Source organism: Bidens hawaiensis, unplaced genomic scaffold (assembly GCF_021521415.1).
Source record: "Bidens hawaiensis isolate Kalapana, Puna unplaced genomic scaffold, B.hawaiensis_p1.1 tig00022174_1, whole genome shotgun sequence".
NCBI classification, from domain to species: domain Eukaryota; kingdom Viridiplantae; phylum Streptophyta; class Magnoliopsida; order Asterales; family Asteraceae; genus Bidens; species Bidens hawaiensis.
Window position 1 is genome coordinate 143,556 of NW_027493441.1, and position 72,089 is coordinate 215,644.

Consider the following 72,089-nt stretch of genomic DNA (forward strand, 5'->3'; position numbering starts at 1 on the left):
ATTGTTTCTAGCTAAGTTTTACGTCGATCGACTCGTATCCTCATAACGATCAAAAACCCTAAAACATTGGTTCGAAATTCTGAAAAAACTATAACGACGTTAAGTCATTTTTAACGGGACCATCGAAGACCAATTTTTTTAAATTTGGGACCGCTAATAGCTATAAAACGAATAGGATTATTATCTACTTATTATTAAAATCCAATATTCCTTGTTATTATCGTTTACATCTTTTTTTTTTTATTTCTTCATTTGATTTGCGATTTCACCACCAAATTACTATCTCTCGATTCAATCCTCCATCATCGTAATTTCGGACTCAAGGTAATTAATTCATCAAATAAATTAGGTCTTAATTAATGAATTAATTTGCGTTGTTATTATATGTTTCTATATCAAATTCTGTATCATAATCGCTGTGATCGAATTTTGTGATAATAATTTGTATTGGGTTTTGTTTACTGATTGACATGCCAACTTAATTAGCAGCAGAATGTTTGTTGATGCAGTAATAAAAATTTCCTATTTTTTTTGGATTTTAGTAACATTATTACTTATTAATTAAACCCAATTTTCATTTGCTTTCTAAATCAAGATAAGACCCATAAATTGAAGCCGTTATTATTAAGTAAATGATGATGCAGCTACACGAAACACTAATGCGCTTGTCGATAATCTATATGATGTGTTGTAATGTTTGCAAGCTCTTGCTAACAGTTTATGCAAAAATAGAAACTTTGTTGCAGTCAGTGGCCCGACCAGCTTTTTCGCTAAGTAGTGTAATTTTTTCGAAAAAAAAAATTGTTGGGAAAAAACGAAACTTGGTGGCGTTTGTAAGTCAGTTGCCATATGATTTATATTTTATCTCTCTTTGGATGTTCATAGCTAACGTGCTTGTCGATAATCTATATGATGTATCTGTAGGCCTGTAATGTTTGCAAGGCCTTGATAACAGTTTATGCAAAATAATAATAATAATAAACATAGAAAAATAGAAACTTAGTTGCAGTCGTTGGTAAAAAGTGAATCTTGGTGGCATTCGTAAGTCATTTGTCCTATGATTTATATTTTGTCTCTTTTGATTAACGATTAATTTTACAGATTTTACTTAAAGAGACACTTTAGCTAACCTTTGTATTAATCATGTTGCAGACTGTAGGTTCTTTTATTCGGGAGCATGATTCATGAACCTTAATGCTGTTATAAACACCTAAAGCATATTCATCATGAGATAATGGACTCACCTGGTTAGTCCCTTCAATATTTTAGAAGCTTTATTAATGAACAATTCGCGTGTCCGTTTTTGTATTTTTCGGATTCTCATAGTTTATATCAGTTACAGCTGGCAGATTGAGGAATACATCGGTGGTGGTTGCTACACTTGAATCCAGTGAAGTATATATTACTGTTAGCTTGTCTTCTAGGACCGACACTCAGGCCATTTACATTGATCCTACAAGCGGGGCCCTTTTACATGACAAAAAGCTCGGATATGATGTTTTTCACACCCAAGATGAAGCACTAAACTACATTACAGACGATTCAAAGTTAGTTTGTAAGACTATACTCTATGCAAAAGCTATATTGGGTTATGTTGTACTTGGAAGCACTGCGTTACTGCTTGTTGCAACAAAGTTAGATGCTAGCATCCCGTATCTGCCTGGTGGAGGGTGTGTATACACCGTTAGTGAGAGTAAATGGATCAAAATTTTGCTTCAAAACCCTCAGCAGCAAGGGAAAGGAGAAGTGAAGAGTATTCAAGAACTGACTGAACTTGAGATTGATGGAAAACACTATTTTTGTGAGACGAGGGATATTACCCGCCCGTTTCCTAGTCGGTTTTCCTTACAAAATCCTGATCATGAGTTTGTTTGGAATGGCTGGCTCTTGTTTGCTTTTAGAAGGATCGGGTTGGAGCAACACTGTGTCATTTTGCTGCAGGTATCCATTTAGTGTGAATTCATTCTCATATCATTATTGGTTTTCTCTTCCTAAGAGGTCAAAACGGCCAAATTATGTGCGTGTGTATCTAAAGTTGGTTACATCAAAAGCTAAGTTTTAAAGTCCAATGCACACGGTAACAAAACGAGTTAAGTTGGATACATTTCCATATACTTAAACCTTGTCAATTTAATGTACTTTGCACACTTTCATATTTCATGCATTTAACAAGTTTATTTTTTAAAAGGGCTATTTACCTTATTCTGGTCACACACAATAATGGCATTTTCTTCCCATATATATAGTATTATTATTATTATTATTATTATTATTTACTGTTTAACTTTGATTTCCTTATTTTGCCCCATACATATTAGAGCTGAGGGTCTCTCTGGAAGCCACCTCTTTATCCCTTTGGATAGAGGTATGGTGTGCCTAGATCCCACCCTCCCCAGGCCATACTTATAGCTTTGCTGTTGGTGGGACTTTACTGGGTATGATTGATTGATTGATTGATTTTTTAAAAGGGCTAGTTGTATAAACAGGTAACAAACTTTCCTCAGGTTAATATTTAGTAACATATTGTTTTCTGACTCGGAAAATAATTGAATGGTGGTTACCAAAAATAGAATCATTTGGAAGTTCCTTAACTTAATAAGAATTTTTAAAAATTTTGTATATTTTTAGGAGTGAAAATATACCCTGTTATCAGTTTATATATATATATATATATATAGTAAAGTTTGTATATTACTTTTTAGGAACGAGAAAATACTTTATTACACATATGGAGATTTGAGGAAAGGTGGTTATCTTTATGCAATGTGTAGACACTTTTAAGATCTGTTGACTTTATGCACATGTAATAACCAAATGGCATCTGGGATCTAATAAGATTCAATGTAAACTTACAGGGATTTGCAAACTATAGAACATTTGGAAGCTCAGGTCAGCAAGAAGGAAATGTTGCTCTTATAGCCCGGCGTAGTCGGTTGCATCCCGGTACTCGATACTTAGCAAGGGGCCTAAATTCTTGTTACAGTACAGGTACATTAAAATCTTTAATTTTTATACATTTATTTGTTATTATTTGGAAACTATGTTTATATATTTAATAGTCCAATCTTGCAGGAATTTCTCATAACTAACTGTGAAATGGTAGGCGAGAGGGTATTTATGGTAAAAAAATTGTACTAACCAAAAAAGCCGAAGCAAAATTAAACAAAATAAAACCATTTGTATCATTGGTTGTATAGATATTAAGGAAAACTTCATCAAATAGTTGCGGGTTTCTTAACTGGTTAACTAAAGTCACTCAAAAGTAATTTTGTTCTATGTATTTTTTTTGTTTTTATTTTTTATAATCGTATAGTTTTTAATATTAAGTGAGACAAATGAAACATATATGAATCTTGGTTACTAATAAGTGGGGTTTTTTTCCCAATTAGCTTGAAGCAGGAGGTGATAGTGAAAAAAAAATAAAAATTTCATTAGATATCATAATCGTTAAATTTAAGTCGAATTGAAAGAAAAAATAATCACTAAATACTAACCAAGATTTATATGTGTTTCATTTGCCTCACTAAATTTTAAAATCTTTTAACATTTATAACATAAAAACATAATATTGAAAAATCACCTTATTAAAGCTGAGTGACTTTAGAAAAACAAAAATAACTTTTGACTTTTTAACTGACTTGGCACATTATATGTATGATGCATTTATCTTATTTTTGTTTTATGCTTTTAATTAGCAGCTCTATATGACAGGAAATGAAATCGAGTGTGAGCAACTCGTATGGGTTCCAAAAAGATCAGGTGAAAACGTGCCTTTTAACGTATACATATGGAGACGAGGCACTATTCCTATGTGGTGGGGTGCAGAGTTAAAAATGACCGCTGCCGAAGCAGCAATTTATGTTTCCGATCGCGACCCGTATAAAGGAAGTGCACGGTATTACCAACGATTAACCAAAAGATATGATACACGGAAAAATAAAACCGGTTTAGTTCCGATTGTGTGTGTCAATTTGCTTAGAATTGGAGAAGGCAAATCAGAAAACATCTTAGTTCAACATTTTGAGGAATCATTGAACCATATCCGGTCAACTGGTCAACTACCCGACACGCGAATTCATTTAATACATTATGATTGGCATACAAGTGTCCGACTGAAAGGTGAGCAACAAACCATTGAAGGACTTTGGTACCGTTTAAAAGCTCCCACAATATCCATAGGCATTTCTGAAGGTGATTATCAACATTCTCGTATGCATATGGACGATTGTGAAGGTGAAAAGATATATAATGATGACATCAGCGGTTTCTTTTGCTTACGTGTACTTCAAAATGGAGTGATCCGGTACAACTGCGCTGATTCTCTAGACCGTACAAACGCTGCTAGTTATTTTGGTGCTCTTCAAGTTTTTACAGAGTAGTGTCGGCGGCTCGGGATATTACTTGATAATGACGCGGTGTACGATCACAATACCAGGAAACAGTCATTCTCGGACAAGAGTTGGAAGCGGTTTGACATGACATTTGAGGAATTCAAAAGGTCAACTGTTTTGTCACCAGTATGTCATTTAGCTGAGCTTTTCTTGATTTCTGGTGATATACACGCGACACTGTACACTGGATCTAAAGCAATGCATAGTCATATTCTTAGCATATTCAGTGATGAAGCAGCAAAGGCTAAACAATTCTCGGTGGCACAAAATATGAAAATAAATCTGCAAAGAAGATATAATAATGCGGTTACAGATAGCTCTCGTTACAAGCAGTTAGAAATGTTTCTTGGATTAAGGCTTTTCAAGCATCTTCCATCAGTATCAATTCAGCCTTTGCATGTATGCTATTTTTATGTTCAATTTTATACATTTATTGTTTTGATGGTTGCTTATTGTATCTATTTCTTCAAGGTTCTGTTTGATATTACTTGATAATCCTTCTTTTGTTTGTAGGTGCTTAGCAGATGGTTTAGCTTCCTTCTTAAGCCGATTGCCAGCATTGACCAGCATCCTGATGATGGAGATAGTCTTCTTAGTTTTAAGCAAAAAAACCTCATATGGGTAATCATGCGTTTTTCTCTAAATGTTATCTTATGAACTATCACTCGTCTAAAAGGGTGTAAACGAGCCGCACCGATCCAAGCTTGACTAGGCTTGAGCTCGAGCTCGAGCTCAGCTCGGTTTGTGCTCTGTTTTTTAAAGCTCACACTCAGCTCGTGAGTACCTTTTCAAGCTTGGGCTTAGCTCGTATGTTATTTATTAATTAATTTATATGTATTATATATTGTTGATTATTGTATATGTATATATAACAGATATATATGATTTAGTTATTTTTATCATAGTTTTATATATAGTAATTACTATTATATAGATATATGGAATATATAGAAGTTATATAAATAATAGGCTCGTTTAGGCTCGCGAGCTGGCTTGACTTCAATAAGTGAAGCTCGGGCTCGTTTAATAAACAAGCTTATTTTTAGGCTCGAGCTCAAGGGTATTAGAGCCATTTAGCAAGAATTTGATGTAAATAATAGGCTTGTTTACGCTCATGACTCATGAGCCTGCAAAAACATTATCATAGGTGAATGATGTATTATTTAGTTATTTTTATCATAATTTGAATATCTAATATAGCATGGATTATTTATTGTACAGATCTCCCAACAAGCGGCTGACATAATACAACTTTTTATCTACCTTGGAGAGCCGTGCCACGTGTGTCAGCTTCTCACAACTTCACACGGTGCAGACGATTCAACTTATCCATCAACAGTTGATGTGAGAACAGGACGTGATCTTGATGTGCTTAAACTTGTTTTGGAGGTTTGATTACACACTAAGCATGTTGAATTCAAAGTCAAGGCTATTATAGTCATTTAGCAAGAATTTGACGTAATTTATACCAATATGTTTACAGGGGGCATCTATTCCTCGGTGTCCTAATGGTACCAATATAGTGATACCCATACCGGGTGCTATTAGCGATGAGGACATGAATTTGAAAACTAGGGCAAGTTTACATGCCCCTCAAACGAACCCTTCGTTTCTATATGATTTTGAAGGAGTAGAGGGCGAAATGGACTTTCTTACTCGTGTGGTTGTACTCACATTCTATCCAGCTGAGTCAACTAGTTCCCCTGTCACTCTGGGTGAGGTACATTCAACAATAAATATATTTCTATTGTTTTCTTGTACTTTATAACTTTGTTTCACTTGTATGTTCTTTTTAATAACGAGTACCATGCTCTTATGGGACTAATTATTTTTTAGTGTTACTATTTTGGCATGATATGATGTAAGCATTTTCTGTAATCACTGAGTTTACTTGAAAAATGGACCCTTTCGATCGTGTAGAAAGTAATTGATTGCTAGATCTTCTTGGTATATATATTCATAAAAAAGATTTTATTGATGCGTGTTATAGTGTTATACATTTATGAGATGAAGTGCAAGTCTGCAAGAAACACTTCCGTTATAAGCTTACTGGAAAGTTTTGGTTGCTCGTTACCTTTATATTTTTAAATCATTTGTTTTAGATTTTATTATGATTGCATCTGTTTCTGATTGTCAAATATGTTTTTTAAATTTATATCTCCAAATCATTCATTAATTGTGTGTTTGTAACAGGTAGAGATACTTGGAATTTCTCTTCCATGGAGAGACGTCTTTGCTTCTGAAGGTCCCGGCCTAAGGTTATGGGAACGCGTCACTAATAGCAATAATAATAATAATACCAACTCTTTTCCATCTAAAACTGGCAGCAATCCTGATGTTTTTGGTTTAACAAATGATGTGTTACCACCTGCAAAATGTGATACATCTAGAAACCCTCAGGTAGACCTTTTGTCGGGTGAAGACATTAATTCAAGATCCGATTCACAACCAATGACAGAAATTAGTTTGCTTGATCCATCTCTTGACACGTGTCATGATCGAAAGGAAGATAATGACTCACAAAGAGTTTCAGTGCATGATAAAACACCAACCAAAACGAGTTCACAACAATATATAAGTTGCTTTGAAATTTTGACCGCATTGGTATGCTATTTTCTTTATATAAAATTAATGTTGTATCATTGTTGTTACTGTAATTGATGTTTTGTAGTTGTATAGATATATCAATAAGATAACTGACTATGAGGTTTGCAGGATAACAGATTAGGGTTTGCGGAAGCGATGAAACTTGAAATCGAACGTCTTCGCCTCAATCTATCAACCGCAGAAAGGGATAAAGCTTTATCATCTATTGGCATTAATCCAGCTAGGGTAAATCCCAATATAATTATAGAAGAATCTTATATAAACTCATTATGCAAAGCAGCAAACATGCTTGCAATGCTTGGTCAAACTTCTCTAGAAGACAAAATTACGGGTTGTATTGGTCTTGATCCTCTTGATGACAATAATGATATGGATTTCTGGAATATTAATAGAATCGGTGAGGGTTGTTGCGGTGAATCATGTCAAATTCACGCAGAACCTTTAACTTTGACTTTGACTTTGACTTCAACTTCAATCTCTTCTCCAGAGTCGACGTTTATTTGCTCTGGATGTAAACGTAGGGTTTGCAGGGTTTGTTGTGTGGGTAAAGGTGCTATGCTTCTTAGAAACAACACGGGTGGATCAAGTAATAATGACGCGGATGGGGTGATTTGTAAATTGTGTTGTCAAGATAGTATTCTTGATGCGTTGACCTTGGATTATATTAGGGTTTTGATTAGTCAACTAAGAAATAGTCAAGCTGAAGCTGCTTCTTTTAAAGCTTTTGCTCAAGTGGTAGGAAAGAATTATGGTAAAAAGGAGTCATTTAATAAGTTTGAAGCTAATAAAGCCCTTGATCTGTTGTTACGTGATGATGAGGAATCATTGGCTGAATTCCCATTTGGAAGCTATCTGCACTCGGTATGTTTCTTTCCTTGGATTTTGTTACATGCTAAAAACCAATAATACTGATAGTGGTTCATCTTGGTGATTGATATGAATTATTTGTTATTTTCAATTATTATTATTTTTTATTTTATATATAATAATAATTGTTATTATATAAATATACATGTAATGTTAAATAAAAGTTATATAAGTACAATGTCTGTTTAGTCTCATGAGCCGGCTCAAGTTTGATATGTGAAGCTCGGGCTCGAGTTCGTTTATCAAAATGAGCCTCAATAAAATCTCGAGCTTGGGCTCGTTTAGACTCTGCTCAAATCAAGTTTTTATCAATCTGATCTCGAGTAGCTCACGAGCGGCTTGACTTGTTTACATTTGTAACAAAAACTATATTATTGTTATAGAAATTCAACCTTTTAATAAAAGGAATTTCTAGGTGTTATGCATTTGTATACACTTGGAATGACTTTCAGCCCGTTTAACCCATTTAGCTGTATATTATAAATCAACCCATTGACCGGACGTAAAACGCAACCAAAGTTAACCTGTTTGTAGGCTAACTGGTTGGAATCCCCACCTTTGTCTCAAAGACATAATAGACGTGTTACCAACTAATTCTAGAGGTGGTCAAAAAAACCGGTTCGGGAACCGGTTTGCCGGTTTAAACCGGAAACCGGTTTTTACAAAAACCGGTTTTTTGAAAACCGGTTTGACCGGTTTACAAACCGGCGGTTTGTACTTCGGTTACAACTTTTAGATCCAAAACCGGTTTTCAAACCGGTTAATGAAAAAACCGGTTTTTTTTTAATAACCGGTTTTTATAAACCGGTTAACCGGTTTATAAAAAAACCGGTTTTTTACCGTTGGAAAAAAACCGGTTAACCGGTTTCTTTATAACCGGTTAACCGGTTAAAAACCGGTTTAGACCGTTGTATAACGGCTATATAGCCGGTTTTTTTTTTGACCGTTTTTTTTTTTTTACCATTTTACCCCCACAAACATCTATATATAGTTTAGGTTGGGTATTGGTTACATCACACTCGATTATACAACTCCAAACGCTCTAAACGTTTATTTCATACGCGATTATTTTGTTATCTCACGCTCAATTATACCACATTACCACTCCATACGCTCTTATTTCGTAGTCGATTATCATGGCCTCCCAAAGTGCTGCTTCATCCGTCAACATGGGTGCCTCGAACACGGGAGAAACGGTCGTTCGGGTCATCCCCACGAAACGAAACCAAGATGTTTGGCAACATTTCGACCTATGCGAAATGTCTAACGGTAGCCAAAAAGCTCGATGCAAACATTGTTTGAAGTTTTATGGCAAAGATGCAAACTCCACTTTAAAAGCGCATGTACAAAGGCCCTTTTGCAAGGCCTTGAAGGACGAATCGGGAAGTAGTTCGCAGTCGGAGATGACGAATCAAGGAACGGTGTTTACGTACGACCTTGAAGCGGTACGTCAAAAGTTTTCAAACTTTGTGATTCAACAAACACTTCCTTTCAACCACTTCGACAACCCTCAATTCACGGAGATGATGCAAAAGTATGTTCAACCACGCTACCAACACGTAAGTCGTTCGACCCTTAGAAGAGATTGTCTTAAAGCATGGAAAAACGCTAAATCCGAACTAATTTCATACTTTTCAAACTTACAAACTGGTGTAAACTTAACAACGGATGTGTGGTCGGTACCTAATGGTTCGCCCGACTCATACATTTGTGTGACGGCTCATTGGGTTGACCCCGAGTCGTGGCAAATGATGAAACGAACCGTTGCGTTTCAATTGTTTGATTACCCGCACACGGGTAGAAATATTTTTAAACTCTTGGATAAAGTCATTCGACAATACAAGATTGAACATAAAATCTTTTCAATTTCGTTTGATAACGCGTCCAACAATACGGCCGCGGTTGGCCATTTAAAATTAAAGTATAAACCTATTTGTGATGGAGCGTTTTTTCATAGCCGATGCATTGCACATATTATCAACTTGGCCGTGCAAGATGGGTTAAACGTGATCGAAACGCAAAGAAACAATTTTAAAAGAATGTTACGAGATGTTTTCAGCAACAATAAAACATTTTCAAGATACAAAAAATTTTGTGTAGAAGCTAATTGTCAATGGTTGGGGCCAAATTGGGATTGTCCAACAAGATGGAACTCGACTTGTGATATGTTTGAGAAAGCCATCCAACAAAAAGAATCATTAATTGCGTTTCATCAAATTTTGTCAAGTAGGGGTAAATGTGCACCGTACGATCCTAGAAACTGGTTATTGATTGAGATCGTTACGGAGGTCCTTCAAATTTTTAAATCTTGCACAACTAGTTTATCCGGGGTTTACTATCCAACAAGCCCCATTGCTTTACCAAAAATTGCTGTCATGTGCACAAAGTTGAGTGAACTTCATTGTAGGGGTGCACCTTATTTTGATATGGGTGTAAAAATGAAAGAAAAATTTAGAAAATATTTTCAAGAACTACCCGCTGTTTTGACATGTGCTGCTGCGTTAAACCCTTGCATCAATGTTGGTGGTGTTGAAGCTTTAATAGAAAAAATTTGTGATGAGCTAGAGTTAAACGACGATCAAACCCCCTATTATAGCCAAACTTTAAAGAATGCTTTCAACACCACCTTGTCAAACATGTATGATGTTTACCTTACAAAATACGGGTCGTCTTCCCAAATTCATGACTCGTTAAGAGCTGTTGCCCAATCCCAATCCCAATCCCAAACCGACCTTGAAATGGGGATGTACTACATGATTTGGGAAGACGCCGGTAAACGTCAAAAGGTAAACACCCCAAGCAGTGAACTTGGAAGGTATGGTGGTACCAACTTTGTGAAACACATGATTCCGGATGAATTTAGAAGTCTTGATTTGCTGGCTTGGTGGAGAGGTAAGGAGGATGAGTTTCCGATCCTCGCCGCCATGGCCAAAGATTTACTAACGGTCCAAGCTTCCACGGTAGCTTCGGAGTCTGCTTTTTCTGTTTCTGGCAGGGTTATATCGATTAGGAGGACTCGACTCACTCCACCAGCTGTAGAGATGTCGATTTGCTACAAGGATTACTTGGACTCTTTAGATAGGGCACAACATCAACTCTCACTCGAGGGGGAAATGGAGTATGAGGCGGGCTTGTATGAAGACGAGGTCAATCAAGGACACACTCAACCAATGACCGATGAAGAAGCCGCGTACGACGATTACCTAAGGAATAGCTCGGGATCGGGTAGCGAAGAAAATTAGTTAAAAAAACAGCAAACATGGAGGCAAATAATGAGTAAGAAACAGCAAGTTCATGTAATCGTGTCTAAGCATTCTTTAATGTTTGTATTTTTGAGTTACGAATATGCGATAACGATTTAATGTTTGTATTTTTAATATAAAAACTATAAATGAAAGTTATGTGTTTTTAATCTTCCAAGCAAAGAACCCTAACAACGAAAGCAAAGAATGGCTTCGGTCTTCCAAACTAAACCCTAAACCCTAAACCCAAAAAAAAAAAAAAAAAAAAAAAAAAACCGGTTAACCTAAAAACCGGTTATTAAAAAACCGGTTTATTAACCGGTTCTAACCGGTCCTAACCGGTTAGACCGGTTAGGGTTTTGACACACAAAAACCGGTTATTAAACGAACCGGTTTTTTTCCGGGCCAAAAAAAACCGGTCCGGTTAATAACCGAACCGGTTTTTTTAAAAAAACCGATTTGTGCACCTCTAACTAATTCAACTAAAATGTATTTCTTACATTTTTATATGTATTTTTCATAGATTGAATCAGCTTCGGGTTCAACGCCACCTTTGTCATTACTTGCACCATTGGATAGTGGATTACAACTGTCATATTGGAGAGCTCCCGCGAGTACCTCTTGTGTTGAGCTCGTTATCGTTCTTGGCAATCTTTCAGATGTATCTGGAGTCGTTCTTTTTGTTAGTCCATGCGGTTATTCTATTTCCGATGCCCCTAACGTAAGTAGAAATAGGTCAACCCAGCGGTAGTTTTATTCTTTGTATCACCTTATCAAATATTATACAAAAGTCTAAATGGATATTTTTTCTTATCGCTTGTACTTCATTTTATTTTTTTATATTATTCAGGTGCAAATATGGACAAGCAATAATATACACAAGGAAGAAAGATCATGTGTTGGAAAATGGGATGTTAGAACACTTATCACATCATCCCCGGAGCTTTGTGGGCCCGATAAGGAGGGTCAAACTCCTTGCCACATCAGATTTGACTTTCGAAATACGGTTCGTTGTCGCTTGATTTGGGTAAAACTAAGTATTCAGAAAGTTGTTACAAGTTCTGTTAGTTTCGGGAAAGATTTCAATCTTCTATCGTTTGATGAAGACCCGCCCTCTGGGCCCGGTAGACGGGCCTCTATAGGAGGAACATCTGAAACCGACCCATGTGTTCATGCAAAAAGAATTCTTGTTGTTGGAATCCCCGTGAAAGCAGATATTGGACGAAGTTTTCAGCATGCTAGTAGCGTTAAAAATTGGTTGGAAAAAGCTCCATTATTGAATAGATACAAGGTATGGTTAGTTAGTATCAAAGAGCTGGAATAATAATAATAATAATAATAATAATAATAATAATAATTATTATTATTATTATTATTATTATTATTATCTGAAAGCTGTGATTACTATAGAGGGGGAACCCACAATATATAGGAAATCATAAACTAGAAACCCAAGATAAACCTAAGTTGGGCCGTGGGTTAAGTGTTTAAGAAAATGAAACCCTGATAATAACTAGTAATTAATTATAATTCACAATTAGCAAACCTTTTCTAATTATGAAATATTTCGAGTAGAGGTGGGAAAATGGGCGGGTTGGGTAACATGTCAAATTGGAAGTTTGGAACTTGTTTGCTATGGTTATAAAACTAGAATATTTTTAGTTAAACAAAAGGGTTTATGTTACTTTATTATCTATGCATTTTGTATTGGCTAAATGCATTAGTCTCTATTCGGTTTTAGGTAATCAACTTATTTTATGCCAAATATCCATAAACATTTCAAAGTTATTGATTTAATGTAATCATGTAAGATAATAAATTTTCAACTGCCTCACTAAAAAACGTCAACGTGATTAAACGCGATTGACACACTAGCTGTCACGTCATATTTTGACATGTTAGCAGTTATGTTACTTTAATCAATTTTTTTCATGGTTAACTTTAATTAATAATTTTTAAACTTGATGGTTAAAAGGTTGATTACTTATAATAGATGTGCACAAGAAATCGAACCTGATTTTGAAGTCCGAACCGAACCCTTTGGTTAAAACTGAACCGTGGGGTTGAAATCGGTTTGTAACCCTATATTTTGAAACTGGTTTAAACCCGACCCTTTCCCCCTCAAAAACCGGGTTAGAACCAGAACCAGTTTTACCAAAAACCAGGGTTGACTTTCTTTAACTCGACCCAACCAGGTTCCGACCCGAATCGGTTTGGGCCAACAACCCAAGTTGTGCACCTCTAACCTATTATAGGAATTGAACCCGCTTTCAATTAGCTTACATTACCCATTTGGTCCGTTGTAGACGAAATCTAACCCGACCCGTTTATCTTATATGTTTCAGGTTCCGGTTGACTCTGAGAAATTGATTGACAATGATCTGGTCTTGGAACAAAGCATTTCTCCATCTTCACCCCTATCAGCAGGGTTTCGGCTTGATGTTTTTAGTGCAATAAAGCCTCAACTAACACGTTCACCTTATTCTGATGTAAACCTGTTGGACACGTCATCTTATGTTTTTGAGCATAGATTCATATCTCCAGCTGTGCTGCATATTCAAGTATCTGCATTACAGGTACTATAGAATTAGGTTATAAATTCTTGGTTATATACTACTGTCAACTTTCACCAAAAAAAAAAAAAGATTTGTTTTCTGTTTTTGACTTGACACTGGTTTGATGCTGATGTTGTTTTTCTATGATTTTTTCATGGTTTTTTAACTCAAGTTGGAGGTTATTAGGTCAATGTTTGACTTTGAACAAGTCAAACGCAGTTGGTGGAATGCCAATAGTTTTGACTTTTAAGATATTAATGAACAAATCTTGGAGTCTAGGGGTGTAAACCGAGCCAAGCTGCTCGTAAACTACTTTAGTTCGGCTTGCTAAAAGCTCAAACCGAGCCGTGCTTAAACGAGATTGAGTCTAAAAGAAGCTTGTTTAATAAACGAGTCAGTGCCCATGCTTCTTGTACTGAACTCAGCCAGGCTCGTGAACCAAAACGAGTTTGTTATTTATATAAACATAATAACTTTTTTTTAATATAATAACTATATATATGCATAATTTAATAACTACATATATAATTATAGTAAAATAACTAGTATATATATACACATATATGTTTATATGCATTAAGTTAATAAAAATATATATTAATAAATATATGCATTTTTTGAATTATTTTTGTTCATATGTTATAGAGCTTAAACGAGCTCGAGTTTAACATAATTAAAAATATAAGTATTACAATAATTTTTATTTAAATATGATAAACATACATGTAATAAACATATATTACATGATATTTTAATAGGTATAAACATATTTTTTAATTATTTTTATTATATGATTTAAAAATATATACTATGTTATATTTAAGAAGTTATAAAAATGCTTGGATATAGAGCTTGGCTCGGCTAAATATTTGGATATAGATCTGAGTGTGGCTCGTTTACCCCTCTCGTTAATATGAGTTTGAGGATTGTATTAATATTAATTATTATCATGTCTGCTTGCAGGGATTGCCTGAGGAGATGGTGGTGGTTGCAGAATACCGGATTCCAGAGGTGAAGGGCGGGACCGCCACGTACTTTGATTTCCCTAAAGCACTAAGCAGCAAGAGAATATATTTTAGGCTGGTCGGAGATGTTAATGGGTTTGCAGATGATCCAGAAGATGGCGGTGATACGGGCCGGCCGTTGGCAGCAGGGCTGTGTTTGTTAAACCGGATCAAGTTATATTATTATGCCCACCCCTCTGACCTTGGCAGATGGGCTAGCCTTTCTGGTATATGATTTTTATTTGATTATAGTGATTCTTTTATTCAATTATTGTAATTTTTATTTGGTTCAAAATAATTCATTTCATTTTATTTCAGGGTTGTTTGCAGATATTAACAAATTGTGATTGATTTATTACCTGACCATTTTACCGTTGACCGTTTTGTTGACTATAGTCATGTGATTTTGACTTTAGGCATGTGTAATGGGCATTATAGGGGCAATGTATAAGTGGAAAAGGCCCATGTCCCGTCTCCGGTTATTATGGGTGTTATAAGGGCATGATCGTTTTTACAATAAAGTCCATTTGTCTTGAAGTGGTAATGATTGAAAGGGCATTAAGGGACATTATCCATTAAACATGTTTTTTGTTAATAAAAGGCTATTGTGGTGGAAAATGTCTCTTAAGACCATGCGTAGTCAAAACTGAACACCCTCAGGCATTTTACGTCATGTGGCGCCCGTCAGCATTTCAACATTTTGCAAAACAATGGTGTAGTCAAAACCCTCCTCAAAACTATGTATCACTCATTACTCAAATCATATTTTTTCTATTTTGCATATATATTTTTTTTATTAAAACTAAAAAAATAATATTTCATTAAATAAATAAAAAAAAACTATTTTTTTGCAAACGAACCATCGAGGTTTCCCACTTTGTAAAATTATCAATATTTATTATAGATCTGACTGCAAATAGAGAGAGGGAGATGAAGCCGTTGGTGGGGGGTGCTGGAGATGTTGGCGATGTGGCTTTTCATCATCACCATTTCGTCTTCTGTGAGGCTATGGTGGTTGTCAACGGGTCTTTATTGAAAATCGATCCCTTCTTCAACGTTATGTACATAGCGTTCACCAAAATGCAGGCGGAAACGACGGCGGGGGGTTCCCCGGCGTTTTGGCCCAAAATGCGCTTCCACAATGCTTCATTACGAATTGTCTAAGGGGCGTTAACCATTACGAATGACCTTAAGCCCCCCATGTACACAATATTTTCTGAACCTAAGGCCAATGAACTGAATGTCTTACTTGTCCGTGATCAATTGGTTATCATTTCAGCATGAACCAAACTAACCAGCCGGTTCAATAATCAATATGGATCGACTGGACTGCGTTAGTTTACAGGCCGCCCTGTCCTGTAAACATAGAATGTACAAACATTTAGGTCAGTCTACAAACATCCACTTGTCCTTGCCTGAGCACCCACGTGCCTTCTTTTTTCTTTGTTTTTTTTTTCCATTAATCGTATCAAATAACTTTGTAACCATGGGTACTTAAGAAACAAAAAATCGTATCAAACTCATTCATAATCAAGGAAACCATAATAGCAAAACCAAAGCATACAAAGCGTCCCAAACAAATCGTATCAATTTATATAGAAACACAAGAAATGTATCATGTATGGGTACTAGTATCTCATACCCAATAAAAAAAACATATACAAGTTGGCACCGATACCATTTTTACCGAATATCATAATCAATAAATCTTGATATCGGTACCGAATAGGCTAGATAGGTATGGGTACCGGTAGGGTGTTAATCGGGTTAACCCGATCGGGTTTCGGGTTAATCGGATCGGGTTATTCGGGTTTTATTTAAGAAAAAACTAACCCGTAACCCGACCCTATTAAGGTTCGGGTTTCAGGTTAGTCGGGTCGGGTTATTCGGGTTAGTCAGGTTACTCTATAATTTTAAGCTTGATTTCATAGTTCTTTACATTAGATTTATAGATCTTAACAATTCACTCTTAACTCTAATATATATTTTCTAAGAATTTGTTTTTGTATGCTTTTCGACTTTTGCAATTACATTGAGTTTACTGGCTATGTCTATATATATCCAAACTCAATCCATATATCTTAAAAACGTTTATAGCTAAAGCAAAAACAAGAAGTGGAAAAGAAAGAGCGTATTGAACTAAAAAGAAGATCGACAAATGGATATGAATCCTTTTATATTGTTGAAGCCCATCCCCGACGTTCTAGGATCGAAACGTGACATCGCCTTGAAGTTGCGTGAACGAATCAAAAACTAATATAGCCTCAATAGTGACGAAAGAAATACTTTATTTTTATTGGTTATGTGTTTTTTTTTTAAATAAATTTGATGTAATGTTTTATTAAGTTTGCACTTTTTTTTATATATTTAATGAAGTATTTTAAATTTTTTATTAAGTATTTGTAGGTTTCATTTTATTTAGAAAATAATTGAATATAAAGATTGTAAAAGTTTCTAATGTTTGATAATGATTTAAGGAGCATGAAATGGGCTTGAACATTACACCCTTTTTTAACTAATTTGTTTTTTTTCTGACATGACGTTCACATGATAAAAATAATACTCTTAGGAGGGCTTGAACCACTACACATGATAAAGAGATCATGGAGTTTTATGTTGCTTTTAATGACTAACTCATAGTCTCACACACCCACTCCTAGATCTTCATTTTACATCATTGTCTAGTATGGGACTCGAGCCATCAACCTAATGAAAGACGATAATATGTACACACTTTGATACCACAAGGTAAGAAGTCATTGGTGTTTTGCCACATTTAAGTACATTTTGTCATTTTAATCCAACCCATCAGTTTAATCCATTAAACCTATTTGAGATAAACATAAATGTTATAAGTCTCACCAACTCTAGAATTAGGGGGTGTTTGGGATTCTTAATTTTACCTCCTTATGACTTATATATGCCATAAATTATAAGTTACAACGTTATTACTTATGACTTATACATTCACAAAACTTAACTTTTCCAAACACCCTCTAACTTATAAACTATAAGGAAGTAAAATAAGGAATCCCAAACATATAAATCTTCAGATAGATTAGAAACGTGGAGAAAGTGTGTGTGGTAACTGGTAAAGTATCTAATATAGCATAAAATATGGCCGTAAAGTTATATTATTGTGGTGGTAATCGGAGGTTTTGTATATAATAGTTTTTTTTTAATTTATAAGACTTTATTCTTTAAAATATAGGTAAAATCTTTAAAATACCAATGGTTGGGAGGTAGTATTTCAATATTCGCCGTTAAAGAACAGTAAATTACCTTATGGCCTGTTTTGGATTTTGGAACTCGGAACTTGGAGGTTATTTAAATGGGCTTGTAACGTAGAGGCCTAAATCTAATGTTAAGCGCGAAACTAGTAAACTTTGTTTGTTTTCTTAACATTTATTCAATATCACATTTATATAATCAAGTTAGGGTTTATTGTGTAACTAGGTTATTGACCCGTGTATGATACAGGCATAAATAATAAATCATCGAGTAAACACATATATACTTTCAGAGGACAATATATTTTTTGAGACTGCAACATGTTTTTAATTGCAGTCCATACTTATACGCAAACAAGGTACTGAAAGACATAAATTTTCAAAAATTGACTTTTCATAGTAGAATATTGTCACCCATAGACATAAATGAAAACATTTAACGTCTAATGTTTTAGAATAAGAACATGTTACTTTCATCACTAAGAAATAGTTTCATGTATCTCATCGGTGACGACTTTAGCTCGGGAAGCTACACATCTCCATTAATACATCAAAGTGAGTATGTTGTATTTCCGTTGTTTCTTTTGCCTCCATCGGATTCAACTTTCCAAAAATAAGCATTGCACATTACACACATGAACGTTTGATTACCATGATCAAAATATTATTTTGTTAAAAACAAAGTAATAAAAGTATATTTATATAGAATGACAACATTTTTTGTTATGTTTTATAAAATAGCTTTGATGTTCCTTTAAAACCTTCACAAGATCTTGTGTAAATTGGAGGGATATTTTTGTACTTTTACGATGTCCTGATGATGACCGTACATTAGACTTGGAAGCATGGGTTAATGGAATCTACCTAGAGTTAAAATGTTGTGTGTTATTCGACAATGTTGTCAAACATGCGGAAATATAAAAATGTCAAGTTATAAATATATGTTTATATATGTTGGAACAATTATATACAATTGTTATGTGTTTGTATAAATGCTTATTTCAGCCTACTTATAAGTTAGAGTAAAGTGCTAAAATTGTCCTTAAGATTTGGTTAGTTATGCGACTTTCGTCCAAAATGTTTTTATGATTGACGGTTTTTATATAAATTTTATGTTTGTATGCCCTTTATGAGTTTGCATAAATGTTGTGTTTTGTAATGAAAACATATTGGATGCATAGAAAGTCGGGGCAATAACATCAATATTATGAATCGATTGAATGTGCCATTTGATGGTAGACTGATTTGTAGATGCATAAGATTAGTGTATAAAATAATTATTTAAAGATAAATACATATAAAACTTACATGTTGTTGCTTTAACATTGACAAATAACCTTCATTAGCATGACTCAGAAGAATGACATTACCCGCAATCATGCTCCAAAATAATTTAACCTCTTTTAGTGCTTAACATAATAAAATAAAAATATCAAATTTTTACATGATTTAATGATATCAATCATGTTTCAAAGTTAAAAAAACAAAGTACGTTTCAAAGTTTTGCAAATACTACACAAACAAAAAAACAATTGGCACTAAACTCACAAGAATGAAAGTGAAGATCAACTTTTCACATAATCATCATTCAGAAAAAACAAACAGACTAAGTTTGTACCTCATCTCATCAAAATGAGAGCATGTTAAGACAACCTGTATGACTTTGTTTGACTATAGGACAATTGAAACATTAAAATTTCTTAATTTGACTCAATAAACATTTTATTAAAAAGAATTCAAATTTAGGAAACCAATTTTGACCCAATAAACATTTTATTAAAAAGAATTCAAATATAAGAAACTTATGATCATGCTTTGTCAAATATACCGGAAAACTGTATATTTGAGAAACCAATTTTGACCCAATGAACTATTCGGCGTGATATTTTGAAGTTATTACGGTTTTCCGGTAAGGTTTATTTGCTACTATAATGTCTGATTATCATATTATTCCTTATTTCATTTACAATTATTTTTGTTTTTCGTTTTGTCTGTATTTATATTTATTATTATATGATTTTCTTATAATCTCCTTAGGTTATATATCAAAATCGAAGATACAATGAAAACTTTCCCTACTTCGTTTTTCCGGTAACACGATTCAAATATTCCGATTATCAATTAGAACATCAATTTTACATTTGTTTGCATAATTCGAATCTTCCATAATTAGTAATTTATTTATTATGTGATATTAATATTAAAATTTAATTTTCTCATTTCAGGTTATGTCCCCAACTTAATATAGCTAATTTCATGGATTAAGAATTTGTTGATAAGATTCCTTGTTTTTGTTTAATATTGATGTATATTTTTATTATTATTCATGTATTTGTGTATTTTTCACAATTCATGTAATTTATCTGATTTTTATATAATCAGTCATATATTGTTTTTGTTCAAAGTCCATTTAATATATTTTAATAATTTTGATTCTTTTGAAATTTAATATCATAGCCAATTAATTCACCAATGTCAACGCAATTTAAAACATTATTATACTTTCCAATATTATCGTACTTTACATTTTAAAATAATACACATTTAATATGACATTTTAGAAAACGATTTTCACCATTCAAATTCGGATTCTCACCATTTATATGAAGTTTACAAAGATATGTTATATAGTTTGACTTTCACCAGTTATTCAAAAACCGAATTTGAATGAATCTGACAATTTCATAATTTTTCAATATTCATGCCTTAAATAAAAAATATATATTTTTAATAACCATTTCTAAATATTTAAAGTTATTATAATTATCTCTATTTAGTTTAATTATAATTAATTAGTGAAATTAGTAGAATTAAAATTTATTGTTTCGATTTAACTTAATACATTTAACTAAAGGTCTTTGAATCAAAATAAAATAAGGAAATATAGGAAAAATCATGAGAAATAAAAACTTAGAAGAGTTGAGGGATCAAAAATAATACCAAGTTAAATCATGAGAAAATATTAAATAAGGAAATATAGAAAAATAAGGAAATAAAAATATTTCTGAAGTTAAGTATTCTTACATAAAGGAAACTCCATCCCACATGGAAGGATGTAAGAAAAAGGAAGCATTTTACTTGAGTATAAATAAGAAATGTAAATCTCATCCCACATAGAAAGTGGTAAAGAAATAGAAGCTCTTTATAAGGAAGAGATTTTCCATTGTAATATTCTTTTATGAATATCATGCACCAAGTAGTCCTAGCGGAGGGTGCGTAGCACCCGACGCGCTCCCGCTAGGGCTAGGGCTCGGGCGAGGACGAGGACGAGGACGATGGCGACGGAGAAGGGCGTTGGGCGCAATGTGGCGCTTTGATGGCGCACTTTGCACTTCGCACGCTCGCATCGCCGCGAGCCGCCTTAGTATTTTTGGACAACGAGAACTAGACTGGAAATGACAAGCTATCAAAGAAGAGGGACCAAAATGAAAAATAAATATTTAAGGGCCCATCGCGCTACGCGATGAATCCATGAGGACGGCTATCGCGGTACGCGATGGGCCGTGATGACGCATCAACACGTGTCACACTCTGGTGACACGTGACAGCACACCAGGACACGTGGCAGACCACGTGGCGACACGTGGCACACGTGTCAGGCCACGTGGCATGACCTCAGAATGGTACTCGTCGCGGTACGCGACGGTGTTGAAAAAGGTGCCTATCGCGTACCGCGATGGGACACAAAAATGGCTATAAATAGAAGGGGCTACGGGCTCATTCCCACACACCACAGCTACTCTCTCTTTAGAAAATACTCTCTCTCTACCTCGGTTTGCGTGCCGAACACCGTTTTACGTGCCACCGACCCGATAATTATTACCTCGTAATCCGTGCCAATAACCAGCGTTTCCTTGAAGTACGTGCCACCCAAATAACCTGACATTCTGCCTCGAAGTACGTGCACGACCCGGCGACCGAACATTACCTCGATTTGCGTGCCACAAAGGGTTGATCAAGAACGCCTCGATAGACGTGCATAGAGTAGAAGTGTTGGCCGTATAAACTTAGGAATATCTAACTCCGAATACCGTGTGAGGTAAGGGGTTTTGCCTAAATTATTATTATATTATTATAAATGGCTTAGACCATAGTCGGAGATATAGCCGAACCTTGATTACGATTAAGAATAATATAACTTTTCTTAAGCAAAGGCTATAGTATTTCTTTATTATTAAGAAATATGATATTCAAAGAATATAGTTTGATTAATATTTCTTCTTGAAGAAGAAACTTAGTAAAGACGTTTCTTCTTGAAGAAGAAACGTAGTATATGATTTGGTAAATAAAGAAAGGGACTATAGGTCCAAATGTTTTGAATAAACAAATGTTTTATCAAGGTTAAAGCTATACAAAATAAACTAAAGGTCTAAAGCTAGATCGTTGATCTAGTTATTTATACAAAATGTTATTCTCGTACTATAGGTCCGAGGTAACAAAACAAGAAGAAGAATCAGAAAACAGGAATCAGTAAAAGAAACTAATTATAAATGTGAATACGCCCCAAACCTTTTATAATGAGTCAGAATGTTTGCATAGGATTTATGAATCCTTAAAACTTTGTGTTACAATAATAAGAAACGGACACTCTGATTAAGAGTATACATGTGTCTGGATCCAAACATACATGGTGACTCGGCATTTCCCCGAGGCCATGCATATCATCAACATGCCTCTGAAGGTCTACGGGACTGTTCAGAGAAATGATATTGTGTATATAATTAATTGTACATGGTACTTAGAGTAATTTGATCCCAATTTAATTGGGTGCCTAATGAGTAGTCACAAAGGTATTATTGTTGGTTTCGCAAAGGTATTGAAAAGAGATTTTAGAGTCAGCGTTATTCACCAGCTTTGTGCTGACGTATTTTCCCCCCATGTTACAGGGAAAACAAGAAATGTTAAAACATACAAGCAAGAAGGAACAAGAAGATTGGAGTTATAGTCATTAGATGTTATCTGATGGCTCAGATATTTTATTTGGAAATATTATAAAAAGTTATGTTTTCTAAAAGAAATATATTGTAAACATCAAACGGGTATTTTGACCCGAGAGTTTTATAAGTTTTCAATATAATATTATTTATTAAAGACTTCCGCTGAAATAAAACCCGCAACTCTGACGTATTTACAAAAATGGTACCAACTTGTGGTCACACGCCTAGGCCCTAAAGTGGGGTGTGACACTAAATATTAAGAATCATAAATTCCGTCCAATTTTTTATATTTTTCCGGCCAGTTTTGTTTCAGTACTGTTTAATATTTTATTGGGTTATGATCTTTAATTTTTAATTTAATATTCCTAAAATATTAATTATAAAATTACTATTTTTTTATTAACATTTAGTAAATTATAAATAAACTAAACTTACTAAACTAAATTATAATATTGATCTTTAAGATACATATTAAATTATAATATTCATTTTCCAAATAAAATTTATTATAGAATTTTATACAAATATTAATGGTGATAACTGATTTCATTATTAGTTGACCTTTGGACTATAATTTGAAATTCAAATTCAAATTATTACGTACTACATTTAAAGTTTTGACTAAAAAACTATAATTAAGGAAATAATTTATGTTTTTATATAATATTAAATAAAATTATATAATAGTATATAATCATAGATTCTAAATATACTTTGTTTTATGATTAATCTTTAATTTTTCCAAATATAATATATTTTAGAAGTTTCTAAAAATGTTAATCCTTGATTTTACACTAATCTTTTATTTTTCACTAATTTGAAATTCAAATATATTATAATGTTTGACTATACAAACGATAATTAAGGAGAGAGTTTGATGTTTATATATTATTTGATTATTATTTTATTTTTAAATTAAGCAACTTATTATTGCCTTTGTTAACTGATTTTGATTAACCTTAAATATAGTAAACAATTCAAAATATACATTTTCAATATAATTAATCGGTTATTTTAGGAAAAAAAATATTTATAATAAACCGATTTAATTATATTCAAACTTATGTTTAGAAAGTTTCTATACATAATACGTTTACCAAAATGTATATTCTTCACATCCGAATATATAATACGAACCCTTCATATAATCGTTTATCATATTTTTCATAATCAAATTTTCTGCAACAGTGTAAGCTCCTACCCTTTTAACAGTTTTTTTTATGTTTCAAATATTTTAGTTAACTGTGATATTAATATTAATATTTAATTTTCTCATTTCAGGTTATGTCTCCAACTTGATATAGGCTTATGAATTTTAAGCCTAAACAACTATTGTCATGTGATGATTTGATCATGTTGAGAGAGCTTAACCTGTTGAAGTTATCTAATGCAAGAAAAGTAGTTGCACATCTTGAGTTGGAAGCGGAAATGAGTTTGAAGGTGAAATGGTTAGAAGAATGTTGTAACTATGAAAGTGATTATGAAGATTTTCCAGACAATTTGAAGTCTGATGATGAACTTTAAGGTAAAACATAAATTCTTTAGATGTTGTTGTCAGATTTAATACAAGTAGTAGATGGTCAACACCTCTTTACACTTTCTAATAACTATAATTTGGAAGTTAAGATTTATTAGTTCCATATACCAACTTTATTAATGTTTATATGTTACTAATTATTATACATGTTGTTTTGTGTGGTTTATATTTTAGGAAAAGTGATCTTCTTTTGGTTGAAGTTTTCAAGATGTTGATGATAGTTTAATAGCAAAGAACATTATTAGTTATTTTGTTAATGTGTTTTCGTTGTTATGTTCAAATTAACTTCTTGTAATTTGAAAGTTTTAATATTAAGACAATGTAAATCTATTAATTTTTTGTTGATATGGTGATGTGTTTAGTGAGAACGTAAATCTATCAAGTTTTAATAGTAAAAGAAATATATGTTTGTTTAAATTGATGTTTAAGTTGATTATGTTTAGTGACATGTTATTTCACCCGCATGTCACGCGGGCCTATACCCTAGTTTTATTATATAGGTAGATCTTTAGATATTTTTCTTGATTAATAATATCGGAAGTTATCCCCTATTTGCTTTATGTTTCTTATTATTGTGACAACTGCCCAATCCGACCCGACCCAGGTACCCGTTTTCGAATCCGATTCTTTTTATGATTTAAAATTTGATTATTAATCTTTGTAAATTTAACATTAAATAAATTATATATATATACATATTTTTTTATTACTTATTAATAATAATAATTTCCTTTCCGCCGTTCCGCCCCTTTCTCTCTCTTGTCGCCGTCCCGCCTCTTCTTCTCTCTTGTCGCCGTCCCGCCTCCCTTTTTCTCTCTTGTCGTCGTCCCGCCCCTCTGCTTAACCCTTAAGCCTTGAACCCCTTTTTCTCTTAACTCTTTGCTTGTCCTTTGGTTCTTCCCGCCTAAGGATGTCTGCGCAGCTCCACGCGCCAGACTCCTTACAAGGAAGCCTGCGTGAAGACCGGCTGTTCCTGCGATACGCGAGACGAACTCTTCTCGCAGCGCGCTAAGAATTGTAGTTCTTCTCGCAGCGCGCTAAGAATTGTAGTTCTTCCCGCGACGCGCTAAGGATTGTAGTTCTTCCCACGGTGCGCTAAGGATTTGTAGTTCTTCCCGCGACGCGCTAAGGATTTGTAGTTCTTCCCGCGACGCGCTAAGGATTTAAGTTCTTCCCGCGGCGCGCTAAGGTTTGTTCTGTCTGCCTTCGCCCTCGCGCGCTCGAGCCTTCTCGCGCTAGACCTTAAGACTTTTCTTCAGTTTATGCCAGCCTGTATTCTTTTGAAATATCTTATCTTTTGAGCACTGTAGGTCAGTTCCGACATCTGTCCGAAAAGCTACTTTCGGCGCAGCATGCGCACCAATCCTATTGGTTGACAGAAAAAGTGACTGACATAATCTTTTGAAATCTTCTTTTGCATGTCTTGAACAGTGTTTTATCTGACACCTCCCATGCTTTTCCCTATCCCCTGCAGCTGCCGGCATATCTTTTTAATATCTTTTGCTTTTGGTTTCTTATACTTTTTAATATCTTTTGCTTAAATTGATAAGATCTTTTCCCCCTTTCAAGGGATTGTGTTCCCTTGGGTTTTCCTATAAATTAAACTAATTTCTTGTTTATTAACACTACACACACTACACTTAAACACTCCCCAAATCTCTCTCCCTTTGCTCTCTGCCGAAGATCCTCAACTCCTCTCTTTGCCTCCGTCTTCTCTTCTGTTCTGCCCGGAATCTCGGTAAATATAAATATATATATTTTGTTTTAATTTGTTTAACAAAAATCGATACTTACCGCATATATTCAAGATATAAAAACCAATCGTTAAACCAATAACCTCTTATTTATAGGTTAACTTGTGCTTGTTTAAAAGTTGGTTCTTGCATTATCTTTCAACACACCTTTTTCAGGTGAGTAATCTCGTACTTAATCCCCTTTTATTTTTAACGTTTTGGGATGTTCATGTGTTCGTACAACTTGAGTCTTAAACTTGTTTATGAAATTTATGTGCGCAAAACCCCATGTGTTATGGACGTTTACTTGGCTGTTTATTTGTATGTGTGAATCATTAACCGCTTTGTTCGGCCTATTCCGAAGTTTTCATGGATCCATTAGATGAACACGGGAGACCTATCGTTTACGGTTTTCTTGATTTGTTTACACATGCACGTATGATTTCTTGTTTTTGTGCTCGATTGGGAGCACGGATTGAACTATGAGCTATGATCTAAGGCTTGATCACAATCTGATTACACCCTATGTTAAACCCCAGTTAAGCACATGTTGCGCGCAGTGTTTATTATTATCTATTTATATCTATTAAACTTGATTTCTCACCGACACGCAAGTGTTGACGTTTTATTTTAACACATGTTCAGGTTTGCTGTAGCTGCTTTTGGGAATCTCAAGGACACGTAGGATGTTTTCTTTTTGTTTGGACCTAGATTAAAATGTAACAAGACAAATTATGTTATTTGAATATTTTGAGTTATGATATGATTTATGTTACTTTACGATTCGTGTTCTGCGCGTGCGCAATGAAAATGTATTTATTAAATATTGACACCCAAATAGTGTCACGAGTAATGAAACAATACGTGGTGCCCCGATGTATAATCCGCCATCGGTCGGGGTGTTACAGATTGGTATCAGAGCTCCGTGACTTTAGGATAGGTGGTTAGACGTAACGACCTAGAATACCTAAGAGTCCCTTCTCGCGCATGAGAAATATCTCATGTTTGCGCGCTAATTGTTAATTACTCGATATTTATAAAATCTGCTTGCGCATACGCAGCACATGATTTCATGTTTATTTCGCGATCTTTCGATTTTTATTGTTAAATTTCAATTTGTTTCTTTACTTACATATTCGTTTGTTGTTGGGATTTAGCATTGAGAATCCGAAAAGTCATGGTGATACATGAATAGTTGATTTTCAATCCCCATTAACTTTATGTTTTAAATTGAAGAATTGAAAAGTCATGGTGATACATGAATTGTCAATCTCCAATATTCATTTACTCGATATTTTAAATTGAAGATTTGAAAAGTCATGGTGATACATGAATTGTCAACCTTCAATGCTCATTTACTCGTATATTTTAAATTGAAGATTTGAAAAGTCATGGTGATACATGAATTGTCGATTTTCAATTCGAATTCATTACCTGTATTAAGTTTGCATTTAAATTCATATTTTACTTCAAAATTTGATAGAATTTAACTCCGCGAAACAAGCTTTACGACGATATACTTTGCGCTAAAACGATTTCCCATACCAAGATATTAACAAAAATTAAAACTTTTATAGAATGCCTCCGCTATCTCGCCGTCATCAGAGGAGAGAAGCCTCGCGCAGACGTAGGCAGCAACGTTCCCAGGAAATGGCCGCCGCAATAGCCCAAGCCTTAAACCAAAATAATCCCAACCCCTCCGGATACAATATTAAATCCTTTAATGCGGGTAACCCTCCGAAATTCACAGGGCTTGAAGGAGCCACCGTAATGCTCCAATGGCTCGAGAAAATTGAGAACACGTTCCTCCATACCCAATGCCCTCCAGACCGACGAACCTTATACGCCTCAAGTGTCCTAGAATCAAGGGCGCTTACTTGGTGGAACGGAGTAGCTCACGCGCGTGGCGTAGAGGCTGCTTCTAGCATGCTCTGGGAGGAATTCAAGGAACTTTTGACTAGAGAATTCTGCCCTCCCAACGAAGTAAAGCGCCTTGAGGAGGAATTCTGGAACTTAAAACAGTACAGTGGCGAAGCGCGCGAGTACGCTACGCGCTTCCACGAACTAAGTTTGCTTGTCCCACACCTAGTTACCCCTTCCCGCCGAGCCATCGAGAAGTTTCTTGGGGGTCTCCCCATGGAAATTCAAGATTCTGTATGGGCCAGGAACCCAGCAACCCTCTCTGACGCCATCGAGTTGGCCGCTGTGCTCAGCGACAACCATGTCAGGGCAGGAACCCTGTTCCTGCGGGGAGCCGAAAAGACCAAACTCACCAAGACTGTCCCAGAACCAACAGAAACCAAGCCAGAACCCTCAAACCGTAACAACCTCAAGCGTAAGCGCAGACCCAATCATCAAACCTACGCGCTTACCAACCCGCTCATTGTCCAGCAACCCGCCTACCAACCTCTAGTACACGCTCCTAACCCACTGTCAACTTACCCAACACCCCCTGTAGTCCATAACTATGCCTTAACCAATCCCGCACTCCCTGCCCCGTCAACTAAGAAACCTTACACAGGAAACCAACCCTTTTGCCCAACCTGTAGACTTCACCATCCAACTCAAGTCCCGTGTCGACAATGTAACCGATGTGGCCGTACTGGTCACACTACTGAGAACTGTAGAGTCCTTCCCGCCAACCCAATCGCGCAAACACCACCAACTTACCCGCTAAACCCACAACCAACATACCCTAATCCACGACCCAGGTCGTGCTATAACTGCGGTGACCCCAGTCATTTCCGGAACGCGTGCCCGAGACTGCAAGTACAAATTACGCAAGCTAATCCGGTTAACCAAATTTCAAACCAAGTGGCGCGCGGCCGAGCTTTTAATATAACCGCGCACCAAGTGCAAGCGAATAATGACGTGGTTAATGGTACATTTTTACTTAACGGACAATATGCATCTATACTTTTTGATACTGGCGCCGATAGAAGTTTTATTTCTCGCGCATTTGAACAAAAACTTGCGCGACCGCGAGAAACATAAACGAAAACTTTTCAGTTGAATTGGCTAATGGTGAAACTATTTTAATAAACTCCGTGATCAAAGATTGCACGCTTAACCTTAATGAACATGATTTTCTAATCGACCTCATTCCCATGCCTCTTGGAAGTTTTGATGTGATTATTGGAATGGACTGGCTCTCGCAAAATCGCGCCGAAGTAATCTGCGCCAAGAAGTTGATTCGCATTCCTCGGGAAAATGGTGAAAGTCTTCATATCTACGGCGAGAAACCATCTAACGGTCTTAAACTTATGTCATGCTCTGAAGCCCGAAGACTTTTGCGGAAGAATTGTGTCGCGTTCTTAGCTCATGTGGTCAAACCCGATGAAGGAAAGAAGAAACTTTCTGAAATCCCCATCGTGCGTGACTTCCCTGAAGTCTTTCCCGATGATCTTTCTGGTTTACCTCCCGCTCGGGAAGTCGAGTTTCGTGTTGATCTTGTCCCTGGTGCATCCCCCGTAGCCAAATCTCCTTATCGACTTGCACCCGCCGAAATGCAAGAATTAGCAAGTCAACTTCAAGAGTTGACCGATAAAGGATTCATTCGCCCTAGCTCTTCGCCATGGGGTGCTCCGGTGTTGTTCGTTAAAAAGAAAGACGGTTCGTTTCGCATGTGTATCGATTACCGCGAGCTGAACAAGCTCACCATTAAGAACCGGTATCCTTTACCGCGTATTGACGACCTCTTTGACCAACTCCAAGGTGCCTCTTGTTTCTCCAAAATCGATCTCCGTTCTGGCTATCACCAGTTGCGTATCCGCGAAGAGGATATTCCCAAGACTGCTTTTCGAACCCGCTACGGTCATTTTGAATTCTTGGTCATGCCCTTCGGTTTAACCAACGCACCCGCTGTTTTCATGGATCTAATGAACCGGGTGTGTAGGTCTTTCTTGGACCGATTCGTGATCGTGTTTATCGATGACGTTCTGGTGTATTCCAAAACCAAGGCCGAGCATGAGCAACATCTTCAGTTGGTGTTGCAAAAGCTTCGAACCGAACAACTCTATGCCAAACTCTCCAAGTGTGAGTTCTGGTCGGATGAAGTACAGTTTCTTGGTCATGTTGTAAACAAGATGGGTATTCATGTCGACCCATCCAAAATTGAAGCAATCAAGAACTGGATTACACCGACCACTCCTACCGAAATCCGTTCCTTTTTGGGCTTAGCTGGTTACTACCGGCGATTCATTTCGAACTTCTCAAAAATCGCCTTGCCTTTAACAGCATTAACGCACAAAGGCAAACCGTATATTTGGGGCTCGAAGCAAGAAGAAGCTTTTCAAACGCTCAAGCAATTGTTGTGCGAAGCTCCTGTTCTAGCGTTACCTGAGGGTACTGACGACTTTGTCGTTTATTGTGATGCCTCCAACCAAGGTCTCGGTTGTGTACTTATGCAACGAGGCAAGGTTATCGCTTACGCGTCAAGGCAACTTAAAATTCATGAAAAGAATTACACGACTCACGACCTCGAACTTGGTGCAGTTGTATTTGCCTTAAAAATCTGGAGACACTACCTCTATGGGACTAAGTGTATCATTTACACCGACCATAAAAGCCTTCAGCACATTTTTGATCAAAAGGAACTTAACATGAGACAACGCCGATGGAACGAACTCATCAGCGATTACGATTGTGAGATCCGATATCACCCTGGAAAGGCTAATGTGGTAGCCGATGCGCTCAGCCGAAAACCCAGCCAACTTAACTGTATCTTGCCGCGCACGCAGCTTCGCTTCGCGCCGATCCAAAGCGATCTTGAATCGCGCATTCGCGACGCGCAGCGCGCATCGATCAGCAAAGGAAACCTACGCGCCGAGTTAGCGTGTGGTGCAGAAGCTCATCTAGTCCCTAACCTGAATGGAATTCTCTGTTATCTCAATCGCATCTGGATCCCCAATGATGAGAATCTTCGCTCTGTCATTCTGAGAGAAGCGCACAAAACTCGTTATTCCATTCATCCTGGTGCTGACAAAATGTACAAAGATTTGCGCCTTTCTTATTGGTGGCCTGGTATGAAAAAGGATATTGCTGTGTTCGTAGCTAAATGCCTAACTTGTTCTAAGGTAAAAGCTGAACATCAACGCCCATCTGGTTTACTCGAACAACCTGAAATTCCTACGTGGAAATGGGAAAGTATAGCAATGGACTTTATCACCAAGTTACCCTTGACCGCAAGCAAATATGATAGCATTTGGGTAATAGTGGATCGATTGACCAAGTCTGCCCACTTTCTGCCCATTCGTGAAACCTACCGTGTTGAACAACTTGCGCATCTTTATGTCAAGGAAATTGTCTGCCGTCATGGTACTCCTTTGAGCATCATATCCGATCGCGATGGCCGTTTTATATCTCGCTTTTGGAAATCTCTCCAATCTGCGTTAGGAACTCGTTTGGATATGAGTACTGCATATCATCCTCAGACTGACGGACAGTCTGAGCGAACCATCCAAACCCTTGAGGATATGCTTCGATCTTGTGTTCTTGATTTTGGAGGTAATTGGGATTCACACATACCTCTGATCGAGTTCTCTTATAATAACAGCTATCATTCCAGCATCGGTATGGCCCCATTTGAAGCACTTTACGGTCGAAAGTGCCGTTCACTAATTTGTTGGAACGAAGTGGGTGAAGTTCAAATCACAGGACCCGAACTAGTTCAAGAGACAACCGATAAAATCGCCAAGATCCGTGATCATCTGCTGACTGCCAGAAGCCGACAGAAGAGTTACGCAGATCGCAGGCGGAAGCCTCTCGAATTTCTAGTTGGTGATCTTGTTCTCCTCAAAGTGTCGCCCTGGAAGGGTGTTGTCCGCTTTGGGAAGAAAGGTAAGCTTGCACCTCGTTATGTTGGTCCATTCAAGATTCTTGCGAGGGTGGGAAAAGTTGCCTACAAACAGGACCTGCCGCCCGCGCTCAGCAATGTGCATCCAACTTTCCATGTATCCAATCTCAAGAAATGTTTAGCTGACGAGAACCTCCACATACCACTTGATGAAGTTCAAGTTGATGAGTCTATGCATTTCGTTGAGAAGCCTGTGGAGATTATGGATCGCGAGGTAAAGCAAACCAAGCGCAGTCGCATCCCTATTGTTAAAGTTCGTTGGCAGTCCAAGCGCGGAGCCGAGTTCACTTGGGAAAGGGAAGATCAAATGAAGATCAAGTACCCGCACCTTTTCTCTGCGCAACCTACTTCGAGATAAATTTCGGGACGAAATTTCTTAAAGTAGGGGAGACTGTGACAACTGCCCAATCCGACCCGACCCAGGTACCCGTTTTCGAATCCGATTCTTTTTATGATTTAAAATTTGATTATTAATCTTTGTAAATTTAACATTAAATAAATTATATATATATACATATTTTTTTATTACTTATTAATAATAATAATTTCCTTTCCGCCGTTCCGCCCCTTTCTCTCTCTTGTCGCCGTCCCGCCTCTTCTTCTCTCTTGTCGCCGTCCCGCCTCCCTTTTTCTCTCTTGTCGCCGTCCCTCCCCTCTGCTTAACCCTTAAGCCTTGAACCCCTTTTTCTCTTAACTCTTTGCTTGTCCTTTGGTTCTTCCCGCCTAAGGATGTCTGCGCAGCTCCACGCGCCAGACTCCTTACAAGGAAGCCTGCGTGAAGACCGGCTGTTCCTGCGATACGCGAGACGAACTCTTCTCGCAGCGCGCTAAGAATTGTAGTTCTTCTCGCAGCGCGCTAAGGATTGTAGTTCTTCCCGCGGTGCGCTAAGGATTTGTAGTTCTTCCCGCGACGCGCTAAGGATTTAAGTTCTTCCCGCGGCGCGCTAAGGTTTGTTCTGTCTGCCTTCGCCCTCGCGCGCTCGAGCCTTCTCGCGCTAGACCTTAAGACTTTTCTTCAGTTTATGCCAGCCTGTATTCTTTTGAAATATCTTATCTTTTGAGCACTGTAGGTCAGTTCCGACATCTGTCCGAAAAACTACTTTCGGCGCAGCATGCGCACCAATCCTATTGGTTGACAGAAAAAGTGATTGACATAATCTTTTGAAATCTTCTTTTGCATGTCTTGAACTGTGTTTTATCTGACACCTCCCATGCTTTTCCCTATCCCCTGCAGCTGCCGGCATATCTTTTTAATATCTTTTGCTTTTGGTTTCTTATACTTTTTAATATCTTTTGCTTAAATTGATAAGATCTTTTCCCCCTTTCAAGGGATTGTGTTCCCTTGGGTTTTCCTATAAATTAAACTAATTTCTTGTTTATTAACACTACACACACTACACTTAAACACTCCCCAAATCTCTCTCCCTTTGCTCTCTGCCGAAGATCCTCAACTCCTCTCTTTGCCTCCGTCTTCTCTTCTGTTCTGCCCGGAATCTCGGTAAATATAAATATATATATTTTGTTTTAATTTGTTTAACAAAAATCGATACTTACCGCATATATTCAAGATATAAAAACCAATCGTTAAACCAATAACCTCTTATTTATAGGTTAACTTGTGCTTGTTTAAAAGTTGGTTCTTGCATTATCTTTCAACACACCTTTTTCAGGTGAGTAATCTCGTACTTAATCCCTTTTTATTTTTAACGTTTTGGGATGTTCATGTGTTCGTACAACTTGAGTCTTAAACTTGTTTATGAAATTTATGTGCGCAAAACCCCATGTGTTATGGACGTTTACTTGGCTGTTTATTTGTATGTGTGAATCATTAACCGCTTTGTTCGGCCTATTCCGAAGTTTTCATGGATCCATTAGATGAACACGGGAGACCTATCGTTTACGGTTTTCTTGATTTGTTTACACATGCACGTATGATTTCTTGTTTTTGTGCTCGATTGGGAGCACGGATTGAACTATGAGCTATGATCTAAGGCTTGATCACAATCTGATTACACCCTATGTTAAACCCCAGTTAAGCACATGTTGCGCGCAGTGTTTATTATTATCTATTTATATCTATTAAACTTGATTTCTCACCGACACGCAAGTGTTGACGTTTTATTTTAACACATGTTCAGGTTTGCTGTAGCTGCTTTTGGGAATCTCAAGGACACGTAGGATGTTTTCTTTTTGTTTGGACCTAGATTAAAATGTAACAAGACAAATTATGTTATTTGAATATTTTGAGTTATGATATGATTTATGTTACTTTACGATTCGTGTTCTGCGCGTGCGCAATGAAAATGTATTTATTAAATATTGACACCCAAATAGTGTCACGAGTAATGAAACAATACGTGGCGCCCCGATGTATAATCCGCCATCGGTCGGGGTGTTACAATTATAGATGCACCATTTGAGAAAAAAAAACTCCGGCATTTGGAAATCCCTTAACGTCTTAGGAATATTATATGAGTTACCAATTACAATAATGTGGCTCGGACCGGTTTAAAACCCAATTAGAAAACGCTAAAAAGGTGTGAAACATAAATATACAAAAAAGTTAGTTACAAATGGTAGACGAGGTGTTGTGTTGTGTTGTGTTGTGCTCAACTCTCAAACGAGTGTATGCAACTACAAATATAATTATATATATTTATGAAAACAAAGTTCTAAAAATAAGCAAAGAATACATGTATAATGTGGACAAGGAATAGGTGATGTGTCATTAAGAGCACTATGAAATTAGTAAGGTTGTATTCTTAGACCTAAACAATGTTGGCAGGATAATTCCCGACTCTTTACAAGTCGGTACGTAATGGGTCCAATTCGGTTAGAAACAAAACGATTTCTCATCAACCCGGGCTCGATTGAACGGCCGGTCGTCTTCTAAAAAGTATTAAATGGGTTCAAAAGTTATATATAACTTTTTGATGACAACTACCAGAGTATGGACACACGATAAAAGACCTCTACATTCAAACATCGTCATACAATTATTGTCTTTTTGGATAGAAACTTTCCTTTTAGTTATATAAAAGTAAAAAAAAAATGGACGAAAATGTGAGCAGGGTCAACCCCGTCCCAACTCGATCCGTCCCATAGAAAAATGACATCTTTTACCCGTTATCCTAGTATCCAATCTTTCACATTAACGCTAATATATTCCTCGTCGCAACCATATGTATGGATTGGATATTTGGGTCGATTAAACATTTGGAAGATATATACGAAAGATGTGGTGTGGCTTTGTTCCATAATAGAGTGAGGTGTATTTGCTTGTTTATACACAAAAAAAATAGATATTTAGTACGAATATTTATGACTCCCCAACTATAGGTGTTGTATACATACACGTCCATGGTGTCACTTTTTCTAAGTAATTATAAGTTTATAACAACTATGAGAAATTTAACGTACAAATTAAAAAAAATAAATAAAAAGAGTATTAATTGTGTGAATCATGTAGTGTAATTATATATGTAACATAGTGTAGAGTAATTATAATAGAGTTGTCATACAACTCCTTAACGTTAATAGAGTTATTATACCATCCGTAAACTTTAATAGAGTTATTATACCATCCGTAAACTTTAATAGAGTTATCTCATGGCCTTTTAAGTTTAATAAAGTTATCTTTTATCTTTTCATAAAACCAATTTTCTTTTATTAAAACTAACTTTTAACTTTGGAAATGTTGTCATTCCTACTTTGGTAGAGTGGTAAGATCGTTAAGGACCTAAGGTGTGATATACAAGGTCGTGGGTTCAAACCTATAGAGTGTAAACTTTTAGTCGTTAAAAAAAAAACTTAAGACATACTTACCTACTTAACTAGTCGCTGTTGGAGAAACGGAAATATCCGACGTGAATAATATGGGCTGGCAGGTGGAAAACAAGAAATAAAAATTCTTATGGGGAATTAATTATTGTTGTGATTGATATTGAAATTGGAAGAAGTTGTGATGATAATTGAGATCGGAAAGAATGCACTTTCTTTATTAAACTTCAAAACTCTTATTATTATTCTAAAAACTCAGTATTTATAAATCTTATAATCACAATTTAGAGTAGGAAATTAATAAAAGATAAACCTAAATAGATCTATCTAGTCATCCCCTCGGTTTATATTTACTGAATCAGGATTAAATATATCAGTCGCATGGCTTGTTTATATTTACCATTTTAAATGATAATGTACAAGTTGTTAAAGCTCATCCTTTTTACACTTTTTTTTGTTTTTTTTGAACGGCCAACTAAGTAACGTCGGGTACTTCGTGCACGGCCCCCAATGGCTAAAGGTAGCCCGAGCCGGCCACTAGTCCGGACGGACGGAGCCCCTAGCGGTCCACCTATTGAGGGATTCACCGGATAAAACCCGACCCCCACGTCCGCCAAACGCCACGACAACAAGGAGCCGATAAAACCGGGTGAGATCAGGACTCGAACCCTGGCAAGCCAGGGTCATCCCTCATATCTCCCATATAAATTGGTGATAGTGATGTTTGAACCTCCTACCTCTCACTAGTAAAGTGAGTGCTCAACCATTGAGCCACATCCAATTTATTACGCTTTTTTTTGTTAATAATTAAAAGAAAAACAAATCGTTTAAATTAAATAAATATGATTATTATATATGATGAACTCTATTTCACCAAATTTTGATAATTGATAGTTCTTTTGTTGTAATTGGAAAAAAACTATAATGTTGATAACAATGGTTGGGACAACTAGTTTCGTTCAAAAGTTTATCTATCAACGAATCCCACTTGTTGATTTTGTTCTTGAAGTCAAGACGCTATCCAAATGATTGGTCCCCTTTCTTTACACAACTATCTTGATCTTTTGATGATTCTTGAATTCTTTTCAGATTCCCATGTCTTCGAAATATTTGGAACTACATTTGGGTTCATTAAAGTCGACTCAATTTATACAACGCGTCATGTGGGTCCACTCAAGTTAGGTAACGCGCCATTTGGGTAGACTCAAGTCATACAACGAGCCATTTGGGTCGACTCAAGCCATAAATGGGTCATTTGACTCAAGTCATACAACGAGCCATTTGGGTCGACTCAAGCCATAAACGGGTCATTTGGGTCAACTCAAGTCATACGCGCCATTTGGGGTCGACTCAAATTATTCAACGGGCCCCTCTTGTAAGACTTGCTAACTTAAAATGGGTACAAATACCCACGACCATTGTTTGTCGCCACCACCACCTATTCGACCCCGTTTGCCAAGCTTATATAAGATGGAACAATTATAAATCAGATTTTGAAGCTGCTCAAAATAAGTTTCTTATCTTCCATATATTACAGGAATGAATGGCTTACATTAAGGAACAAATAAGTTCATGCCAATACGGTCATTTTAAACAATTTGGTTAGGGTCAAATGGGTTTTAGACAAAATGGAGTCGGGTTAAAATAAGTCAGTCGGATCAGTTGTTTTTTTGGTTATGGGTCGGTTATTTCGGTTTCACACACACCCATAAGACCTCTACTACAAAACCGGCCTTTAGCAACAGCCAAAACCGTCACTAAAGGCCTTTGCGACGGTTTTAAAGGCATGTTTTTGTAGTAGTGAACATTAATGTGCGTTAATGGTTCCGTTAAAAAAACAGTGTGCTTATGGGTTATTTTTATAACACTTAATATGTTTGTGTTACAGAAAAGGGTAAGTTAAAACAAGCCAAAGTGAGTCCACGCCCGGGAGAGCCAAAAAATATAATCGGTTTCAATGAAATATGTTTTGAAATGGTGACGCGTTTTATCAAACTTGAATTTCAGATCGCTAGTCATCTTAACATATAAATCTTACACCCCTGAAATTTTGCCTCCCGAGATTGTTGGCTTTGAACTGTCTTCCAAATTAGTTGAGATTCTTGTGTGAATTTCTACCTAAGCAATTTATTTAAAGGCTTGTTGTTGATATGATGCGGGAGTTGTTGCTGACTCTTTGTTGTTGATAAATGATAACGAGCTTGCTCAGTAGTTTCTGTTTATCCTCAATCTTAGTCATGAATACAAGTAACGGGAAACTATTTCAGATTTAGACAAGGAGAATCAAATTATGAATGATCATAAGCAGGTATCAAAAGACTTGAGTTTATAGTAATTTTTGTTATATGTTAGTTTGAGTTATATATCAACATTAACGTGTGAATGTAGTTTTCTTTTTCTTGATAACACTGAGAACCCATCATCGGAAAACTTACAGGCCCCACAATACCCTGCTAACTAGTGGACTCAAGGGTGCTAAAAAAACCGTTACCGACCAAACGGCATTGAAGCAAGTCAGCCTATGGCCGGTTTGAGATCCAAACTGCTCATTTATGCAGTTTGGCAGTCAACGGTTTGGCCCGCTTTAAAACTTGGAATCGGCCATAGAACCTTTATTATTTATATATAATTTTTCATTTTTCTCATTTGTTGGGATATGTAGTTAAGGATATGTATTATAATCATGTACCATTCTTTTTTACATTTTGTAATATAAACTAATGATTATGAAAAGAAAAGAAAAGAAAAAATATTGATTCGAACCACAAAACCGAATCGTTAAGCCTCCAAACCGGTCAAAAACTACCCGCTGGTTTGAGTTATTGTTTCCCCAAACCATAGTTAACGGTTCGGCCCAAAATTTGCGCAAACCGAACCATTAACACCCTTAGACCGGAAACATGAGACGTTTGCTGGAGAGTTTATATTATTATTTTGTTAATTGAAAACTTTATTAAATAATTATACATTGGAAATAGAAAACATCATACATTGTAGAATATAAGTTTTGTGATCCTTGGTTTGTTTGCGACTGAGATACATTAAGGTAAAATTTAGTCGTTCAAGCTGTTCGTCAAGCTTTGTTTGAGAAATTGTACAACTGATTCAAGCACAACTTACAACAATGAGAAAAGTTTTCAATGTAAACTCAATAATCATTCGAAGCTGCTAATAACATAGTTGTTGCCAAGCTTGTTAATATGAATCGTACATTACAGGTAGACTTGGCCTTGCCCAATTGCTCGCTTACCTGTCACTTCATTGTAAATCGTTTGGATGATGAAAATATATTGTTAGAATTTACATGGAGCTTTTATTATTTTCTATGTATTTTTATTATCGTTATTATTAATAATTCTTAAGTTTTGTAAACAGTAAATGGATTTGAAATCAGCTTTAACAGAATAAAAAGAAATAATATAATGGTTAACGACAATGCAACTTCATATTTTGGTTGCACCGTCATTTTATGAAATTTGAACTTTTTTTTCATAAAAAAATAATAAAATAAAATTATTTAAGTAATTACGCAAATCATCTAAATGAGAATCGATATAAGGCTAACCAATTGTTTGTTAAATACTTTCATATGTCTTCTATAACAAAAACACGTGTCACTTCTAAAATAAATAGCCGGGTCCTTATCGAAAGTGCATATGTTGTAAGTTCAATATAAAAACAATATTGGAAAACATGCTTTAAAAAAGATTCTGATTACAACCATTTATTTAAAATGCTTTCACTCTATAAGAAGTTACCCACTAAATTACATTTTTTGCCATTTAAATAAATTGTCATGTTATAGATTAACTACTTTAAAATATTCACTTTCACTCTCCTTTATTCGTATTTTAGTCCTTTCGACAAACATTTCATCCTTTAGGTGGTAACATGTGTTTATTATGTGATGTGATGACAAAACACCCCTTTTACAAATAATTAAAATAGGTGGACCTCGCCTTGACTTTTCCCACACGCATATATTTGTGACAGATGACTAGAGGTGTATTTAACATTTAGATATATTGTAAAGCCTTTAGCTCGTATTTTAAATTCTAATCATCATTTTTAATGATGAAAACGTTGACTGATTTGACCTAAAATCGTAAACATCTCTTAAAAATATATACCCGAATTTCCGGTGAATAGTAATGAAAAACTAGCCCGTGATTATTTTTTTTAAATATAAAAGCAGTTTATATTTGTCCAGAAGGCCATCACGTACCGCGATCAGACCCAAAAATTTGTCTATAAATAGCAAGATCCGAGATCTCATTTGATGCATCCCAAATTCAGTACTCCTTTCTCTCTCTAACATCTCTCTACAATACCATAATCACATACTCGACCCACCTCGATAAACGTGCCATAATTCCTCGATAAGCGCGCTCGATTCCTCATTTTCCGTGCCGACGTTTCCTCGAAGTTCGTGCCACCCTCCACCCACATACAACCAAGGAAGTGTTTGTTCTCGAAAGGCGTGTTGACAATTGTCGAAGATTGGTGATCGTTGGCGTGCCAAAGAAGGTCGATCAAGAAAGAGAAGCGGCTTGGAATGCTGCTCGAGTTCCTAAGGTTTCCAAAACGCCAACAAGGTTAGGCGTAACGACAAATGAATATAATATAATATTATATTAAAAGGTTTAAGCCTTAAGTCGAAGTTATACTCGATACCTCGATAAAAGAGAAATAAACATAACAAAGAAAAGAATGAAAGATTGAATTGTGAATATGTATATATGTGTGTAAGTATGGTGGTGTTTGTTTTTTAAGTGGTAAAATGTCTGCAGTCTGCGAACCACATCTGCAGGGATCTATGGCAGAAGAGGTGGACCAAACCTCTGCAACATGCAAGAAAAAGACTGTTTGTTTTTTAACGTCTGCAGACTGTTAAAAATTATTTCTGAATGATATAAACAAATAATTCATAAACAAACCGAACCAAACAAACTAATGGTAATCAAACCTATTAAAATTCTTAACAAATCAAATAAAACCACAATTGACATTAATCAACAACCAAAACCTAAATTAATATTAATCAACAACAAAACCTAAACATAAACAAATCAAACCTACTAAAAATGTTTAAAAAAACCAAATATATAAACAAATTTGTGGTCCATTTTCTGGTGAGAACATCACACACATGAACAGAGTTTGTGACACCATCTAACCCTAAAATTGAAACATTTAACATAATCAATCAATTTGGGGACAATTATACAAACTCAAGTAAACAATCAATCAATGAAGGATGGATGGTTATGGATTCCAGGGACCGGAGACGAAGGTCCACCGCCAACAGCAGTGTCGCCGCCAAATAATATGAGGCAGTGGCGCCGCCGAATAATATGAGGCAAGGAACAGCGTGGGAGGCGGGGTTGTGTAGACAGAGCGTAGCAGCGGTGGATGGATGGAAGTGCAGGAGGAAGGTGGCGGAGGAGCGGCGGCGAGGTGGAGCAAGGTAGTGGCGGCTGAATCGAAGGTGGGAAGGGGCTGACGGGATTTGAGGGTTGAAGAAGAAGATGTATAGGTTTTAGGTTTGAGAGAGCTAAGGGAAATAAAAGTTGAGAAGAGGTTAGAAGTAGCATGAACAACACTTCTGGGAGAAGAGGACGGGCAGAGGTTTTTTAATGAAATGTCTTTGGAAAAACAAACACACTGCAGACCACAACGTCTGCGCTTGGTCTGCGCGGCGCAGACAGAATTGGTCTGGAAGAGCTTTTGAGGAAAAACAAACACCACCTATATATGTATATTCTTTGTTATGAAAATATTATTTAAGTAATAATGAGTATTCTTAAATAATAAAAGAAAAAGAATACGTTTCTTAGAGAAGAAGAAACGTCGGGTTTTATATATATAAACTAAAGATTTATAATTACTTTTAAACTAAAGGTTTTCAAGTAAAAGAGATTTATGAACTAAAGGTTCATCGAGGTAAAGATTATAAAATAAGACTAAAGGTCTTAAGCCGGATTGTATATCCGACTAACAAATGGTTATACTCGTACTATGGGTTCGCAAGGGAAAGACCCTCGGACGGTGTTGAAGCCGATCCCAAAGAGAAAAGGTGAATACGCCCCCAAACTTTTACAAACTTATTTTAAATGAGTCAAACTTGTTATATGAAAAATTGTTTACAAGGGACTATGTGTTCCTAAAACCGATATAAATAAGAGTATAAGCTTAGCCCTCTGGCTGTAGTATATGTGTGTCTAGATCCTTACATATGTGGTAGTACGGGGTGGGCACATCGCACCACGCTTGGTCGTAGGACGCTTTCCTATAGGAAGCATGACCATGTGATTACTTACGGGTACTTAATTAAGTCGAACGTTGTTGTGTTTGTTGAGGTGACCTAGTGTAGAGGCTCGAACTTTATTATAATTGGGTTATTTAACTTTATTATTCTAAGTCACGATGGGCCGAGGCAGGCATAGTCTCGAGGGGTAATAAAGTAAAAAAGCAAATATTTTTTTAGCGTCAGCGTGTTCACCAGCATTCGTTGCTGACGTATTTTATTTACATTTTGCAGGTGAACAATGTTAGCGCTTGGAATGACGAAGTGCTACTAATATCCGATGGCTCGGATTTGTTTTTTCAACATATTAAAATAGTGGTTTGTAATTATAAACAAGTAAATTGTAACATCCGGCCCCTCGCACCACCAATATTGTCTGCTCTGCCCACGAAGAGCTCACGGATTTGTTTTTGGTTGCCCAAAACTCGTTGGTGATTGAAGAGGCAGGACATTACTTATGAACCAGTGATCTCTCTTGTCCACGGCCGATGTGGGATAGCCTAAGAGTGGGACGATGTTGTGTTTGCCAAGGGTGTTTCATAAATGTTTTGTTAACAACTCAAACGGGTATTTTATAATCCCGTCTCTTGAATATATATATATATATATATATATTACATTTTGATCCTTAAAGTTTTATACGTCTTCCGCTTACAAACGTAACTCTGATTTATTTACAAATGTGGTACCAACTGTTGGTCGCACTCCTAGACCCTAGATGGGGGTGTGACATCAAGTCATCGAAACACATAAACATCTTAAAGAAGATATGTTTTTGTTAATCACAGGATATGCAACACCTCGGCTAAAGCAGAATACGCCCGAGTGTGACGTACAGATTGCTCAAAACACATGTGACACTATTAGGTGACAATATTATCATTAATTAATTTAAACATCAAGTACACAAGTTTATAACAAGAATTACAAAGAAAACACAAGAACAATTAACAACTTGTCCATTTATTAATATAACATAAATTCTAGTGTCTTATCCGTTTCATCCTCTAATAATTGTGCATGTAACATATATATAAAATAAATTCAACTAAATGAATAGTTGGTGAGTTCACACAAGTTTTGATATAAGTACATAAAAATATACAATTCCATGAACAAGTGTAAATGAGCAAGTAAGGTCCTTTCCAGTTGGGATTGTGCACCAACGTACTCGGATAATAGCGCAAGTAAGTGTCTTTTCCGTTGGTAACAACCAACGTACAAAGATCGGGGGTCACTATTCCACTCATAACACGAGGTCCTGAGTGCACAGGGGGCGTATGATCATACTTAATGAGGAAACCATGAGCACATAATCTTTGAGCAAGTAAGCAAGTAAACACACAAATCCATGTAACGAATTGTAGTTTGTAAATAATGAATAAACGAAATTATAATTTGGATATGATATATATGCTACCCCCAAAAGTAAAAGCGTAAAAAGGGGTGTGAGAAACTCACATTTGATATTGGAGAAAACTTGAAATAATAACCGAAAGCGAGTTAACAAACAAAGCAATTGAATCTCACGAAACTATAATAATAACGAAGATACAAAATCAAGGACTAGTTACCGGAGTTATAAAGTTAATTAATTAATGGCAAAAGGGGGCTTGGGGGATTTCTTTATTTAAAACGAGTTTAACAAATATGAATTAAAGTTTATATAAATTATTTGATATTTATTAGTTGAAGAATGATTTGTAGATGAATAATTATAAATAATAAATATAAGATTAAATAACAATATTAATAACAATTTATGATTAAACGTTTTATTTTTATTCTAGTAACATAATTAATTAATTTACTAATTAATTAACTTAAATGTTTTGTATGAATTATTTTAAAGAAATTATAGATATTAGTTTATGTTGAAATAAATAAACAATAATTAATTATCTAGAGAAATCAAGTATACTCGTTCTATTATAAGAAATCTTTAATTAAAACCATTTTGTATATATCATCTTATTTAAAATAAGAAGGCTTATAAGTTTATGATGATCAACGGATAATAATATCTAGATAATATTTATATTTGTTGTTGCAAAATAACTAGTTTTGACATAATATTTAGAAAATTAAAGTGTTTATCTTGGATATCCATGATCATAGTGATTTCTTATAACCAAAATATAAGATTTTTATGATAAAAGTAGCATGTTCATGAGGAACAACTTATGAACAAATATGAACATTGAAGATAAATATCAAAACAAAAGATATAAAAATGCATGAAATGATAAAAACTTACTAGTTAGTGCTTAAGAAAATAATGTATTAAGGTGTGAAAAAGATAGAGAATTAGTCCTCCTTTTATAGATTTTTAGAGTGGTTATGCTTTATAGAATTTAAGAAATTAAATCATGTTTAATATAATTAAAACACAAATTAAAAATAGTTTAATAAGGCATTCAAGAGGTTTAACTATTTTAATAAATTATATTTAATTAAAACATTAATTAGTTTTTATTAGTTAAGTAACCTATGAAAATATGATGATGATGACGATGATGATGATAATAATTATAATAATAATAAAAGTAGTAGTAGTTATATAATAATTTTAGTAAATTGAATGGGGCATGTACATAAATATTTGATCTTGATTATGAATGCTTTAAATGAGTATGTAATACTATAAGGGCGGTGAAAAGTATAATTGCATAGAAATGATCACATAAAATACATTAACGAAAATTGAGATTAATTAATAATATTATAAAAATATATAAATTTAAATATATACAAACAAAACCGAAAATTTAAAACGACTCGTGTTTTTTCGGTTTTGAAAATTAACGAATGTTACAGGATAACATAATACAAACATAATGAGAAAACTATACCTGTTTGGTAGCGAAAAAATGACCAGATTCCACAAATACGACGGCGAAAGATTCATCGGATTCCCAAAAAATTTCTTCAAATTTATACACTCTATCAACAAAATTTATTAATGTGGTTTGAAATTGAAATTAAAATTAAAAAAGTATGTAGGTTGGTAATTCTCCAACAATTTGAAAAGGGTGAGGGGAGAGAGAGAGAAGAATGAGAAGAAGCATGTAAAATATAACTACATGCCCTTTTTATATATCATCCATAACTATTTGTTTATACTTATCTGAAAATTTAACTAGCATACGAACATATTGGTTTTTATATAGTTTATATGGGGACGCATAGACTTGCAGAATTATTTGTTTATGGTCATACGCATAGTATGACTTGCCATATGCTTCGTATCGTAGATAAAAAAAGAGCACCGCATGATTAAATTTTCAAGATTCTTTTTAAAACCTAGTATTTTTTTTTACACAACTTGGTATGGTCAGAAAGACTGACCGATTAGTTTTCAAATTCTTCAGAAAAGCTATCGACATACGTTTCTTATTCTTTCTTATACAGTTCATATGGTTAGTTAAAAACTTCATTGTTCACACGCGCTTCCTACAAAAAGTAATTGATTAATTTTCAAGATTCTTCTTCATACGATTCATATTATTTTTTATATATTTCGTATTGATTAATTTTCAAGATTTTTCAAAAAGTTACACGCATACGACTCATATTCTTTCTTACATAGTTCGTATGGCCATGCTAGATTTATATGTTTCGTATGAAATATTTTACACTTTGTCTTGCATACACAACATATACAAATTGTATAGAAAAGAATATGACTCAGTATAGTTTTTTTTTAGTATATGACTGACATAGTTTTATATGTGATTCGTATAACTTTGTTGATTTGACCAACTTAAATGATTATTTCATATGTTGCGTATACTAGTATACGGTTATGTATAAAGCCTATGACAAAATAGAGGAATGGTGTCAAATGTTTTCTATTGATGTACAATTGTACATGTAGCATTCCTCAATAAAAAGTTAACAATTTTGGGTGGAAATTAATATTAATAGTTTCTGGATCATAACACATACAGTCGATCCTTTTCATCTCCAAATCCAAATCCAAATCCAAATCCAAATCAATAATAATAATAATAATAATCCACCATCATCAGCCTCCGTGTTCGTTGACGATCGCCGCCTCCGACGACAACTACTATCATCAAATTTGATTAACTGGTACTTTGTTCTTCCGTTACGATGGTTTATTATTGTACTTGATCGAATTTGTGGGGTTATATTGCCTAAATTCTTGTGTTTATGAAATTACGAATCGCGTTTGTTTGTTGTTTTAGCTGGATTGTTGTTTTGTTTTGTACGTTATAATATATTTAGATCCACTTTTTTTATTTTTTTATTTTACAGTATAAACCTTCCAGAAACCCTAGAATTTGAATGCTCACATTTCGCAAGTGATATTTTAGCAACAATATTTATTATTATAATAATAATAATAATAATAATAATAATAATAATAATAATAATAATAATAATAATAAAAATATAGGATTATCAAAGTCATGAAGCAAAAAGCATTTCCTACAAACATCATCTACTTGTATTTGTTGATGCATACTAACAATATCATTATTAGGCATTTTTAAGATATGGCATCTTGAAAACTTATTACTTTATATGTGGTTTGTTTGATGTCACTTGTTGGTTTTGTCATTTCATTAGTTTAGAAGTGGATATACAAACATTTTTCTTTCATTGGTATCCCTAATGCTTATAAGTCATCATGATCATGAAACTGAAACCAGAAAAAGAAAAAGAAAACGAAAGTGAGTTATTTAAAATGCATTTCATATAAATTTCAATATAGGTCAGATTCTTGATAAGGATGATGATGATGTCAGATGACATTCATTTGTTCTATTTGTTGGTGCATGCTGATGAAATAATGATGTCGGGTGAGGTTGCTATTATAGTTTTATCTCATCTTATATGGGTTGCTATAATTTGTGATTTAGCATATACAAATAGTTGTTAAAAGGTGCTTTAGTTTATGTTCGTTTTATGCATGCTCCTTGTGTTTAAGTAGGTTTCTTTTACAATAAGTTAAATGTTTTATTGCCATATACTCTTTAATATTGACAGATTTGGGCAATCTTTTGGATCCAAACAACGTTGTATAATGATGACAATGGTCAAATAAGTAATGTTAGAGCTTAAAGAAATGAATTGTTTTGAGTTTTTATGGGACTTTGGATGTAATTGTTAGTTCTCAAAACCTATATTTTGTTGCTCTAATGACAAGTTTTACTCTCTATCAACTCTGATCAGTTATATAGATCAAATACACAAACATGTTTTTAGGTTTCTAAAAAATGCAGATTGATTTTTCTTATTCTGGCTCTTACAGTTGACTTTGACTTTACAGCTAAGAGAAACTTTCCATTGCCACTGTCATTTTTGTTCGTTTTATTTCGCACCTTAATCGGCATGCAGAACAGTGGCAGTCTTCCGAAGAGCAATTTTTTAAGAACCCCTCAACAATCACTTCGCCGCCTTAACTGTTGTTCTCAAGTATCAACTGGTCAACAAACATCTCCAGTTGTATTCCCTGAAAAACATACAAAAGTTAAGGCTTCTAGAAGGAATGATGTCAGTGCCAGCAGCGATATCAAGAAATCAAAGAGGGAGGAACACAGAATTGATATTGGAGATGAAAAATCTGATTTATTGGGATATGAAGTCATTTCTGGAAAGCTAGTTTTGGATAAGAGGAAGAACATTATAGTAACCAACGCGCAAAATATAACCGAAAATGCACATTTACATACTGTTGATGCTAAATTAACAAGCAGGGCATTGGTTTGGGGTTCTCATGTTTTAAGCCTTGATGACATCATTTCTGTAAGTATTTCAAAATATAATCAAACTTTTTATGCCTTAGATTTTTCTGTGTTTATTACAGCAATTCACACACATCTAAGTCTTTACACTTTAAAATGTGGATAAAGTGGTTAAAACTCTGCATGTAAAAAGATGAACAAATTGCTCAAATTTTCACACTTCTAATTGTAATTTGTAAAGAAGTTGTGTTGTTTAATCTTGGCATACATAAAGTTGTGTTTTTAGTTATATCTATTCAAGACTAGGCCTGTAAACGAGCCAAATGTTCAGTGAACTGTTCGACGAGAAGTTTGTTTATGTACTAAATGAACGGATGTGAACAAAAAACTTTGTTCATTGAGTTAAACGAATGAACATGAACGCATGTTTGGTTCGTTCATTTATGTTTGTTAGTTTATATTCCTTAATATATTTATTAAAATTTTTTAGTCCTATTACATTTTAGTCTAGTTTTAATAACTTTTTCGGCCTTATACATTGTTGTTCACATTTTATCTTTTAATTTTTTCAGCTCAGTTATGTTAGTTCATTTATGTTTCGCTACGTGTGTTTCTTTTACACTCATGAACTGTCGCTTATGCTGTTAACAAACGAACGTAAACGAACATGAATACGCTTATATTCTTAACAAACAAACACGAACAAGAAAACCCCGTTTGTTTAATTGTTGTTTGATTGCTTGTTCGGTTAAAAATTAAAACAAACGAACATGCTCCGTTCATGTTTATTTGGTCCGTTTACAGGCTTTATAAACTTGAAATCTCTTAACACACTTGTAAACGCAACAAAAAGTTATTACTCTGTACACATTTCTTCACTTTTTGAAACTTTTTAGTTAATTCAATCCACGACTTATGCAGGTGTCCTACAACTATGGTTTGAGACATTTTATAGTACATTCATATCCTCTAAAAATGCATTCATACAGTCTGTCTCGGTTCTTGAAATCTGCTAGAAGCAGGAAGGATTTTTGCTTTTTGGCTTCTACTCCAGATGAAGCTTGTCAATGGGTTGCTGGGTTTGCAGATCAGCATTGTTTTGTGAATTTTTCACCTCATCCTTTGGTATCTTCCAAGAAGCTGGATTCTGAAATATTGGCTACTGATTTTTCTTATTCACATATTAAAAGTAAAAGTCCACCTAGGATGCTTGTCATTCTAAATCCCCGGTCTGGACGTGGTCGCTCCACCAAAGTTTTCCATAATTTGGTTGAACCGATATTTAAGGTATAATGTTACTTCTGATCTTATAAATATTCTAAATATCTATATTTTATTCATCAGAATATATTTATCTCTATTATTACAGATTGCAGGGTTCAAGCTGGAGGTGGTCAAAACAACATCTGCTGGTCATGCTAGAGATCTGGCTTTCAGTGTTGACTTTAGCACATGTCCTGATGGTAGGCGGTTTTAACTTTTTCTTTTCTTTATTTTGCTTTGTTTTTTTTTGAAGAATAAATCTTTAAACCATATGTATTTTGTTTTTATACCAGGAATTATATGTGTTGGAGGCGATGGAATTGTCAACGAGGTCAGTGTTTATTTGGTTCACTTTATGAAATTTGGCCACTACAATTTTAATTATAGCTATTTCAATACTATATGAATTAATTTGGCTATGGCTAGATATAATATATTTTATTGGTAGTTCATTAAATAAATTTATTTTATGTACAGGTTCTAAACGGTCTTCTTTGCAGAGACAATCAGAAAGAAGCAATATCAATTCCAATTGGTATCATACCTGCTGGCTCTGACAATTCCTTAGTCTGGACCGTTCTTGGGGTTAGGGATCCAGTTTCTGCTGCACTAGCTATAGTGAAGGTAATGCTTGGTCTTATTAGTATGGGTTTCAAGTCAAACATGAGATCAGTTATGAGATATGACCACAAAAATTTGAGGCCAAACATGTTTTTCCGCCTCGTTTACTGCTAATTACAATACATTATACAGTCTAAAGAGTACACTCTTGAGAAGATACTTCTAGTTGTGATTACAAAAACAATGTTGATTAAAATTGCACCTGAATGTATAAAACGATTTGAGAGGTTAAGTAAAACAATCTGTTACCCATTTCCTTAATATGCTCTGATATTATATTTGATTCCCCCAATTAGTTTGGCATCAAAGGGTTCTTATGTGCTCTAGAAAGATAAGCTGGATGAGAAATTAATGTACATAATTGTTCAACAAGGGGCACAGTAATTGAGAAATTAATGTATATAATTGCTCAACAAGAAGCACACCACACGAAAGAATGAAAATTCGTAAAGACATGTTATAGAAACAAAAAAAGCCTCTTTTTCACGCTAATATTAATGTTTACTGTAATTCTTTTTTTCAGGGAGGCCTGACTGCTACAGATGTGTTTGCTGTTGAATGGATTCAGACAGGTGTCATTCATTTTGGAATGACCGTGTCATACTTTGGTTTTGTTAGTGATGGTAAGCTCTGAAACATACATATTGTCAGTATGCTTGATTTTCTCAATAGTATTAACTATTATGTTGATAAATTATATATTAATCTTTGTCACATAGTGTTGGAACTTTCTGAAAGATACCAAAAACGCTTCGGTCCTCTACGTTATTTTGTTGCTGGCATTCTCAAATTCTTATGCTTACCAAAATACAGTTATGAACTGGAATATCTACCAGCATTCAAAGGAAAAAACGATTTAGAAAGACAAGCATTAGCTGAAAAAGATGTAGTTGACATGTCAGATCTATACACAGATGTCATGAAGAGATCAAATACAGATGGCATCCCGAGAGCCTCTAGTTTATCTAGTATTGACTCTATAATGACACCAGGTCGGTCTGGACTCGAGATGGATACGTGTAGTAGCACTGAGCCATCAGATTATGTGCGGGCCATTGACTTGAAGTCAAAACGGCTTTCGAGTGGAAGAAGCAATGTGACATCAGAACCGGAAGTTATCCATCCTCAGTTACCACTTTCATCAACTCCAAATTGGCCAAGAACACGGTCAAAGTCAAGGGCAGATAAAGGGTGGACTGGGCTGACATCATCACAGGTTACAAACTTACTTTAAGAAAATTCAATCTAATTAGCAGTAGGCCTTGTAAACAAACCGAACATTTAGTGAACTGTTTGTGAACATTTCGGCGGGAAGTTTGTTTATGCCCGTTTATCAAGTAAACGAATGAACATGAACGGATACGGCGCATGTCTCATTGTTCATTAGAGGTCGTTCTTTTACGTGTGTTAATATATTCATTTGAACATTCTAGGCCTATTACATTTTATTCTGGTTTTGCTAACTTTTTAGACCCAATACATTTTTCACATTTAGTTGTAGTGGGTTTTAGCTCACTTATGTTTGTTCATTTATGTTTAGCTATGCTCGTTTGTTTACGTTCGTGAATCGTTCATTTATACTGTTAAAAGAACGAACATGAACAAGAAAATCCCGTTTGTTTAATTGTCCGTGTCTGATTGTTTGTTTGGTTAAAGTAATGAACTAACACGGACATGCTCCGCTTGGTTCGTTTACAAGCCTAAATTTAGCAGCCTAATATACATAAAAAATACAGATTTCTTGTGTAATTTAATTCTACTTTGACAACAGGATCCTACTAGATCTTCATGGGGAAACTTAGGGGCAAATGATAAAGAGGATATATCATCAACAATGTCCGATCCCGGTCCAATTTGGGATGCGGAACCAAAGTGGGACACAGAACCTAACTGGGAAATGGAAAACCCGATTGAATTACCGGGCCCACCTGATGATGTTGAAAGTGACGAAAGGAGGGAATCCGTGGTTACAATGAAAGAAAATTGGGTAGTTAAAAAAGGAAAGTTTCTTGGTATTCTTGTATGTAATCATTCTTGTAAAACCGTTCAAAGTTTGAGTTCTCAAGTGGTGGCACCCGAAGCAGAGCATGATGATAATACTATGGATTTGTTGTTGGTTCATGGAAGTGGAAGATTAAGGTTGTTGAGATTTTTCTTGCTGTTACAGATGGGCCGACACCTGTCTCTTCCTTATGTTGAATATGTGAAGGTACTGTAGTATATATTATTTTTTACGATTATTAATATTTATATTAATATTAATATTATGCAATTAACATTATATTTTTTGCAGGTTAAATCAGTGAAGCTGAAACCAGGGAAAGGCACACACAACGGGTGTGGACTCGATGGTGAACTTTTTAGAATCTCAGGTCAAGTTGTCTCGTCTTTACTTCCAGACCAATGCAGGCTGATTGGCCGGCCTTCAAGCAACAATGTGAAATGACTATTTTACCCCTCCAAATGTGGATCTGGACGATTACTGTAATCATGCCATGCCCTGTTCCACTGTTACATATCTGAGGTCTCACTGTATATTATGATCTTTTGTTCTGTGTTGGCCTTGATTTCCGTTTGTAGTATTTCTGATCTTATATATATGTGCGCGCGCACACACACACACGCATACCTATACATGGTATACTTTGTATCTGCTGGTGGTTAGATTGCAGTCTTTCTTTTTACTGGATGGAGTGGTTGATGACTGTGTGTTGTAAAGCATTATAGAGTTTGGCTTCTTGTTTCCACTTGTTGACTGATTTAAATATTGTTGAATTGAGTTAATGGTTAATATGTTGCTTTAATGGACCGCGTTTGTGTGTGTGTGGATTTAATTAAACAATAAGATGAAAAGGAAAATCTTTTGTCAATCATTGTCAAAATGGACGAAACAAACATATTACCAGACCCATTTACTCGTTTGTCGCCTTCTGCTTGTAACAATGGTATAGTACAACTATCTTAAAAACAAGGTCCAACTGCAAAATCCATTGCTTGAGTTAAACAAATAACAAATGGGATGCCATTATCATAACAATTAGTTTACTATCTTTTAACAACTTGTAATTTTGAGTATTTAGAACCAAAAAACTTTCATCTGAATTAACACTTTTGAAAAGCAAAGGTAAATTGGCTTGATATTGAGCCAGATGTGTATCAAAATGATTATTGTCAATCAAAATTAGATATATTAATGGTAGAAGTTTTAAGATTGTGGTCCTTATAATAACTTGTCAACCAACTTCAATAATCTCGGTTACATTTTATAAACTCCAACCATTTCCTTTACTAATCTACTATATTCTCACAATATAAATATGTCTAAATTAATATATTCACTGATCAAGAACAAATAATAATCACAATGAACAAACCTTGAACACACTACAATCAACTACTCTTTATAAACTCCATTGTCAAGATACTTCCAATGCACACATCACTATATACGCAATAAATCAAGTCACACAATGTATTCTTGTATGTCTTAACGAGTCATCGATAAATCTAAAGAGCCAGATAAAAGCCTTTTCAAACTCTAGACCTTTGTGAAACTTGATATGGTTTTTCCTTGATTTGCAATCCACAAAATCCTTTCGTGTTGGTAACTGCTTGTGTTACATTTGTTAAATCTCCTAAACGGCTAAACACACTTACCATGTTAAATGCGATTCTTGACCCACAAGGTCCATATCCTTTCATTTAAATCCTTGAACTATATAGAATAATCACTTTATACTAACCAACACATGACTAGTGTAGCGGTAACCCACACTTGAGAGTTTTTCATCTAGTTGAACCAAAGAGAGAGCGAACTTTATAAACATCTTTGTTGACCACTTTATTGTACATGTTTTACACCTGCCAACATATCATCAAGGCATCATCTTTTATAAGGGGGTGTTTGGGATTCTTTTTGAAGCTCCTTTTACGAGCAAAAGTTGGGAAAGTCATAATGACTTTTAGAACTTTTACAATTTTCATTACTAAAAATCTTGTTTTTTTTTTAATTTTAGGCAAAGTTGGAAAAATTATAATGTTAGTGACTTTTGAAACTTTTATAATTTTCATTACTAAAAATCTAGTTTTCACTACCAAACACTTTATAACCTCCTTTTATTTTTTCTAAAAGTTAAAAAAAAAGCAAAAGTAGGCTTTAAATGCAACAACTCACTAACTTAACATACTATTATAAGTTTCATAATCAAATAACATATTGTAATATGATATAATAACTGGCTTTGGTAGAGAAATATAACTTAACATACTAATCCCATATACTATAACAATTTTCATAATCAAATAACATCAACTTATAAAACTTAATAATAAGATACAATAATTTAACTATACTAATAAAAGAGTATAAAAGAAAATAATGAAGATGATGTGACAATCCCACATCCATTCTTGGTCGAATCTTTATTCTTATTCATTTGACTTATCCATGGGTTATGGAGCAAAACCATATTGACAAATGAGTTATAATTTCCTTTCTAATTCTCTAATATCTCATTTAATTCTACCTAACAATCCATGGTCATGGGTCAAGATAATTTTGCAAATGGTTATAATTTCATTTCTAATTATCTAATTTCTCATCTTATTTATTCTAACAATCCATAGGTCATGGGACAAAACAATTTTGAGAAATGGGTTATAATTTTCATTCTAATTTTCTAATCTTTCTTCTTTCATCATAGTTATCCACGGGTAATTGGTCAAAACAATTTATGCAAATATTGTATATAAAAAATCGATTTTGTAAATTTGAGATTCTAGACTTCTTATTGTTTGAACTATATATTTTATTTTTACCTTTAATTTTGTTCATTTCTTTCAAATAATGGATTTTTTTTATTATTTGACAAATCCCGTGTAATACACGGGTTCAAAAGCTAGTAATATTATTATTACATATCACCTAACAATAATAATAATAATAATAATAATAATAATAATAACTGGTTTTGGTAGAGAAATAGAGATATGGTACATGGACCACATGGTCACGGAAGTTAACTAATAAATTAGGCGCAGACGCAGACGCAGACGCAGACACCCAATTCTTCTTCTTCTTCTTCAATTACTCTATTCACTTTCTAGGGTTTCTAATTCCATGGATCCATCAGTTCACCCATCCGATACTGAAATGTCCGCCGCCGCCGCTGCTCCGCCGCCGCAGCCAGTCGCCGGAATCGAAAACATTCCGGCTACTCTCAGCCACGGCGGCAGGTTTATTCAGTATAACATCTTCGGAAACATCTTTGAAGTTACCGCTAAGTATAAACCTCCGATCATGCCCATCGGCAAAGGCGCCTACGGCATAGTCTGGTGCAGTTTTCCTTCTGGGTTTTTGTTTTTGGGTTGGATTGATTCCGGGTTTTTGATTTTGTATGAAACTGATTCTGGGTTTTTGTTTTTGGGTCGAACTGATTGTGGGTTTTTGTTTTTGGGTTGAATTGATTGTGGGTTTTTGATTTTGTGTCGGATTGATTGTTGGTTTTTGATTTTGTAATGAATTGATTGTGGGTTTTTAATTTTGTGTCGGATTGATTCTGGGTTTTTTATTTTGTATTGAAATGATTGTGGGTTTTTGGTCTTGGATCAAACTGATTCTGGGTTTTTGTTTTTGGGTCGAATTGATTGTGGGTTTTTGATTTTTGTGTCGAATCGATTCTGGGTTTTTGTTTGATTTTGTTTGATTTGATGTGTGTGCAGTTCGGCTTTGAATTCGGAGACGAATGAGCATGTTGCGATTAAGAAGATTGCTAACGCATTTGATAATAAGATTGATGCTAAGAGGACTTTACGAGAAATTAAGCTGCTTCGTCATATGGATCATGAAAACGTTAGTGAGTAGTGGTGTTAATCATGTCTGTTTCTGTTTGTGATTAGTTAAATGATTATGAATGCAGTCACTGGTAAATGATAATAAAATTACAATTAACAGTAGCTAATCGGTTGATGCTAATTGTGACTTCAGTGTTATATTGGTTATTGATTATTATTGGAGCATGTGCTAATTTCCAACTGAATGATTATGTTTGAAGTGTGTTGTCTGAATTGGTTATTAGATGAAATAACAGATTTTTCATTTCTGCTAATGGTCTGATTATGTGATTATCTCGCATTGTGATATGCATGTATAATGTGTGTGTGATGAGATCGGTTCCTGATTGTTGCTTGATGATATGAGCTGTAAAAGTTTATGCAGTTCATAGGATTTGCTGTTGTTTCTTGAAAAATGATTATGAGACTTTATTAGCTGCCACATGATTAGGATAATACTTTATTGGCTACCACTTTTTGATTAATAAAGTAGTTACTTAATCTACCTTCTTTGTCCCTTCTCTCTTTTGTGTGCGTGTCAGTATGTAGTGAAGAAGGATCCGGGACTTGCCTAGACGCTTCTTGTCAAATTATGTCAAAATAGTTTGACATTAGTTGCATACAACACAAAACATCAATTGATATACAGTTCATAAACATGGTTTATTTTGTGTGCTGGTATACTTTTGAAGTTAGGATATATAGGTTTACTGGCAGCTATGATAAGAACATAGAAGACTAGTTCTTGGGACCACATATTTGATTCTCAATTTAAAAAGAGATTAGCCAAATGCCTGATAGTGATAATAACCCATATATTTTAGCATAATAATTGGATTTCCGTTGCTTTATGATACTTTTCCATTCCCAAAAGAACTTTGTACTAGGAATTTGAGATTGATCAAGTAGCGTAAGAGTGTCTAGGGGGATGAGTCATGAATCGTGACTGAATCACTTGCTTTGACTATCTATAACCTTTTTTGCTCGTTGCTGTAAAAACATTTATATTTTGATATTGTATCCCTTTCAAATCAACATGTTGCTATTGACTCAAGGTTATGCTGTGACGCTGCAAACTCAAATTACTACGGTTTGACATGCAGCATGACTGTAAATTGTTTACATCTTCTATTGTTATTAGTTCCATGATTTTGAAAAGAAATCTTGAACGATAAAGAAGTGCTGAATTTAACAGTAGGTGTGGTTCTCTGTAACTGATGTAGGCTTTCTTTTTTCAATGTAGGTTGTTGCAATAAGAGATATAATTCCACCCCCAGAGAGGACGGCTTTTAATGATGTCTACATTGCTTATGAGCTCATGGATACTGATCTCCATCAAATAATTCGTTCCAATCAATCATTATCAGAGGAACATTGCCAGGTCTGTTTTTCCTTTATTTTGAATTTTGATGTGTATTTTAATTCAGATGCCCATGATTTTAACATTTTTGGTTCTTTTAGAGACTCATATCTCTTCTGTCTTAGTACTTTAGTAGCACGTTGTTAATGTATTTATCTTTAGATGAGTATCTCTTCTGTTTTTTTTGGTCGTTTAGATTCATATTTGTAGTATTGTAGCTGAATATTTGTTCAAGCTGATATTTCTGTTTGTTTCTTCTATATGCCAATAGTGATGGAGCAAATGCTGTTGAAACTTTCATTTGTCCGATATATGTCCCAATCTGATATGAGATCTCGGATCATGTATCGTGCTTTTGAATCTGTCGACTTTTACTTTATTTATCATTAACCCTGTCTTAGTTTTAAACTGTAATTAACTCATTTATAAGGCTTTGACTAGTTACCCTTGACATATATATCTCCCTTAACGAGTCATTTCTGCTGTCCTGTAGCTTTGATGAACCTCAAAGTTGATTGGAAAGAGTTGTGCCACTATGCTCATGTTGAAACTAAGGGAAATACTAGCCACTATGTTCATTTCTGGTGTCCTGTTACTTTGCATGTTTTGAATAAAAAAATATATGGGTAATCTGTATCACAATTAATAATCCTTGTTAACATTTTGAGAGGGAACATGGCAGCTAAAATGATACTGGTTGTTAGCATAACTTAAAGCATCAACAATAATCATTCTTGATATCATGTTTAATTGGAAAAAACCATAGTGTTTCATTTATATAGATAGGCATGTCAGCCTGCCTTCAAATTAATGGGATTTGATAAAGAATTCTCTTTTATGTAACTCCATTAAAAGAAATCAAGCTTTGTGATGGTACATATGTGATATATTATTTGTGTTATTTACCATCCAGGTGCATTTTGTCTTGTTGGCTGCATTTTATTTCATGGAAAGAGTCTTTGATTTTTTGCTGACTGTGATTGGCAATCTAGTAAATAGTGATTTGTGTAAAGTTCGGCTTCTTCATTAAAGAAAATAGTGTTTTATGTTAAAAGAAAATTATACACCTCTTAATGCATTAGCACCAACAAAAAAGTCCCAAAATATAGCATACCTTGTGTTGAAATGCATACACATGTTGATATATACTTTACATGCTAAGTTGCTAACGAATCATCAGTTGTGTTGCAGTACTTCTTGTATCAGATCCTGCGTGGGTTAAAATACATACATTCGGCTAATGTGCTGCACAGAGATTTGAAGCCAAGCAATCTTCTCTTGAACGCTAATTGTGATCTGAAAATTTGTGATTTCGGATTAGCTCGTGTTACATCTGAAACTGATTTCATGACTGAATATGTTGTCACAAGATGGTACCGTGCACCAGAGCTGTTGTTAAACTCTTCTGATTATACTGCTGCCATTGATGTATGGTCTGTCGGTTGCATTTTTATGGAGTTAATGGACCGCAAGCCCTTATTTCCCGGTAAAGATCATGTACACCAGCTCAGATTGCTTATGGAGGTATTTCTTAATTTCAGGTTTTTTAATTCTTCTAAAACAAATATGTTTTTAACTGTTTAACTTTTTTTTAATGGTTTTTATAACGTGCAGCTGATTGGAACTCCATCAGAAGCTGAATTAGGGTTTTTGAATGAAAATGCAAAACGATACATTCGCCAACTACAACATTATCCACGGCAATCATTTAATGAAAAGTTTCCTCAAGTTCATTCTGCTGCCATTGATCTCATTGAAAAAATGTTGACCTTTGATCCTAGACAGAGAATTACAGGTTGGCATGCAATGTTACATTTATTTTATATAACTTTTATTAAATTGCTTTTTGCATCATATTAATATGATGCTAAAAGGTTTGTGGTTAAGTTGATTTATATTTTTGTACAAGATGTGCCACATATATTTCTAGCATGTGGGGTGGCAAAAATGGGCGGGTTGGTGATGGATCAAAAGGAGCTCGGGTCAAAATGGGTAATTTTGTGAAGTGAGATTGGGTTGACTCGAAACACGTTTTGCCCAATAATATTAACCGTTATATAAATAGTTGATTTGGCATATATGATCACAAAACACTATCTTATGCACAAAATAAATGATAATTGTTTTATACAGTACTGCAATAGATAAATAATTATTATAATAATCTAGTTTCTTGTGAAATGTTTGACCCATTTGATCTGTTTTTATATTAGATACTTTTTTTACTAGTGTGGTCTATTAGAAATAAAGCATAGCCCAAATTGATCTGTTGAGAAGTAAATGAGATTAAATTGCCACCTCTACTAGCAAGAATCATTTTATATATCATGTTAACTTAATATACTTGTTTGGTTTCAGTTGAAGATGCACTTGCACATCCGTATCTGACATCACTGCATGACATCAGTGATGAGCCTGTGTGCATGAACCCGTTTAACTTTGACTTTGAGCATCATGCCCCAACTGAAGAACAGATGAAGGAGATGATTTATAGGGAAGCTCTTGCTTTTAATCCCGAGTACCAGCTGTGAGTTTGTACCCCCACCGTATGTTCGTTTGTTTGTTTGTTTGTTGTGTGGTTTTGTTAGTGGCGTGGCGATTTGTGATATCTTGATTTTATGATTTTATCTTTGGTGTATATAATCATTCTCATCTAAAACCTGAAGTTGAATTATTTGGTTAGGGCCATAACGTGGCAAGCAATACCGCTTAGACGTCGTTGTTGTATGTTCTATGATCAATATTATCAAAACTGATATTTTTTGGCCTTCTAAATGAAGATTTGCTTTAGATTTGGTACATGTGTAGATACGCACTAGTAAAAGAAGTTATATTGCCGTTGTTGACATTTGAATGCACATGTTTTATTTCATGTTTGATAAATGGTACACACAAGGTGGTGTTAAAATGGATCCGTTGGGTAACATTAAAATAAGTTCGGGTCAGGATAGATTGGGTTTCATTGGCCTGTAGACGCAATTTTAATCTCTCCTTTTCTTATGAATAGAAAAAAGGATATTTTTATAGACATTGATCGCATAACAGCCAACCGAGCACCACAGCAGCATGCCACCTCACCCGCCCGAGCATGCTACCCTTCATTTTACACAATTGATAGGATTATCCTTCCTAGTTTTGCCAAATATCTTTGAAGAAAATCCTTCTATTCAGTATAACCACGAGGACAAAAGTAGAACTCATATAGAACAGTCATATGAAGACTCTAAACCAAACTCAACCAAAAGGAAAGCAAGGAATAAACTTGGTGTGATTGATTAAACCGGAGCAATGAGCTGTAAGGAGTGCTAGGAGCCTAGGAGTGTGTGTATATGTAGAGGTGGACAACAAAACCGGTTCCTGGAATCGGTTTGGTGGAACCGAACCGGAACCGAACCGGTTCCTACCCGTTTTTCGTAGGAACCGGTTCGGTTCCGTTTCAACCCGACGATCCGGGACCGGTTTGACATGTTTGGAGGTGGACCGGGTAGGAACCGGAACCGAACCGGAACCGGTTCTGGAACCGGTTCGACCGGAACCGGTTCGGAACCGGTTCTAGCCGTTGGAGTAGTTCTAGCCGTTGGGAAACGGTTTTATGGCCGTTGGGGTCAAAAATGGCCGTTTTTTGGCTCCCCAAACACCCCACTACTAGTATAAATAGGTATTTGGTGTAATGGGTTCATCACAACACTCAAAACGCAAACCCGAACGCAAAAAAATACAAAAAAACGCTATTACAACGTTCTGAGTTCTCTAATCTCTTGTTTTCTCTTCTTCTATATTCATATTTGTTGTTATGGCTGCCTCACAATCATCGGTTGGTCAAGGTTCCACCGCCGGACCAAGTTTCGTTCGTATTGTACCTCATAATCGTAATCAAGAGATTTGGTGCAATTGGGATTTGGTTGAATTGAGTGACCATTCATTGAAGGCTCGGTGCAAGTTTTGTGGGATTTATTTAAACCCACTTTCGAATTCAAATTTGAAGAAACACATCGAAAGACCGTATTGCAGGGCGTTGAAACAGAACGTCGAGTCGCAACAAACGCAAATGGATAGTGAAGGCGGAATATTTACATACCAAATTGATCGAGTTCAAGATCGTATGGCGAAGTTTGTGATTCAAGAAGCTTTGCCGTTTAGCCACTTCGACAACCCTCGCTTAACCGCCATGATTCGAGATACGCTTCAACCACAATACACTCACGTAAGTCGTCATACTCTTAAACGTTATTGTTTAAAATTGTGGAAGAAGGCCAAAGAGGTACTAATTGCATATTTTGAAAATATAAATACGGGAATAAACTTAACTAGTGATGTTTGGTCGGCTCCACATGGTCTACCCGAATCTTATCTTTGTGTCACCGCTCATTGGGTAGACCCGTCATCGTGGGAAATGATGAAACGCACCATTGCTTTCGAACTCTTTGAGTATCCACATACGGGAGATAATTTGTTTGAAATTTTAGATTATGTTATAAAAACTTATAAACTAGAAAATAAAATATTTTCAATTGCATTTGATAACGCGTCGAATAATACATCGGCGGTTGATAAATTAAAATTAAAATATACGCCGATTTGCAATGGTGTATTTTTTCACTCAAGGTGTGTTGCACATATCATTAATTTAATCGTGCAAGACGGACTTGCTTCGGATGAGGTTACATCGGTTATAAACGATTTTAGAGTAATGCTACATGAAGTTTTTAAGAAAAGTAAAAAAAGACAAATGGATTATAGAAAATTTTGTAAAGATACGGGAAGAAAAGCTTTGGGAGCTAATTGGGATGTACCTCATCGATGGAATTCCACTTGCATAATGTTTCAAAGTGCTTTGAAACAAAGCGAAACTTTACAAATGTTTCATTCTAGTCTTGCCGAGAATGATTTGGCAATCCCCTTTTCAAATGAGAAATGGGAAATTATCAATGACTTATCGACTTTTCTTGAAGTTTTTAAAACATCAACTACGAAACTATCGGGAACGTATTATCCGACAAGTCCCTTGGTTCTTTCGGAATTATTTTTAATCGTTAACAATCTTAAAGAATTTGAAAATAAAAGTCCAATGTTTTCAAACATCATATTACCAATGAAGTTTAAATTAAAAAAATACTTTCTTGAATTGCCACCGATTTTTACTTGCACTGCCGCTTTAAACCCAATGTTAAATGTTACGGGGGTTGAATGTGTGATAGACGAAATTTTTTCAGCCTTAGATATGCATGAAGTTGACCCAAACTTTTCAACAGAGGCACAAAATGATTTTAACTTGAATTTTAAATTTATGTATGACTTTTATATAAATAAATATGGGTCAAACATACACATGCCTACGCCGGGGGGGGGGGGGGGTCTTCATCAAGTTCAAGTGCTACTAGAGTACGAGACCCCATGATTAGCCTTATGAACACCGTTCGCAACGTAACGGCTAAAAAACAAAGGGGTAACACCCCTTCAAGCGAACTAGGAAGGTATAGTGCATGTGATTTCTCTACCGGTTTATCCGAAGAGGAATATGGCACTTTTGATGTTTTGGCTTGGTGGAAGGTAAAGGAAACCGAGTTTCCGATTCTTGCCACCATGGCCCGTGATTTACTAACCGCCCAAGCTTCTACGGTAGCTTCGGAATCTGCTTTTTCTCTTAGGGCAGGGTAATGTAACACCCCGACCAAAGGCGGATTATACATCGGGGCGCCACATATTGTTTCATTACTCGTGACACTATTGGTGTCAATATTTATTAATACACATTTTATCGCGCACGCGCAGCGGGGAAAATAAAGAACATAATCAACATAAATCAATATATTTATAAATCATAATATTCAAATAACATAAACTTGTCTTGTTACATTTTAAATCTAGGTCCAAAACAAAAGTAAACATCCTATGTGTCCCCAAGCTTCAAAACAGCTACTGCAACCCTGAACATGTGTTAAAATAAACGTCAAACACTTGCGTGTTGGTGAGAAATCAAGTTTAATAGATATTCATAGTTAATCATAGATAATCATAGATAACAACAGTAAATCTGCGCGCAACATATGTTAATCTGGTATCTAACAAGGGTGAAATCAGATTGTGACCAAGCCTTAGATTCATAGCTCATAGTTCAATCCGTACTCCCAATTGAGCACAAAAACAAGAAAACTGTGCAAGTGTAAACAAAAGAGAAAACATAAACGATAGGTTCTCCCGTGTCTACCAATGGATCCATGAGAACTTCGGAATAGGCCGAACAAAGCGGTTAATGATACACACATACAAATAACAGCCAAGTAAATATCCATAACACATGGGATACTGCGCGACTAAAACTTCATAAACAGTTTAAGACTCAGTTTTGTACGAACACATGAACATCCCAAAACATTAAAACAAAAAGGGATTAGATACGAGATTACTCACTTGATAAAGATGCGATGTAAGATAAAGCAAGAACCAACTTTAAACAAGCAAAGTTAACCTATAATTAAAGATTATGTTTCAACGATCGGTTTTAGGTCTAGGTAATAAGTTAGCATAATTAATAAGTAAATTATTATATATAATATATTACCGGAAAAGCAGGAAGAACAAGGAGGAAGACGGAGGCAAGAGAGGAGGCGGCAGGAGGACAACGGCAGAGAGCAAGAGGGAGGAAGAGATAATAAGTGTAGTGTGTGAAGTGTTAAGAAAATACTACTATTATTTATAGGCAAACCCTAGGGGACATAAACCCTAGAAAAGATCTCCAAAAGTAAAAGAAAAGATAACAGCAAAAAGATTCCAAAAGCAAGATCTCAAAAGATAACAAAAGATATCAAAAGCAAAAAGTAAAAGATTTCAAAAGATATGGCAGCAGGAAAAGAGGAAAAGCAAAAGGGGAAAGCTGTCAGGGAACAGTAAAAAGCATGGGCAGGGACAGAAAAAGGTACAGGTCAAGCATGGCAAAAGCAGATCCTCAAAAGATAATGTCAGTTACTTTATCTACCAACCAATGGGGTTGGTACGCATGCAGCGCCGAAAGCAACTATTCAGACATAAAGCAAAGCAGGTCAACAGCTCAAAAGATAAGACAACACAAAAGCAAACGGCTAGATTTAAACAAGGGTTCAGCGCGAGAAGGCTGTGTGCGCGAGCGCGAAGGCTGGCACAACAATCCTTAGCGCGCTGCGGGAAGAATCACAAATCCTTAGCGCACTGCGAGAACATAAATTCCTAGCGCGCCGCGGGAACTACAATTTCTCAGCGTGCTGCGTGAAGAACTAGAATTCTTAGCGCATCGCGGGAAGAACATACATTCTTAGCGCGCTGCGAGAAGAGTTCTCTTCACGCATTGCAGGAACAAGATGTCTTCACGCAGGCTTCCTTAGCGCGAGGAGCTGCAGACATCCTTAGGCGAGAAGAACCAAAGGACAAGCAAAGAAGAGGGTTCAAGGCTTAAGGGTTAAGCAGGAGGGCGGGACGGCGACAAGACAAAGAGGCGGGACGACAAGAAAGGAAGGCGGGACGGCGGAAAGAAAGGGGAAGAGAAAGAGGCGGGAATGAACAAATAAATATATTTAATTTACTCAGTTAAATTTACAAGGATTAATAATAAACTTTAAATCATAAAAAAAGAAACGGATCAGAGAAACGGGTACCTGGGTCGGGTCGGATTCGGGCAGTTGTCACAGTCTCCCCTACTTTAAGAAATTTCGTCCCGAAATTTAACTCGTAGTAGGTGGCGCAGAGAAAAGGTACGGGTACTTGATCTTCATCAGATCTTCCCTTTCCCAAGTGAACTCGGCTCCGCGCTTGGACTGCCAACGAACTTTAACAATAGGGATGCGACTGCGCTTGGTTTTCTTCACCTCGCGATCCATAATCTCCACGGGCTTCTCAACAAAATGCATAGATTCATCAACTTGAACTTCATCAAGAGGAATGTGAAGGTTCTCGTCAGCTAAACACTTCTTGAGATTGGATACATGGAAAGTTGGATGCACATTACTGAGCGCGGGCGGCAGGTCAAGTTTGTAGGCAACTTTTCCTATACGCGCGAGAATCTTGAATGGCCCAACATAACGAGGCGCAAGTTTACCTTTCTTCCCAAAGCGGACAACACCCTTCCAAGGCGACACTTTGAGGAGAACAAGATCACCAACTAGAAATTCGAGAGGCTTTCGCCTGCGATCAGCATAACTCTTCTGCCGGCTTCTGGCAGTCAGCAGACGATCACGGATCTTGGCGATTTTATCGGTTGTCTCTTGAACTAGTTCGGGTCCTGTGATTTGAACTTCACCCACTTCGTTCCAACAAATCGGTGAACGGCACTTTCGACCGTAAAGTGCTTCAAATGGGGCCATACCAATGCTAGAATGATAGCTGTTATTATAAGAAAACTCGATCAAAGGTAGGTGTGAATCCCAATTACCTCCAAAAATCAAGAACACAAGATCGAAGCATATCTTCAAGGGTTTGAATGGTTCGCTCAGACTGACCGTCAGTCTGAGGATGATATGCCGTACTCATGTCCAAGCGAGTTCCTAGCGCAGATTGGAGAGATTTCCAAAAGCGAGATATAAAACGGCCATCGCGATCGGATATGATGCTCAAAGGAATACCATGGCGGCAGACAATTTCCTTGACATAAAGCTGCGCGAGATGCTCAACATGGTAGTTTTCACGAATGGGCAGAAAGTGAGCAGATTTAGTCAATCGATCCACTATTACCCAAATGCTATCATGTTTGTTTGCTGTCAAAGGTAACTTGGTAATAAAGTCCATCGCTATACCTTCCCATTTCCACGTAGGAATTTCTGGTTGTTCGAGCAAACCAGATGGGCGTTGGTGTTCAGCTTTAACTTTAGAACAAGTCAGGCACTTAGCTACGAACACAGCAATATCCTTTTTCATGCCAGGCCACCAATAAGTAATGCGCAAATCCTTGTACATCTTATCAGCGCCAGGATGAATAGAATATCGAGATTTGTGCGCTTCACTCAGGATATCAGCGCGAAGATTCTCATCACAAGGGATCCAGATGCGATTGAGATAGCAGAGAATTCCATTCAGATTAGGGACAAAGAGTGCTTCCGCGCCACACGCTAACTCGGCGCGAAGGTTACCATTACTGATGGATGCGCGCTGCGCGTCACGAATACGCGATTCAAGGTTGCTTTGAATCGGCGCGAAGTGAAGCTGGGTGCGCGGCAAGATACAGTTAAGTTGGCAGGGTTTTCGGCTGAGCGCATCGGCTACCACATTAGCCTTACCAGGATGATACCGGATCTCACAATCGTAATCGCTGATGAGTTCGTTCCATCGGCGTTGCCTCATGTTAAGTTCCTTTTGATCAAAGATATGCTGAAGGCTTTTATGGTCAGTGTAGAGGATACACTTAGTACCATAAAGGTAGTGTCTCCAGATCTTCAAGGCAAAAACAACTGCACCAAGCTCGAGGTCGTGAGTTGTATAATTCTTTTCATGAACCTTGAGTTGCCTTGATGCGTAAGCGATAACCTTGCCTCGTTGCATAAGAACACAACCGAGACCTTGGTTGGATGCATCGCAATACACGACAAAATCATCATTACCCTCAGGTAGCGCAAGAACAGGAGCTTCACACAACAAACGCTTGAGCGTCAGAAAGGCTTCTTCTTGCTTCGAGCCCCAAATATACGGTTTACCTTTGTGCGTTAGAGCTGTTAAAGGCAAAGCGATCTTTGAGAAGTTCGAAATGAAACGCCGGTAATAACCAGCTAAGCCCAGAAAGGAACGGATCTCAGAAGGAGAGGATGGCGTAATCCAGTTCTTGATTGCTTCAATCTTGGATGGGTCGACATGAATACCCATCTTGTTTACAACATGACCAAGAAACTGTACTTCATCAGACCAAAATTCACACTTGGAAAGCTTAGCATAGAGTTGCTCGGCTCTAAGCTTTTGCAATACCAACCGGAGATGTTGCTCATGCTCGGCCTTGGTCTTAGAATACACCAGAACATCATCGATAAACACGATCACGAATTTATCCAAGAAAGGCCTACACACCCGATTCATAAGATCCATGAAAACGGCGGGTGCGTTGGTTAAACCGAAGGACATGACCAAGAATTCAAAATGGCCATAACGAGTTCGAAAAGCAGTCTTCGGAACATCTTCATCGCGGATACGCAACTGATGATGACCAGAACGGAGATCGATCTTCGAGAAACAGGAGGCACCTTGGAGTTGATCAAAGAGGTCGTCAATACGCGGTAAGGGATACCGGTTCTTAATGGTGAGTTTGTTCAACTCGCGGTAATCAATACACATGCGAAACGATCCATCTTTCTTTTTAACGAACAACACCGGAGCACCCCAGGGCGAAGAGCTAGGGCGAATGAATCCTTTAGCAGTCAACTCTTGAAGTTGGCTGGCCAATTCTTGCATCTCAGCGGGTGCAAGACGATAAGGAGATTTAGCCACGGGGGAAGCACCAGGGACAAGATCAATACGGAACTCGACTTCACGAGCGGGAGGGATACCAGGAAGATCATCAGGAAAAACTTCAGGAAAATCACGCACAACAGGGATATCGCGAAGCTTCTTTCCTTCATCGGGTTTAACCACATGGGCTAGAAATGCAATACACTTCTTCCGCATGAGTCTTTGGGCTTCGGCGCAAGACATAAGTTTAAGACCACTGGAGGGTTTTTCGCCGTAGATATGAAGATCACCATTTTCTCGAGGTATGCGAATCAATTTCTTGGCGCAAATAACTTCGGCGCGATTCTTCGAGAGCCAGTCCATACCAATGATAACATCAAAGCTTCCAAGAGGCATAGGGATGAGGTCGATTAGAAAATCGTTTTCGTTAAGATTAAGCGTGCAATCTTTAATCACCGAGTTTATTAAAACAGTTTCACCATTAGCCAATTCAACTGAAAAATCTTCTTTTAAATCGCTGCGCGGTCGCGCAAGCTTCTGCTCAAACGCGCGAGAAATAAAACTTCGATCGGCGCCAGTATCAAAAAGCATAGATGCATAAAATCCATTAAGCAAAAATGTACCATTAACTACGTCGTTATTCGCTTGCGCTTGGTGCGCGGTTATGTTAAAAGCTCGGCCACGCGTCACTTGGTTCGAAATTTGGTTCACCGGATTCGCTTGAGTAATCTGAACTTGTAGCCTTGGGCATGCGTTCCGGAAATGACTTGGATCACCGCAGTTAAAGCACGATCTGGGTCGTGGGTTTTGGTAAGTTGGCTGTGGGTTCTGCGGGTAGGCTGGTGGTGTTGGCGCAATCGGATTGGAGGGAGGGGTTCTACAGTACTCAACGGAGTGACCTACGCGGCCACATCGGTTACATTGTCGACACGGGACTTGAGGTGGGTGATGAAGTCTACAGGTTGGGCAAAAGGGTTGGTTTCCTGTGTAAGGTTTCTTAGTTGGCGGGGCAGGAAGTGCTGGATTGGTTAAGGCATAGTTGTGGACTACAGGAGGTGCTGGGTAGGTTGACAGTGGGTTAGGCGCGTAAACTGGTTGATAAATTGGTTGCTGGACAATGGGCGGGTTGGTAAGCGCATAGGCTTGTCTGCGCCTACGTTTCTGGTTATGGTTTGAGGGTTCTGGTTTGGTTTCTGTTGGTTCAGGGACAGTCTTGGTGGGTTTGGTCTTCTCAGTTCCCCGCAGGAACAGGGTTCCTGCTCTGACATGGTTGTCGCTGAGCACAGCGGCCAACTCGATGGCGTCAGAGAGGGTAACTGGGTTTCTGGCCCATACAGAATCTTGAATTTCCATGGGGAGACCCCCAAGGAATTTCTCGATGGCTCGGCGGGAAGGGGTAACAAGGTGAGGGACCAGTAAGCTTAGCTCGTGGAAGCGCGTCGCGTACTCGCGCGCTTCACCGCTGTATTGCTTAAGATTCCAAAATTCCTCCTCCAGGCGCTTAACTTCGTTGGGAGGGCAGAATTCTCGCGTAAGAATTTCCTTGAATTCCTCCCATGTCATGCTAGAAGCAGCCTCTGCGCCACGCGCATGAGCTACTCCATTCCACCATGTAAGCGCTCTGGATTCCAGGACACTGGAAGCATATAGGGTTCGTCTGTCTGAGGGGCATTGGGTATGGAGGAAAGTGTTTTCAATCTTCTCAAGCCATTGGAGCATCACGGTGGCTCCTTCAAGACCTGTGAACTTCGGAGGGTTACCCGCATTAAAGGACTTAATGTTATAACTGGAGGTATTAGCATTGTTTTGGCTCAAAGCTTGGGCTATTGCGGCGGCCATTTCCTGGGAACGTTGCTGTCTACGCACGCGCGAGGCTTCTCTTCTCTGAAATCGGCGAGATAGCGGAGGCATTCTATAAAAGTTTTAATTTTAGTTAATATCTTGGTTTTTATCGCAAAGTTTAACTTTATAAAGCTTGGTTTCGCAGAGTTAGATACTATCAAAAGTTAAAGTAAAATAAATGATCCTAAATGCAGACTTTAATAAAGGTAACAAATTCGAATCAAGAATCGACAATTCACGTATCACCGTGACTTTCCGAGTTCTCAATTTAAAATAGCTAGTAAACGGGTGTTGGAGATTGACGATTCATGTATCACCATGACTTTCCAATCTTCAATATAAAATATACAAGAAAATGAGTATTGGAGGTTGACAATTCATGTATCACCATGACTTTTCAAGTCTCCAACCTCAGAACATAATCGTAAATGGAAATTGAAAATCAACTATTCATGTATCACCATGACTTTTCGGATTTTCAACCCCAACAAACGAATATGTAAGTAAAATCAATAAAATCGAAATTCAACAAAAATCGAAATATCGCGAAATAAAACATAAAATCATATACTGCGCAAGCGCGAGCATATTCATAAATAACGAGTAATTAACAATAAGCGCGCAAACATGAGATTTCTCTCATGCGCGAGAAGGGACTCTTAGGTATTCTAGGCCGTTACGTCTAACCACCTATCCTAAAGTCAACGAGCTCTGATACCAATCTGTAACACCCCGACCAAAGGCGGATTATACATCGGGGCGCCACATATTGTTTCATTACTCGTGACACTATTGGTGTCAATATTTATTAATACACATTTTATCGCGCACGCGCAGCGGGGAAAATAAAGAACATAATCAACATAAATCAATATATTTATAAATCATAATATTCAAATAACATAAACTTGTCTTGTTACATTTTAAATCTAGGTCCAAAACAAAAGTAAACATCCTATGTGTCCCCAAGCTTCAAAACAGCTACTGCAACCCTGAACATGTGTTAAAATAAACGTCAAACACTTGCGTGTTGGTGAGAAATCAAGTTTAATAGATATTCATAGTTAATCATAGATAATCATAGATAACAACAGTAAATCTGCGCGCAACATATGTTAATCTGGTATCTAACAAGGGTGAAATCAGATTGTGACCAAGCCTTAGATTCATAGCTCATAGTTCAATCCGTACTCCCAATTGAGCACAAAAACAAGAAAACTGTGCAAGTGTAAACAAAAGAGAAAACATAAACGATAGGTTCTCCCGTGTCTACCAATGGATCCATGAGAACTTCGGAATAGGCCGAACAAAGCGGTTAATGATACACACATACAAATAACAGCCAAGTAAATATCCATAACACATGGGATACTGCGCGACTAAAACTTCATAAACAGTTTAAGACTCAGTTTTGTACGAACACATGAACATCCCAAAACATTAAAACAAAAAGGGATTAGATACGAGATTACTCACTTGATAAAGATGCGATGTAAGATAAAGCAAGAACCAACTTTAAACAAGCAAAGTTAACCTATAATTAAAGATTATGTTTCAACGATCGGTTTTAGGTCTAGGTAATAAGTTAGCATAATTAATAAGTAAATTATTATATATAATATATTACCGGAAAAGCAGGAAGAACAAGGAGGAAGACGGAGGCAAGAGAGGAGGCGGCAGGAGGACAACGGCAGAGAGCAAGAGGGAGGAAGAGATAATAAGTGTAGTGTGTGAAGTGTTAAGAAAATACTACTATTATTTATAGGCAAACCCTAGGGGACATAAACCCTAGAAAAGATCTCCAAAAGTAAAAGAAAAGATAACAGCAAAAAGATTCCAAAAGCAAGATCTCAAAAGATAACAAAAGATATCAAAAGCAAAAAGTAAAAGATTTCAAAAGATATGGCAGCAGGAAAAGAGGAAAAGCAAAAGGGGAAAGCTGTCAGGGAACAGTAAAAAGCATGGGCAGGGACAGAAAAAGGTACAGGTCAAGCATGGCAAAAGCAGATCCTCAAAAGATAATGTCAGTTACTTTATCTACCAACCAATGGGGTTGGTACGCATGCAGCGCCGAAAGCAACTATTCAGACATAAAGCAAAGCAGGTCAACAGCTCAAAAGATAAGACAACACAAAAGCAAACGGCTAGATTTAAACAAGGGTTCAGCGCGAGAAGGCTGTGTGCGCGAGCGCGAAGGCTGGCACAACAATCCTTAGCGCGCTGCGGGAAGAATCACAAATCCTTAGCGCACTGCGAGAACATAAATTCCTAGCGCGCCGCGGGAACTACAATTTCTCAGCGTGCTGCGTGAAGAACTAGAATTCTTAGCGCATCGCGGGAAGAACATACATTCTTAGCGCGCTGCGAGAAGAGTTCTCTTCACGCATTGCAGGAACAAGATGTCTTCACGCAGGCTTCCTTAGCGCGAGGAGCTGCAGACATCCTTAGGCGAGAAGAACCAAAGGACAAGCAAAGAAGAGGGTTCAAGGCTTAAGGGTTAAGCAGGAGGGCGGGACGGCGACAAGACAAAGAGGCGGGACGACAAGAAAGGAAGGCGGGACGGCGGAAAGAAAGGGGAAGAGAAAGAGGCGGGAATGAACAAATAAATATATTTAATTTACTCAGTTAAATTTACAAGGATTAATAATAAACTTTAAATCATAAAAAAAGAAACGGATCAGAGAAACGGGTACCTGGGTCGGGTCGGATTCGGGCAGTTGTCACAGGTAATATCGATGAGAAGAACAAGACTGAATTCGGAGTCGGTGGAGATGTGCATTTGCTTGAAGGATCACTTGGACTCAATCGATCGTGTTCAACACGTAACCACTCTGGAAGACGAAACACCACTTGATGTTCGAGTGCACGACGAACAAGAAGGCGTTTCTACAAGTAATTCTGATGAATAAGTCGCCACTCAATAATTACGACGAACAAGAAGGCTTTTCTAGAAATAATATGTCACAACTTTATATTTATAAGTTTAATGTTTTGTTAGTTTGTTTTTGAATATTT

The 72,089-nt window shown here is 36.2% G+C and overlaps 2 protein-coding genes and 1 pseudogene across 3 annotated transcripts; all 3 read left to right on the forward strand.

Moving 5' to 3' along the window:
* Nucleotides 1–210: 210 nt before the first annotated feature.
* LOC143564897 (putative phosphoinositide phosphatase SAC9) lies at nucleotides 211–14,983 on the forward strand (annotated as a pseudogene). Its single transcript, XR_013140959.1, has 14 exons — nucleotides 211–324; nucleotides 1,160–1,247; nucleotides 1,343–1,941; nucleotides 2,856–2,988; nucleotides 3,712–4,790; nucleotides 4,905–5,012; nucleotides 5,613–5,780; nucleotides 5,875–6,111; nucleotides 6,585–6,995; nucleotides 7,107–7,859; nucleotides 11,631–11,828; nucleotides 11,958–12,398; nucleotides 13,453–13,683; nucleotides 14,626–14,983. The product of XR_013140959.1 is annotated as a putative phosphoinositide phosphatase SAC9 (transcript).
* Nucleotides 14,984–47,405: 32,422 nt separating this feature from the next.
* LOC143564887 (sphingoid long-chain bases kinase 1-like) lies at nucleotides 47,406–52,088 on the forward strand. Its single transcript, XM_077052026.1, has 9 exons — nucleotides 47,406–47,819; nucleotides 48,680–49,045; nucleotides 49,128–49,221; nucleotides 49,315–49,352; nucleotides 49,499–49,645; nucleotides 50,166–50,265; nucleotides 50,362–50,858; nucleotides 51,414–51,851; nucleotides 51,936–52,088. Exons 1-9 carry the CDS (start codon nucleotides 47,406–47,408, stop codon nucleotides 52,086–52,088), a joined length of 2,247 nt encoding a protein of 748 aa, XP_076908141.1.
* A 2,564-nt stretch (nucleotides 52,089–54,652) lies between these two features.
* LOC143564898 (mitogen-activated protein kinase homolog NTF4-like) lies at nucleotides 54,653–59,626 on the forward strand. The gene is made up of 6 exons (XM_077052035.1): nucleotides 54,653–54,976; nucleotides 55,364–55,493; nucleotides 56,718–56,855; nucleotides 58,026–58,358; nucleotides 58,449–58,629; nucleotides 59,193–59,626. Exons 1-6 carry the CDS (start codon nucleotides 54,762–54,764, stop codon nucleotides 59,363–59,365), a joined length of 1,170 nt encoding a protein of 389 aa, XP_076908150.1. The 5' UTR covers nucleotides 54,653–54,761; the 3' UTR covers nucleotides 59,366–59,626.
* Nucleotides 59,627–72,089: the final 12,463 nt, after the last annotated feature.

Excerpts from the sequence above, each read along its gene's own strand:
- LOC143564887 (XM_077052026.1), top strand. The coding sequence starts at position 47,406 with ATGCAGAACAGTGGCAGTCTTCCGAAGAGCAATTTTTTAAGAACCCCT. Across the intron at positions 49,646-50,165 it reads CTGCACTAGCTATAGTGAAG|GGAGGCCTGACTGCTACAGA; the intron begins GTAATGCTTGGT and ends TCTTTTTTTCAG. Across the intron at positions 50,859-51,413 it reads CTGGGCTGACATCATCACAG|GATCCTACTAGATCTTCATG; the intron begins GTTACAAACTTA and ends CTTTGACAACAG.
- LOC143564898 (XM_077052035.1), top strand. The coding sequence starts at position 54,762 with ATGGATCCATCAGTTCACCCATCCGATACTGAAATGTCCGCCGCCGCC. Across the intron at positions 55,494-56,717 it reads GTCATATGGATCATGAAAAC|GTTGTTGCAATAAGAGATAT; the intron begins GTTAGTGAGTAG and ends TTTTCAATGTAG. Across the intron at positions 58,359-58,448 it reads AGCTCAGATTGCTTATGGAG|CTGATTGGAACTCCATCAGA; the intron begins GTATTTCTTAAT and ends TATAACGTGCAG.